Genomic DNA, 72,089 nt, shown 5'->3' with positions numbered 1-72,089 from the left:
GAAGAGTCAGACATGACTGAAATGACTCAACAACAACAACAACTAAATAAATAAATAAAATGACAAGGAGTCAAATACTTAGAACATATATGAATACAACTACAGAAAATTCTTTATAGAAATAAAGTACTTCCTACAAAAGTAAAGGAAAATAATAATTGTAGGGATAATAACTGTCCATGGTTGGGTTGTACTAATTAAAAAATATGATACTATGATGGCAAGCAAAGTGGGACTTTTTGCTGCTTTTTCTTTTGAAGTGCTTCTCAGCACTAAGGCAATCAAGTGCTTTTGTTTGAGCCTTGTCTTTGTTTTAATCAAGAGTCTTTGATGACCTGCTTAAGTTACAAGAAAGCCCAAGTCACATGAGTTTGAGTCATGTAGTTATGATGTCCTCTATGGGTTGACCCTGAAGAAGTGTATATATAATCTAAGGTTAGCGTTTTGCTTTGGGGGCAGGGGGCAGGGGGCGGGGGGCTTACTCCCTGGAAGAGTGTTCATGTGATTTGACTCTGAGTAGCCATTAAGGACCCCACCCCCTGCTTTGAAAACCCAGATGTTGGTGCTTCTCTCTCTGGTAACTTTGTATGTATTACCATGGACAGATACTTAGAAGCTCTGTCTGCTGATTTGTATTATTTGTTCTGTTTATATAACTTCTACTTGTAATTTCTGTTTGTGTTTTCTCTGAAGTTCAGGGTGCTTACTTTTTCCCCTGAACTAAGTGAATGATATATGTATGTTTATTTAAAGTAAGATTGTTAACCCCTTAAAGTTGCTTTCCTTTAGAAAAGCAGATCAAATAACCTGTGCTAGCAGCCCTCCTGTGTGCTGGTGTTATTGGCCTTATGCTTCCATGGTAGCTGCAAGCAGCATTGTTGTTATTATAAATTAACTTAAAGATTAACGGCCACACCATTCAAACTACCAATGGGTTATTTTATAGAACCAGACAAAATAATAACACATTTCATCTAGAAGAACTAAAAGTTATGAACCTTATTAGAAACTTTTTTAAAGAATGAAGAGGTGCTAGAATTAATATGTCTCAAACTATAACATAATAAATCAGTAATCACCAAAACTATTTGGTAATGGTTTTCAAAATATGATTGAAGAAATTGATTAGGTAAATAAGGCCCAGAAACCTGTAAGTTACTGCTTAGGAAACTCAAAGATTCCCATTACTGGGGTTAGAACTCCCTGTTTAACAAAAACTCCAGGGAAAAAAGTAGAAGCAGTCTGGAAGGAATTTATTTTAGACCAACAAGCTATACCACATACCAAAATGAGCTCCAAATAGATATATGACTGAAATATAAAAAGATCAAGAATCAATAATATAAAGATGGAAAGGATATCAGTATCCATATAATTCAAACCCTTCAACTCATATTTGAGGAAGTTAAGACCCAGAGAGAGTAAGCACTTTACCCAGAGTCTCACAGGTTGTCATCTGAATCAATAGCCTGGGTTCCTTCCACTGCACCACACTATCTCATAGAATAATTAGAGAAAAAGAGAAGGTGATTATTTTCACAACTTTGATTAGAGGAATATTTCCTAATTAATCAAGGGAGTAAAGTTAATTAAAGAGGACAACATGTACAATTTCAATTAAGTAAAATTGAAAAGCTTTTGCACACATAAAACCATGAAGGTTGAATGAGAAGATATACAGGAAGCTGGAGAAAATATTTGCCACAGATATAATGATAGCACAAATTTATATAGTGCTTTAAGATTTGCAAAATGCTGCACATATGATATTTCATTGTCTACACATAATAACCCTGTGAATTAGGTGCTATTATTATCCCCATTTTATTGATGAGGGAACTGAGACTGAGAGAGATTAGGTGGCTTACCAGGGTTACACAGTAAGTATCTGAAGTCCAAGCACTTATACCTACTGTACCACCTATAATTTTGACAAAGATCTGACAGCTAAGATACATAGGGAACTGATACAAATATAGAAGACCAAAAGTCATTTCCCAATATATACATGGCCATAGGATATACAGTAGTTTTCAAAAGTAGAAATATAAATTATCAGGAACCATATGAATGAATGCTTCAAATTACTTCATTCTCTATCGATAGCTCTGTTTGATTTCAGTTTTATAGAACACCATGTCCCTGAGTTGGGTAACCCCTTATCATCCCACCTTGTATTTCAACTTGCTTGTCTTTCTTCATTAGATTATAAGTTCCTTGAGAATGGAGACTATCTCTTTTTCTTATTTGTATCTCCAGTATTTAGCACAGTGCTTAGCACATACTAGGTGCTTAATAAATGTTTAATGAATAGAAATTAAAATTAAAAAAATTCTAACCTCACACCTATCAAATTAGAAAAGATGAAAAAATAAGAAAATATTGGACAGTCACACTGATATTCTGTTAGTAGAGGTATGAATTGCTACAATTTCACAGGGTGGTTGTAAAGATCAAATGAAATAACATTCACTTAGTAGAGTGTTTGGCACATAGTAGGCACTTAATGAATGATTATTTCCCCTTCCTTCCATTCCAGAAAACAATTTAGAACCAAATGCAAAAGACCACTAACCTATACATATCTTTTGACACAGAAATAGAACTACTAAGAGTATGTCACCAAAAGGACAATGATACAGGGGAGGGGAAAGGGCCATAAGTTAGAGAGATATTTAGAGAAACTCTTTGTTTTAACAAAGAATGGAAATAAAGTGTGTTCCCATAATTGGGGAATGAGTGAACAAATTGTGGTATGTAAATATAATGCATTACTATCTAACTCTAAGAAAGGGAAAAGTACAAAGAGACTTGCATGATCTAATCTAATGCAGAGTGAAATGAGCAAAACCAGGTGAACAATTTGCACAAAGATTACAGTGATATAAAGGAAAATATGTTTGGAAGACTTCAGAACTCTGATCAAAACTGACTACGACTTCAGAAGATAGGTGATGGAGTATGATCCCTCTTACTAGAAGAGAATTGATAGACTAATGGTGCAGAAACATACATTTTCAGATATGGTCAATATGCTCATGTCCTTGCTTTGAGTATATTTATTTATTGTGAGAGAGAACTTCTATTTTTGTGGAATGGGGAATGTAAGTTAAAGTTAAATGATAGAGATAATAGTAACAATAATCATAAAATAAAGGAAAAATAACATTCATAAAAAGGACCCTCATAAAATGAAAATTTTGCAGAAAACAAAGAATAGCACACAAATGGCAATTTTGATACTACACTGCTAAATTTTTCATACACTTAAAATAACAAAACACATATAAAAAATTTCAGTTTCATAAACAACCCTTTGTTCATTGTATATTTGAATATTTTTAATTATTAATGACCTAATATCATAATCAAAACCTCAAGAAATTCGTTAACAGTTATTTATGGGAGGGAGCATCCCCAAAGACCTTATTAAAACTCAAAAAGATCACCAAAATATTAATAATTACCAATCTATATACTTTATAATCTATATAATCAACAATCTATATACATTCTCATTTATATAAAATTCTTAATGAAAATTATCTGTATATACATTGGGGACTTTCTTGATGAAGTTATTATTAGTGAACAGAAAAGCTTGTACTGGGATTTTCATGGTGGAGTATATCTTATTATCATAATTCATTGGAAATTACAGAAAATATACAATTGCCCTGTAATTATTTTTTTGTTGTTGTTTATAAAAAAGCATTTGATTTAGAAGAGCAAAATGTGACCTTAAAGGTTCTATTCCATTAAGGTGTCTCCCATCCATATATAACAGATTTAACCTTATTCAACAACTTTCTGACTATTAATATTAGCCAATGTATAAAATAGGCAGCTGGGTAACACAGTTCATAGAGAACCAGACCTAGAGTCAGGAAGACCTGAGTTCAAATCCAGCCTCAGACACATTTGCTTATGACCTCGGGCAAGTCACTTAAGCCATTTTGTCTCAGTTTTCTTATCTGTAAAATGACTTGGAGAAGGAAATGGCAAACCACTCTAGTAGGTTTGCCAAGAAAACCCCAAATGGGGTCATGAAGAGTCAGACATGATGGAAATGACTCAACAATAAAATAGGAGGTCATAAGATTGCCAATATCCTGGAGGAGACGAGAGCAGAATCTGCTTTGAAAAGGAGGTTACCTTTCATCAGTGAGGTCATCCAAAATTATCCTGCTTATAGATGACATTGGGTTGGTTGCATTAAAACAGAACATTGCTGAATCTCTTGGAAGAGCTCTGTAACCTACTCAAAAGTTTGGCATAAACATCAACCCAGGAATACTTGAGTGGATAAAGAATGCCTACTGTTCAGTTCTTGTTGTAGCATTAGAGGAACAAACAGAGAAGATCTGGAAAAATGCACTTCTCTCTCCTCTTTGCAAAGTCAGGGACTTTTAAGTGTGGAATACTGACCTTTTTTTCCTGAACAGCTTTTCTTTCTTAATTTTCTTTACTTATTTTTTAAATAAGGGATCGCTTAATGAGTAAAGGAAGGATTGATATATTTGGAAATAGCTATGATATAAAAAACAAAACGCATTAGTCAATATAGGATTTTTATAATTATTCACAAAATTTAAATTCAATGCATTTGTGATCTCATCAATATAAGTACTTCCTTCAACAGTGCAAACACAACTCAATTATCTTCTCATTGTGTTTCTTGTCCATGTTATCACGAAATTTCTCCAAAGAAAATCTAACCAACTCTCTAGAAGATATCCTCTGTGTCTTTTAGTATTAAATGGGCTGCCTGTCATCCATCTGACTGTCCAGCTATTTTCTATTACTTAGTACAAAAAAGGTTTCCTCTTTTTCTTCTGGTCTTAAATCAACTGCATACTCTCTTTCACCAGTCTTCCCACACCTAGCACTGTGTGGGTAAATGTTTAAAAACCAGCTTTCCAAAATAAAAGTATGCCTGACACACTTTCAAGTTTTATCTGTATTATTAACATTTTATCCATCACTTTCTTGAGTCGGAAATTGACAAAACAATTAGTCAAGCCCTGATTTGTACTGTTTGCCAATTCCCAGGATATAAATGCCCATGATGAAAATTTAACAATCCTCTCTCTCAGAATTTTGCAAGCTGACTCCATCACATCCCTGCCTGTACTCCATTCATCATTAGTAATATACTCAAGTTTACTTACACCCAATATACACCATTCCATAGCCCTTTGAATCATCTACTATTTTGGTTCTTCTGACATGTGGTATGGCAGGATTTGCAGGCATATATTTCGTGACAATTAAAATAGTAGTGTAGGAAAATAGATCTGGAACTTGGGATCATTGAAAGTCATGCACAATTTCTAAAAAGCAATCCAGGCCATATTTCTTCACTTCTAGGACCATGTCATTATTCATTAGCAGTGTCCATCTAAGATTCAGATACTAATGGACCACCTCAAATATCTGTCCATTCCACTGTACTATCTTATTCAGGACAATAGGCATTCTTCATTCACTTGGTTTTTCCTTTATAGATTGGTAGGTCAACCTCTTTAAACTGATTGTAGGCCTCATTTAAGAGGTATTCTCATGTCCTAGTACTTGATATAACTAGCACAATGTCATCCACAGACATGAACTTTTTGAGTACTTGAGGCATAAAGAAGAGAAATCCATTGCCTCATCTATAAAGAAATACCTATTTTAACACTGTGCTAGATGTCCTGTATGATTAAATATCCCTGTCAAAAATGCATCTCCCCAGTATATGCCTCATTTGACATTGATAATCAGAAGCTCAGTAAATATTTATATAACACCTTATAAGTGATAAATTGTTTACTTCACCACAACTTTTTGTTTGGACATTATTAATTCCATTTTAGAGATGAGAAAACTGAAGCTCAGGGAAATTAAGTTTTGTTATTCAGTTGTGAATGACTCTTTGTGACCACATATGGAGTTTTATTGGCAAAGATGTGAGTGCTTTGCAATTTAATTCTCTAGTGTATGAAGGCAAACAGAGGTTAAGTGACTTGCCCAGGGTCGCACAGCTTGTGAGTATCTGAAGCCAGATCTGAACTCAGGTCTTCTTGCCTCCAGGGCCAGGGTTCTATTCACTGAGCCACCTATCTGACTCCAGAGAAATTAGGAGTCATTTGCTAATAAGCTTACACAGCTAGTAAGTAGCAGAAACAAGACCAAGACTTCTGACTCCAAACTCATAATGTTTCCCCATCCCATGCTGCTTATCAATATGTCAAGGCTGGAGAGGAAAGACCTATTGGATAACCATGAGCTCAGGAAAGAATTCTCTCAGGAATAACCCTGGATCCCCACGCTTTCCTTCTCACTAAATTGATAGCAGAGGCATTCTGGTGGAATGGCTCAAGGACTTGTAGCTATGAAGATGACATGCAAATCCTGCTTCTGAGTTTTAACTAGCTTTGTAGTTGTGGGCAAATCATTTAACCTCCAAGATCTTTCATTTCTTCTTTTCTAAAATGAAGATGATAGCACCATTAGTTTCTAGCTTACAGGGTTGTTGTGAGACCCAAGTGAGAGAGTGAATGTGAAATGATTTGCAAGCTTTAAAGTCCTTTGTAAATATTAGGTGCTATTAAGTAACATTCTGCATAAATCACTTGTCTCATATTGACGTAGTCTTACAGTGGAGTAGTTTTATTTGGATCTAGGAATTATGGGGAGTCTCTTTTTTAATGGATCTAGAACATACTGAAGCAAATCTGTCTGAGGGGATGATGCCCTGCATTCTTACATCAATATCCTTTTTTCCAAATGAACCTGATCTTTGAATTGTCCCTTGCTCTGAAAATGTCATATTAAATGTCAATGAAACCCTATTTGCCAAGCCCCACAAGCCACTAAAACTATCTTCCCACATCGACAACAGCAACAGTAGCAACAACAAAACTAGAAATATCCAAGGAATTTTTAGGTTCTATTTACAGACAGAAAGTCATCATGCAAAAAGCATAAAGCTTATCCAGATGCATAGTTGAGCATGTACATGACTAATTCAGCAAGTGGCAAAATATTTGGATAATTTTAGCCGGGGAGAAGTGAGCCAAGTGCCATGATAGAGCTGCTAATTATTAATTTAACTTAAACATATTTTTCAATTTTAAAGCTATCTATTGTAAAACAAAGACTGTTCAACTTTGATTACAGATTAAGGTAGAATGATTTATTTTTCCAATTTCAAGAAAATGACATTAATTTTGAAAATAGCACCCATTTTATATTCTTGCGAAACTTTCAGTTTATTAATAATAAATGTTTTGAAAAGCACAGAGTTAAGGGTCTTACAGACTATACTAACCCAATTAATTTTATGGATGAAGAAACTGAGTCCCAGAGGTTAAATAACTTGTCTGAGGTCATGCAGAAAATGAAAGGCAAATGCTGGAATAAAACAAATCCCTTGCTGCATAGGTCATTACTGTTTCCACTCCAACATGGTTGTCTTTACGTTCTAGAACCTCAGTGAGATATTATTTTTGTGCAATAAAAGAATAAAGTGCCAATATTTAAGCTAGTGATTTTATATTATTGTTATTTATAATTATCCTATTTTTTATTTTTAAAATAAATTCTATCTTTTAAAGTTACCATATCATTTATTCTTAACATAGAGCTTTTAGCAGTTGGAGAAAAGGGAAAAAATTTTAAAAACCCAATATTATGTATTTAGCAGCCTGGAATAGTTCCAATGGTTGATTTGTTCTTCACCGGGTAAGTATATAATTATGCAATATTGTTCCTCTACCAAAGTACTACTCAGATGCTTCATCATGGCACGAAGGTGAGCTGAGGTTTTCAAAAGCCATACTATCAGAGAACTAGCTCTGTTAGGTTCCTACCAACCTGGCTTCAAGGATTGTGCTCTGTATCCTGTAATCAATGTCCCAGTTTAGCTAAGGACAAGAGATTCCACTATCAGAAGGTTGACCAGCAGGTGATCAATTTTCTCTTGGTTGTATCAATTCATGAAGACCATCTACAAACATATACAGAGAACTACAATCTTCATGGATGGAGATAATATGTATGCTGAATTAAGCATGGGCTTTTTGAAGTAGTTGAGGTTAAAAAAATTGTGAAATACTCCAAAATCTGAATATGCATTTCATGAATTTTTCAGAATATGTTTATATGCGAACAATGCATAAATGCCTACTAAATATATTCATTTTCTTTATACTATGACTATGGGCAACAATGTTTATAATACCAACATTCTACTGATATTGTGCCCAGCCTAGGAGTACCATGGATGCTCATGGCCCAATCTCATTGCAGATTGTATGTAAGTTTTGGCATGTTCCATTTCCCATCTGGGCCAGTCCTCCTCTCCTTAGGCATCTTGGTGATCTCTCATTTCCAAAGTCTCACTAATGTTGTTGACTTCAGCTCAACTACAATTCAAAAATCTGAGTAATGGAGAGTCTTAGCATCCCCATTTTCAGAGATTACAGGTGTTTACTACCATGCCTAGCTGTTTCTTCTTATTTCTTTTAATAAAATCAAAACAGAAGACACAGAGCTGGAAGACATTGCTAATATATTGGATGAAACAGTCAAGATCCAAAGAAATCTCTTAATAGGGTAGGCTGTTAGGCTTAATATAATAAGATTAGATGTAAAGGAATAAAAATAAAATAATACACTTTGATTAATATAAAATCACCTCATGCATACAAGATGGGGGAACTGTGGCTAGAAAGCACCCTGAAAAAGTCATTCTGAAAAAAAAATGTTTGGGGGTTTTAGTGACCTTGGACAATTCAAAGTACTTGGGGACTTAGTTATCTCAGTCAAATAAGGGTTTTGAACTATATAACTTCTGAGGCTCTTTCCAGCTCTAGATAAATGATTCTTTGATTCTTTTGGGATCAATAAAAGTCAGTGATATGATGTAATGTTAATGGGATATGAAGATCTTCCCCATCCATTAATAGGCCTATGTGACCTGCTTTGAGCTCTGGCCCAGCTCACAGCTGTGATACATCTTGAATCATAGAGCCCATTGCAGGGAGGAGCTTGCTTAGGGTAGGCTTGCTTGTAGGAGGGCTTTCACGCCTTTTGATACTAAAACTAATTAGGTTCTGAGTCAGGAGGGTTGTGATGCCTTCTGGCTCTGAGCCTATTAGCCAAAAGTGTATATATACTCTGAGTTGGTATTTTGCTTTGGGGGCTTACTTATGAGAAGGATCTTGTGATTCCCTGGTGGAGACTTTGAGTAGCCCATATGTTCAGACCCACCCCCACCCCTGCCTTCCTCGACTGTTCAGATGTAAAGGCCCTATCGATGCAGTAGTGCATGTAAGTGTATTGGTCTTTATGCTAATTTCTCTGCTTGTATTTTCTCTGTTGTTCAGGGTGTTGACTCTCCCTCTGAACTAGAGAATATAATTAAAAGTAGGATTGTTGACCCCTTTTAGAGCAGTCTTTCCTAGAAAAGAAGATTAAAGAACCTGTGCTAGCAGGCCATCCTGGGTATGCTAGGGTGCTTGCTGCTGCATATGATAGGCAGCCAAAAAACATTAATGAAGCCTTAGGTATCAAGATACACATAGTCTCCAGAATAAATAGGGGGGCAGTAGTTCTATGGTGCTCTGTCCTGGACCACACCTGGAACAGAGTTCAGTTCTAAGTAACACAATGTAAGAAGAACATTGATAAGTTGGAGAGTGTCCAGAAGAGGACAATTAGTAGAAGGAAGGGCCCAGATAAGAGGATCAACTGAAGGACCTAAAGGTGTATAACTTAGAAGATGGTAGGTTTAGGAGGAACAAGAAAACTGTTTTTAAGTATTTGAAGGGCTGTCATGTGGAAGAGGTATTAGGCCTCATAGGAAAGAAGTAGAATTAATGGCTAAGAATTGCCAAAGAGGCAAATTTAGGCTTAATGTCAGTGGAAAAATACTCTCTTAATTATAGCTAACCAAATTATATTGTTAGCTATATTATAGCTAACCAAATGGACAGCTACATAAGATAGTATTTTCTACCTCACTGGGAGTCTTGGATGGCCACTTATAAGAGATGCTGAAAAAGGCATTCTTATTCAGGTTCAGTTTGTACTAGATGGCCTCTGGGGTCCCTTTCAACCTTAAGATTCTATGACTTTGTAATAGGACTTAACAAGTAATTGTTCCTGAGAGTTATATTGAGTGAGGGCTGATATTTGCAATTAATTGGCTTTTGGGATCAGTGGACTAGAATTATGCATAATAATCATTCCTTGTTCTTTTCTATAAGTGATACAAATAATATATCCACAAATTTAAGAAATTGAATTTGAAATTCATGCTCTTCCTGAAAGTCATTTGGATATGTTATGCATTTTCTGTAGTCAGTTCCTACTATTTTTATAGGAATTTCATCGTTTACAATGGTTGAATAAATTGTGCTATGTGAATGTAATGGAATACTACTGTACTGTAAAAAATAAGGGAAAAGATATTTTCAAAGACATATGGAGAAACTTATATGAACTGATGCCAAGTGAAGTGAGCAGAACCAGAACAATGTATGTATACTACTGTGTTGTTGTTGTTCAGTCATGTCCAACTCTTCTTGACCCCCATTTGAGATTTTCTGGCAAACATAGTGGAATGATTTTCCATTTCCTTCTCTAGCTCATTTTGTAGATGAGGAAACTGAGGCAAACAGGGTTAAATAACACAGTTAGTAAATATCTGAGGCCAAATTTGAATTCAGGTCTTCCTGACTCCAGGCTCAGCATTCTATCCACTACACCATCTAGCACTACTATCACTACAATAAAGACAAACAATATGGAAAAATTTAAAAACTCTGAAACTCTGATCATCTAAATGATCATCATAATTCCATAGGACTGACAAAAAATAACAGTAATCACTTCATGACATAGAGATGTCATATTAATATGCAGAATAAGAAATGCATTTTTGGATATGGGAATGTTTTGTTTGCCTGTACTTTTGTAATGCAAAGCTTCTTCTTCTCTCCTTCCCTTCCTTCCTTCCTTCCTTCCTTCCTTTCTTTTTTACTTCCTTCCTCCCTCCCCCCCTCCTTTTTTCTTTTCAGTAGGCCCAAGGAGATGAAAGAAAAAAAATGCTTGATTATTGAAAAATTAAATATATTCTTAAAATTGTAAATGGATTATTTGTCCTAATAATATTATGATATCACTATGTCCTTTTATGGCTATACTTTTTAAGCTGAATTTCCAGTAGGTCCTCTCCATTTACAGAATTTACAACATATGTTCAGTAGCCTAAGAAATCACGATGATTGAATCTAATCTCTCTGGCTCACCTCCTCATAGTTGTGACTCAGCTAAATGGAAGGAAGGCTAGATTTTCTATTGGAATAAACATTTCTCCACATTTTAACCTTAAATATGATGTTTATATTTTTAATATTTCTGTTTTCTAATATTGTTATTTTTTCTACAATTACAATTACCTGTTTCTTGCTTATAATGGAGCTCCATGTCCTTAATATGAAATAACATAATTAGAAGTTCTTGTTAATATTTATTCAAGTTATTAAGATTCATACAACTAGGAAAATGTGTTCTAGATAGAGCGGTGCACTTATGAGTATCAATATTGGGAGGTTTGTTTTAATTTTAAATACAAGAAAAGTAAAACCCCAAGCCAGTAAAATTTCCTATATTTTATTAATCATTTTTACCACTGATTTTTTAAAGCAGTGTGATTACAAAAATTCTTTATGTTAATTTTCACTCAGAAGAAAGAAAACCTGTTAACATATGTTTCTACAAAGGGATATTGTTCCTTTTGAAAGTTTTAAGTTTCCCTTATGTAAAAAAAAAAATTATACACAATTCTTTAGGTAGATTTTTTTTTAAATTCTGAGTTGGACACAGCCAAAACTACTGAACGACAAAAACAAAATCAAAAAAATTTTCAGGTAAACAGAACTAAATCAGGAGACCTTAAATCTGTGCTGTTTGATTTTTTTTTACTTTTAGTAATTTCTTTAAGTTGACTTTAGTATAGATAACACAAGATTTTATAGAAAAAATTCATAAATAGATTTTTCTGGGCTGCTTTCTGTTACAGACTTCAGAGTAGATTCTTGGTTACCCTCATGGTAATTGAAGCTTTTATTTGTAAACTTTTGCAAATGCCATCTTTTAGAAAACTGCCTTCAGAAGCTTGTTATCTCTTTCATCTTTAATCATATTTAGCTTTACTGTAAGGACAAGCTCCCTTACAATTAGAGTTGCTCAAAAGTAAAATGGGCTGCCTTGAGAGATAGTGGCTTTTCCATCACTGGCAGTTTTCAAGCAAATGCTGGATGACCACTTGTCAGGTACACAGAATATATGATTCCTTTTCAGATACAATTTAAATATTATGTTAAATACCAAAAGTAATAAAATAAGATAGTTATAATGTCCATGATAAATGAATCAGCAAGAATAAGCACAGGCATAAACTGTCATAGATTTAATTCTCATTAGAGATTTATATCGATCTATTTATCTATCTCTCTATCTTTATGATACATTCCAAATTGCTTTACATGTAACTGATCCAGTTCCAAGACAGAATCTCAAATCCATAAGGAAAGGACATGTTATGCTCCTTTGATTTTCTGTTTAATCCTACATTCATTGCTTGTAGTTTTCAATCCTTCATAGTAGGGTTTGGAATTTACATTAAGTTCAGGTGGAATGTCACTTAGTTTTGTCTTGGTGATGATCTTGCTGCTGGGGTATATTAATTAAGATTCCCATTCCTGGATACTTAATTAGGCATGTATAGCTTATTTTTAATAACCAATGAATTTCCAGTTTTCTAGATTCCTTTAAAAAATCCATATTTCAGTTACAATCCCTTGTGCTTTTTTGAGATCCCCAACCCTCCTACAATGCTATCCATTTAAATACTTATTCAGTTAACCAGATTTTATATTTCCATTGTAAAACTATAATGAGATTTCTGGGAGATATAAAGCTCCTTAAAAGTATTTTTAAAATTGCCATCAATAGAGATGTATTCATTTGATTTCTGAATTTTAAAGTATTATATTATCCTATTAGATTATTAGTATGGTAAATCTTACTTGGGCCCTAATTATATTTACTTTGTGTTTTAGAGACACTTTAGTTAATCAATCTTTTAAAGGGGGACTGTCCAAATTGTATAAACTCTTAAACCTTACACAAGGGCAATGCATATAAAGCTATGATATTCTGTAACAATTATAATTTTTAAATTAAATATGCCTTATATAAAGTCCTTGTAAAACTTCCAAAAAATATAACATACGATCAAAATTACACTAATGACAGTTTTTGGTGGCCTGGATCTATGCTATTTCTATGAATAAAAGGTAAATTAATTTAGAAACAGTGAACAATAAAATTCAAATAAATAGACAGAAGGGATAAGCCACTCTAGTTCATAGGAATGTTTGAACTATTTTGTGTGTATGTATATATATACACATACATACATATGTATATATGCACACATGCATACATGTATACATATATGTATACATATATATGGTCATATATGTGTGTATAAATATATCAGTGTCCTTCAAATATCTGAATATTGCTTTCTATGTCCATATGGTTTTGAACAAGTGGTGCAAGCATTCAGTATTTTCTGTGTGCCCACACTTGTATAGTTCAGCTGGAATGCCATCTGGTATCATACTCTTCTCGTTTTCATCAATTTGATTGCTTTCTCAATCTAGAAAATAGTAGATTGGTCATCCAACATGTCTCCAGATGGCTGCTTAGATGAGTCTATGGAGTAGACATTGGATGAGTTCTCTAAAGTTCATTCAGGGTGTCCTTTCTGTATTTGTAAGTTAATCATTTGTCCATGAAGAATCATAACTTCATCTTAGGGGCAGTACTAGCATACTAGGCTTCATGAAATGAAAGTATTTGGATAACTGATGAAAGGAATAAGAAAACACATTCATATCTCTCTGAGAAACAGATGGCTACTCATGCAGTGTTAGTTATTGAAGGCATTATCTATTTTTATATTTCTCCAGCAGCTCAAATGACATTTTAGTAGAAATTACATCCTCACACAGAGACCATCTTTATTCTTTGAAGGACAACTGGTGAAATGAGGATGCAGATAGATGAGATTGAGCTTTTGAAAAACAATGCTATACAAAGAACATGGTATACGAAGAACAATGGTATGCAAAGATTGACCCATGGAGTCAATAGATGGAAATGGAATGGAATCCTAGTTATAGCATGAGTGATTATAATGTAAGATTGTCATTAGATCCACAATAAGTAATTATCATATATGTCAATTTAATAAAACATTTTAGGCACTTGAAAAGGCATCGTATTAGGTGCTGAAAATAAAAGGACAAAAGTAAACTAGCTCCTGCTTTCCAGAACCTTACATTCTACTGCAGTGAGGCGGTATAGACATAGATAGACAGGCAAAAAGAGGGTATATGCAAAGTTAAACAAATCAGTTTCAGAAGGGAGAAAGCACTAACAACTGGTGGAATCTGGATAAATTTGTAGGAAAGAAGGAAGAGATTCTAAGAGACATACAGAAGGAGGATGTGAATTCTAGATATGAGACATAGCTATGGGAAGGTATGGAAACTGGAGATGGAATGTTGTGTAGGGGAACAGTTTGCACGTTCTTACAAGAATGTGAACTATTATTATAAGGACAGTGAGAGACCTTATGCCATAGAGCCTTAGGGCCCACCTTAGAATCAGAAAGAAATGGATTGAAATTCTGCCCCTAGTGTATTCTAGTTGTATTATCAAGTTACTTAGCTTCTTGTTCCACCCAGCAATTTTTAAAGACTATTAGTTCTGGAAGAGTTGTGATCTGTATATTTCGAGGGAGCTTCCACACAAGGAGTTGTATGTATAACAAGGAGTTATTCATCCTAATTAAATCAAAGGTCCAGAGTCTCCCTAAACTCTCCAGATGTGTAAGAAATAAGGAAAGTAGGGACTCTCAGAAGCACCAGTTCTCTGCACAGTCTGATTGAGTACTCTAGAGTATACTAATAATATCTAATAAAAAGTTATCATCTGTGTAGTGTTTACTATGTACCAGGCATTGTGCTAAGTGTCTTATTAATATTATCTCATTTGATCCTCGCAATAAACCTGGGAGGCAGGTGTTTTATTATCATTTTACAATTGAGGAAACCAAGGCAAACAGAGGTGATTTGCTCTGGGTCACATAGCTAGTGTCTGAGGCTGAATTCGAACTGAGGACTTCCTGACTCCCGAGCACTCTGTCCACTGCACCATCGATGTAGTAACACCCCAATTCACAATCCAATTAATAATCATTTATTATGCAACTACTATGTGCCACAGCACTGCATTATAAATTTGTTGTTCTTAGATACCATACAAGAAAATAATACTGTAAAACATAAACAAGTAATTTTCTCTGTATCTAATTCCTTATTATTTTTAGCTGATTTCAATTGCCTCTACCTTAAACTTCTTATACTCTGCTTTTTTCTTTTGAAAAAGATTCTGCCTTCTGAACACTCTCTCAATTCTTTCTTTGGTTTTTCCTTAATCAATATAGGTCAAGACATTGCTGCTATAGATAACAGAGCACTTTATTTTAGCCTTCATAATGAGTAGTCTGAAGCCATGTCAATGATGTCACCTTACATAAATGAAAATTCTTCTCACAGATTTCAAACAATTTTAAAGTCAAAGCATGATGGAAGTGGAGGCATGATTGTCGGATCTTCCTCATTAGCAAAAGACCTTAATTTAAATGTGCTTTTATCACTCAAGATGATCCAGTTTTAATTGTTGCTCCTGTCTCAATACTATAGGACTCAATATAGGAGATGCCCTGCATTCTTCAACCCTATTAGTTCTCTGAAGACAGCTTTCTCCAGAATACGGTCAGAATATAGCCTTGACATTCACAGGTTTTAGCCTCCAGGTTTGATTATTGCAATGTCCTATTTTATGACCTTCCTGAGAACTTTTTATTTACATAGCTTTAACTTTTGCAGAATTCCTTTTCTAGAATTTAGCTTCTTCTAAACGAATTCATACTATTTCTTTAGTCCCATGAGAAATGTGTTTACTTTGCTTACTGGTTAGCTTTGAATCCATTTTGAAATAATTTGCTGATGTATTAAAATGATGGCACCCTAATTGGGCCCTGTATATTTAGCAGAACTGTAGTCTTTGAAGAAGAATTACAAATGTTGGAAATTATCAAAAAGCTGATGAGTTCATCCTTTAATATATTCATTCTAAAAATGCCAGCTTCGAATAGCAGATAGAAAAAATGTAAAATAAATTAATTTAAGTTCTTCTTACTTTATATCATGCCTACAACCAAAAGCAATGTAGAGGAGTGGGTAGAAAGCAGGCCTTAGAACAAGAAAGACTTGGTTGTAAATCCTACTTCTGACAAATCCTCAGTATGTGACCCCTGGGCAAGTCTCTTAAACTCTCACTAAGATAATTAGTTCTGCAAAAGATGCCAACCTACATTGCTGGAGAGTTTCTTCATCTAGAAGATCCTTATATAAATGATCCTTATACAAATAAATTAAAATGAGAAAATTTATATATGGAGTATACATGGTATTTATATGTACACACATATATATGTACATATATTAAATTGCTATAACATGCATATACATATACACACAATAGATACACATGTATGTACACAAATATACATATATGCATGTTATTTTTATTTGTATATTATTTCTATATTACATATATTAATATGTGTATATATGTATATGTATGTGTGTCTATATGTGTGTATGTGTGTATATGTATATATAATCACTAATCCATCAAGGCAGTTTGGATAAAGTTCAGCACACTGAATTGAGCACAAAATTATGTCTCAACATCATGGGCATAAATTCAGTTCGGTAGGTTTCTCCCCTCTCCCCAAATGTGCTATTTTATAGGCATACCTGAGTCTTACACTATCAAGTTGGGCATTTTTTTATTTGAGGATTTATGTAAAATTTCTTGAATTCTGTTTTTAAAAGTAGAGCGCATAACTTAGAAAATAGCTTTTTAGTTTTAATTTGTGAAGTACAATGAATAAGTGAAAGCACAGAAACATTCTTTCTTGCCTTTATCTGAAATATAAAGTGAATATAAAGTGAACTGAATTTTTCCCTGAGGTCTGTGTCAAAAAAATTTCGGAGACATCTGTCTTTTTTTCTTTCTTCCCAGAAATTCGTTTTTACATAGAAACAGTATGATGTCATAGATATAATACTTAATTCAGATTTAGTAAATCTTGGATAGGAGTCCCCTACTTTGGACACTTACTACCTTCATGTCCTGAGACAGGTTATTAATCTATCTGAGCCTCAGTTTCTGCAAAACAAAGATGATAACACTTTCCTCATGGGGATGATGGACATAATACACTTCGCAAATCTTAAAATGCTATGATGATAGTAGCATGTGAGCTATTCTTCTAAAACATTATATTTATACACACATATATATGTGTATATATATATATATATATATATATATATTTATAAAGAAGTTCATTCACAGATTTTTAGTGGTCATCACTCCATTATTTCCTATCTCAATTTTTGTTTTATACTTTAGGTGTCAAGTATTAGTCAATATTTGTTGATGGTGGCTGAGGAGGAATAAAGACAAAGGTCATGACATTATAGCCATACAACTCTAAGGAGAAAAAAATTCTTAAAAACTGGTTTTATCATGCATATGAACATAAACAGATACTCTAATAACTCTCCTATTTAATAAACCTAGACAGAGCCTTTGGGAAAAATCTGAACAGAAATCCTTGCTCTAAAGGAAATTTGTTCCCAAATCATTTTATATTTTATATTTCTATAGAAATGTATTCCTCTAGAACCCCTTTTTGTGTCATAGACTCCTTTGGCAGTCTTAGGAAGCCTATGGACCCCTTTTAAGGGTAATGTTTTTAAATGAATTAAAATAAATACACTGGATTTCAAAGAAAACAAATTATGTTGAAAAAGTTATCAAAGTAGTTTTTTCAAAACAAGCTCATATACCCCAGGTTAATAACTCTATCATAGAATTTATTCCTATTACTAACATGAAGGCTGGGGTTCACTTAATTACTTTAGAATGAATAAATGCAATGTTAGTGATATGCATACTAATCAATGAAACTCAGAAACTACAGTGGGAGTGAGCAGTAAGGTTTTCTATATGAGTTTCTAGGAAGGAATGGGAAATTATTTCTTAAATATAGAAATATGTTTCTTCCTGCACTATCCTTACTTCCAAGCGATGGTCGTAAATGATATCATTCTTCATATAAAAAACAAACCTGATAAAAACAACTCTAGGTGCTTCCCAATGATACAGGAAGGAATTATTTGTCCTGATTTCAGACATGGAAATCAGAGAATTTTGCCTTCACCTCAGTGCTAGCAATTACAAGTTAGCAGAGAGCAACACTGTTGAAGAAAATGATAATTCTTTTCACTTTACCATCATTTACATTTTGTCATCTTTTGAAAAAGAGAAAAATGGCGAGAAAATCTGTATAGAGTTTACACACAAAAAGAGGATTGCAGCATAGGGAAATATGTCAGTTTACTATACCATATTTTGTTCTCTCAAAATATTACAGAATTGACACTGGGCATAATGGTGTTTGATGTTCAAAGAAAAATACAGTATGTCAACAGAACTATATGGGTGATGTGGATGGCTTCCTACAAAAAGAATATGAACCTTTATACTGATAATATTCTCAAAAGCATAATAATTTTTTTAAAAAGCCAGGTATGTGTGTTGGTGTTTGTGTGTGCATATGTGTATGTTCATGTTTAAATGAACTGTTGAATGCTAAGTCATTAAGCAGTTTTTACAAAAATCTAAGAGTCTGTTACTGTCATTTTCTCTTGATGCATCCATTTCACAGTTGAGTATGAATCTTTAGAGCAGTTATGATTAAGGTAATAAACTTAGAAGGGCAGTATAAACACCATTATACACAAACAACACATTGCTAATCTTGATGCAGTTTAAGTAAGGTATTTTGTATGAACACACCCTTTGCACTTTTTGAAAAAGCAAAACAAACTTTTATGCTTCTTCACATATCCTATAAATATTATTTACGTGTCTGGATTATGTTTCCATTTTTATGGTTTCAGTCTATTCTGTGGCATATTTGGAGAGGGATAGCCAACTCCCTTAGAGAATCTGATTTGGAATAGATTATTTTGCATTATGCTCCACTGATGTGGTGTGTATAAAATCAGTAGAAATCTTGAATCAAGGTCAGAATCATAGTTCAGAGTTAGAACATCTTCAGGGTTCATTCTAGACCAATTCTTTGTAGTTAACTTGTAAATAGTGCTTCAAGTTTTGCAAAACACTTTACATATATAATGTTGCTTATTGATCACATCCTATAATTATCCTTAATTTACACATGAGTTGACTGAGATCAAGAAAGCTTGTGTTCAGTGTCACAAAGCGAGCTACTAAGGGTCTGTGGAAGGATCTGAAATTGGGTCTTCCCGACTCCAAGTCAGGCACTTTACATACTATACCACTGAGTGCAAAGAAGCACAAGTGCTTACCCAAGATCACACAGGTTACAAGAAGAAGAACGAACATTTGAACCTATGTGTGATTATAATTCCAGCATATTTTAACTGCTCCATTCTGCCTCATGAGGCAAGATAAGAAAGCTACAGTAAAATACTAGATGGAGTTTGAGATACATATGGAGCAGAATGGGGCCATGGGAAGTGAAAGGCCAGCAGCCACAGTAGAATAGTCATTCCACTTTTACTTCTCAGAAATTCAGTTCAACAACAAGCAAGTATTAAGCATCTCCTGTGTTCCAGGCACTTGATCCTGGGGACAAAAATAGAAAAATAAGACAATTCCTTATGGTCTATGAAAAACTACTCTGAATCACTTGAGATCATATATACTATAGCATACTACTGTGTTACTAGAAGCTTGTAAAGAAAATGGATGGGCAAGACATATACCATCACTTCAATGTGTGATTATACCCAATGAGCAGAGCACTATGTCGTAAATCAGAAGACCTGGGTTCAAATGCCACCCCTTACACTTACAATGTGATCTTGGGCAAGAAATTTATTTAACTTCCATGGGCCTCAGTTTCCTCATCTGCAAAAAAATGAGGAGTCTAAACTAGATAGCCTCTGATTTCCTTCCTCATTCTTGATCTTTGAACCTATGTAGAACAATAGTTGGATTGAAGTCAGCTAGGAATGGAATAACCAGGGCTGCTTCTACAGGATCTGGTAACATCCAGTTTAGAGGTAATTATTCCTACTCAACCAAGGTAATCGGGAAATTGGCCCACAGACCATATTTGCAGTCTTATGTAAAGAATAATGATTCAATATTCAGTAATGGTTAGGTACTTTCCGTGCTCAACCCTGAGGTCCTTATGCAAATATAATTGCTGTAGAAATGGAATGGAAGTTTTGTGTGCAAAATGACTGCAGGAGCAGGTCCTTAATCAGATTTACACAGAAAAGGGGGCAAAAGCATCTCATCACATGCATGCCAAATGAATAGATGGGCTGGAATGTGAAAATCAGATATTTTTAATTTTAACACAAAGATTAGCTGTAATAACAATATGCCCTTTATTCTCTGTTTGCAATATGATTTGTATTCAAAGAATAAAAGGCCTGAAGAGTTTAGTGTTTATTTGTTTATCATTTTATTTGTGAAGGATATTTGCTACAAGGAGCTCAAAAGTATGAATCCTCACAACTTTAGCTTTAAAGTAGGAAGTAAGAAAGAGGAGGTAGAAGAATTTCTATGCAGCTATTATTTACAAATATACATTTTTGTAAATAATAAGGAATCATAAGCACTAGACGAGACCCATTTATTGATATTAGAAGGGTCTTTGGACAAAAAGTAAAACCATGACATCATGGGGTAAAAATGATCAAAATATAGGTATGATAAACAACCAAGCAATAAGCAACCCATCCTAACCTTTGAAAACCAGGTCAGAGCCAAACTTTATCAGCCCCATTAAGTTCAGATAATAAGAGTCGTAGGAGCAGACACAGGAGGTCAGGCCAATTTTAAGACAGTTTGCTGACCGATTTGTGGCCATTGGTTTGATACAGGACTACACCCAAACAATTAGGTCTTACTTTTATTTAAAGAACTCTTGGATCTAAGCTTATTTTACTCCAAGCCATCCTCTATCCATGTACTCTCTGGAACATGACCCAACGTATGAGGCAAGTCTTTAAGCTTCATGACTCCATTTTTGCAAGATTTCAAAGTGACATCCATTACAAATTTTCTTTGTTTAACCTATGCCAGAAATTGAAGTGCCCCTGAGTATAAATGACAGGAGAATAGGCCTGGAAATCTTTTTTTTTCAGTGAACAATGCACTCTCATTTTACACAATAAAGCTTGGAATGCCTCATTTTATGCTGATGGTGGGCACTTTTGGAGTTCCTCATCCTCCAATAGTTAAAACCTATGACTAAGAAGTGGCCACTTGCAAAGAGAGATAAAGCGGATTAATGAGCATGAAATTCAGACAAGTATAGACCCTGCTATGCATGATAGAGTGGCATCTCAATCTAGCTCTATTTGTAGATAAATAAAAATCCCACTCTAAGAAACAAAAAGCTTACATTGCAGGTTATTTTTTCTTTAAGTGTTCTTTCATTAACATTAGCAGCGTTAGTGGAGAAAAATTGCTTTCTATGATAATCTTAGTACAATCAAATTCAAAGTGAGCATGATAGTGAAATTGATTCAAATAAAATATATACTAGATAACATTACCAATGAATCACCATCTTAATAAATAGCAAATGAATACATAACTTATAAATATATCTAAGTAAGGGTTACCACAGGGAAATAAGGCAAAGTACAAGAGGGGAATAGCTGTGGAAATTTTTAAGAGTAACTGAGTTGTTTCCAGAAGCTTAAACCTCAGGCTACATCTGGCCCTTGTCATAGAATGCAAATTAATATTTGTTTTTATACCAGAGATAAAGGAAGACCTTTTCCTCCACCTGCTGCTCAATGCTTAAGTTAACTGTTTTTAATTACAACAAAATGTAAAAATGAGACCTCCATTTAAGAATGTCCCACTCCCACATTCCCACCACTGAAATAAAATGAAAAGGATTTTTAAATGATCTAATTAGTTTGTTGTTGTTGTTAGTGAGATTAGACTTTGTGCTATATATTCTCTTCTTTTAGGGAAATATCATGGAAGGTCAAGGTATTAATAAGCACACATCCATTCTATCCAATTCAAGGAATGAACAGAACATTTATTAAATACCCACTATGTGCAGAAGCATGTGTATCAGGTCCTGCCTGAGAAATCACCAAGGTTAGCTAAGTTTTTGGCCCTGACCTACAAATAAATAATTTGCATTTTTATTTAGTTTCAATTCTTTAATGTAAAATTATATTTGCATTCATTGATTGAAAATTAGTACCTTCCTAATATCCTACAGGAAATCCAAAATTAATTTAGATTAGTTATAATTAAGAAGCAATGCTAACATATGATTAGAAGGGTAATATATAGCAATATTATTCATACCTTGTGAGAGGTCCTCCCAAACATTTAATCACGTAACCCACATGGTCAACTTGTAAAGAATTTAGATAGCCCATTTTATAGGTCAAGAAACTGAGAGAGCTGAAATGGTAGCCTATGGCTAAAATATTTGGCTTCTTTTTCATATTTTCATCCCAGTTGCTGATCTGACTTTCTGAAATGACACTTGCCTTCTCGCATTTTTTTAATAGCAAGAGAAAACAGGTGCATCCAACTTCATTTTGAGAAATACAGTGCATACTACTAAATGCAGTGATCATTTAGGCTCTTTTGTGTTTTGTATTTGTTTTCAGCAGTAGCCCAAGATAGGGACTCATCGTGAATACTGAAAATGTGTGGGGGTTTTTTTCCTAGTAGTATAGGCAGAATTTTAATTAGTTTCATTTTCACAACTCAGTATCTGGTGATCTCTGATCATGGCCTAGCTTTGATTTGTGATGCTTAATTTGCTTTCATTTTTCTATAATGAAATGCTTTGGGATATTACTATTTTAAGTTTTTTTGGAAACATTACTGGTAAGGTTAATAGTAGCAAAGGTTCAGAAATCTTTGAATACCCTGTTTTATTATCATCTAGAAATGCCTTGTAATTAGTTTTTTTCCTCCTTTATTATTAGCATTTTACAGAATTCTTTGCACTATAATGTCAATCCCATAGTTTCATGAACCATTACTAAAACATCAGGGAGTATCATTTATAATGTATAGCAATCCATTTTGATCCAAGAAAATAGGCCTGGTTGCAGTGTGCCATTTTTGGATTCTTTTTTTAACGTAATTTGAGGTAAATGCTAAAATTATGATCTTGCTTGATACCTGCTGTTGAGCCAGCCGTGACACAAAGGAAGATGCATATCAAAAAGAGGAATGCGAAATAACTAGGAAATAAGAATACCTTGATTTGATAGGCAAGCTACACCTATGTCCTTCTATACTAATATGTCAATTTCAGTTCCTATGTTAATACTTGTCTGGAATCTGAGTTCATTTATGCTAATTTAACACCTCTTTATTTCTTCGTTTGTCTCCTCTTATCTGACTAGCTATTTCAAATTTCTCTCTTTTAAAAAAAATGTAGGTTCCCCCACTTAAATTTACAAATAAAGAGCCCTGAAAATGGGAGACTTAGATCATTCCGCAGAATAAGCAATATCCTGAATGCATTAAAACATTTCTTCACATTGGCCTTCATGGTTCTTTTTATACATTCATGATGGTTTATAGTTACCATATAATTATCATTTTAATAGTTCCCTATTAGAAATAACCGCAAAAGAAAACAGAACTCGTAAGAGTTTCTATGGAAATGTCTTGGGCATCATCAATTGGTAATTTTATGATAAATATATGAATCACCTTCTCTGTTTTATTCATATGAGAAGCCAAATTAGTGACCTTCAACTTCAAAACTGTTGCTTTGTTTTGGAGTGGGCTGGTTGTGGACGTCTACAATGGAATATAAAGTGGAAGGTTTTTCAGGCAAATAATTGCTTGAAAACTGGCTTCTAATACACATGCTTTCTGAAAGAACTTCTGAGAAAAATTAAGTCATATTATCTGAGGATAACATATAAGATGCCCTTCAGAATTTAAATTGATTCAAAAAATATATGAGATTGTTCAAAAGATAGGCAATATGAGTAAAGATGGTATTTTTTCCCACTTGATGGTTAGCATATGTTTTTCTTTGGTTCCTGGAAAAGGGTAGGCATAGATTATTATGTTCAATATATATCCATAGTGAAAGGATTATAAGGGCTACAGGCTTATAATGAATCATGACAAGATTTATACCAAAATAATTTCATCCATATGTTCAAATGTGAGAGTTCATGTTAAGGGCCATGGTATTGAGGTTTTTTTAACTACTAAAAGCTGAATTAAAAATGGAACAGAAGAATAAGCCATTTGTGGGATTTCTTTCTTTTTAATTCTATCAAAACAAAACCTAAGCTATATAGCACTTGATCTGTAGTCCTCATACAGTCAAATACCACGAGTATGATATCTGAGCTACTGGGTTGTGAGTTGCTGTTATTGTTGTTTTATTTCTGAAACTGATTTCATTGGACAGTTTCTATAGTGGAAACTCCCTCCACTGAGGCAGATTAAAAATTGTCTGTAATTTATAGTTAGAGAATTGCTTGCAACTTGTGACTTTCCCATGATAACACAGCTAATATGGAGGCAGTACTTGAATATAGATCTACTTGATTTGAAGGTCAGCCTTATGTCTACTCTGCCTCCCAAAGTTTTAGTTAATGGCTACTTGTAAGTAAAAGCTAAATCCATCAAGCACTGACTTTCAAAAATTATTTCTAGATCATGTGAAAATGAAGCTCTTAGTCTTAAAATGTTAACTTGTCTAAATCATGGCCCCTTTTTTTTTAATCTTCAAGAATATCTAGACTGCCTTACATATCACTTGTCCTTCATTTTGTATAGTCCAGGAGCACACAAATTATCCCACTAGTGACTATAATGTTCAATTAGCTTTGGTGTTTAAGTTTGGATAATGCTGCCCAACTCTTATATAGGAGGAAAACAAAATCACGTTGAAAACTACATCAAATATCTAATAATTTAGGAGTATTTGAAGAGGATTGGGTAGATGCCAAAAAGATAAACTGAGAGTAGGTAAAACTAAAGGTAAAAAAAGACTGAAAAATGAACCACATTCCCATCTCTGACCCCTTCCTCCCCCTACTCCCTTTTAGTCTTTAATTAAGGAATCTGGTTCACACTATAGATTGTTACATACATTTTCATGAAGAATATTGCTTGTCATATTAAACTTTTCTGTTTACATATCCACATACAGGAAACAGTAATTACCCCCTTAGTTTAATTTAGATAAAAATGACTGATTGAATGCTCTCCAGTTGAAGCTTCCAAAGATAACTTATCCCTAGGTAGCAACTAGGGTTCTGGGATCATGGGATCATAGGTGAATATGTAACAATATCTTTTTAATGAGTAACATTTTTTCTAAGCATTTCCTCTAGATTTCACTGATTGAAAATTAGCTATATTTGCATGTATCAGAAATAGTTCTTCTTCTTATTTATATGTTTTGGCTCTTTGGGGCCTCGCTGGACTGACTGTTCTGTGATCTTTTGCCAATAAATAAGTTTCTTCTCCTATTTTTTACATAGGAGTTTAATTTGAGTAAATTTTATTTAAATCATTATTTAGTGAGCTAAATATTGAGCCTTATGGATGTTTAGATATTAATTTTGGTGCAACCCTCCCAGAAAACAGTATTAGTATAAGCAGATGATCTTTTCTTAGTCCTTAGCATCCAGAATCAAATACTCTTAACAGTCATTCTCCCTTTGAATTTGTATTTTAAAGTACTAAACAGGATGCAATTCACTGCATTTTAGAGCTACATTTTAAATATTTTTAGCTTCTGAATTTCTAATATTTCCATAATGGCTTGGATGAAAGCAATGGTCTGATAAACTAAGAACATATTAACATCCTATGAAACAATCCCCAATTAGTGTCATGAGGACTCATGCAATCTCTTTACCAATAAGAAGATCATGTCATTTTATAGCCCATCTTCTACATTTTAAAGTGATTTTTATAAGCACTGTATTTAGGAAATTCTTTTGAAACTACTTTGGCACTCGAACATTTTCTTTTAGATACTCAAAGCATCATCTTTAGGCAATTCACTTGCACTTTACAACTGAGATTTTACTTTTTAAGGTGAATGTGACACAGAAGAGGGAAAATGTTTTATTATAGTTCCAATGCTCAGAAAATACATCCAATACTCTGCAGTCTGCCTATCATCTACTTGTTATGCAATCAACCTAATTCTCTCAGTGTCTAGGCTGGGAAATATTAATTACTCCCTTAGTCTAATTTAGACCAAAGTGGCTCATGGAATGCTCAATAGTTGAAATTCCAAAAGGTAACTTACACCCAGGGAACAACTCAGGTATTAGGATCACAGGATCACAGGATAATAGAACTAGACCAGAAGGCACGGCAGAGGCCATCTAGTCCAAGCCTCTCATTTTACTGGTGAAGAAACAAGAAAATGGAGGCTAAACGACTTGCCTAAGATATCATAGGTAGGTAGTGGCAAAATTGAGATTCAAACCCCAATTATTTGACTTAAGTTTCAGCGCATTTTTCGTCATACTACACTAACTCAAAAAAACACAACCACAAAAATGATGATATTAATAACACTAACCTATTTGGAATCTGTATTTGAACTCAAATGAAAGATCATGGTTTCCCTGTCAAGAGAGCATAAAATGAACCACTTGTGAAGGGGTTAAAAAAAGACTATTGAATTTTTTCCACACAGCCTTCTGATAAATTTATAATTTTAAGTGCTGAAAGTAAAATGTAATGTATATAAGTCTGTAACTGAATGTAGTGAATGAACGTATTCTCTAATTGTGATGAAATTTACCCCTCCCAAATTATCTAAAATGTCTATGGAGCCTGAATTCCTTTTCTATATATGTGTGTATGCATACCCGTATACATGCATATGTATTCAAACTTTATGCTTCTCTTTGTGCTCTGCAGACTAGGTCTCATCCTAAGAGGATTTAGCAAAGCAACAATTGATGGAGAATTATATTTTCAACATTGTGAGCAAAGCATTTCTGGATAGCTAAAAAAAGTCAGTCTAAAGTGAAAATCTTCTAAAGAGCAGAAAAATGTATTTTGATCAGGCGCATATTTTAAAAATCACATTTGTAAAGTACCTTGAAGATTGTTGATTTAATTTTTTCAGAGACTATAGGACTAGATCATCCTCAAATAAAATTCATCCTCAAATAAAATTTCCTTTCATAAAGCCTACAGCCTTAGGTGCAGTGCCAGGCTTTTAGCACCTTCTTCAATAAATGGTTTTGTCAAGTTAGCAAACTACTCCCGTTGGCTCTGAGCCCTAGTTCTACTAATGGATTTGGGAATCATCTATATGCATTATCATGCTTATCCCTAGCTTCCTAAAAGCACAGGTATTATGGTGGTCCCAGGTATTCTGGTGCTCCTTTTTTAAAAGGGGTAGCATCATTATTCCATGCCTACCTCCACATTTTAATTATAGAAATAAAGTAATTTTTGACTGCCATGGCTTTATGCAGTACTTAGTCCTTTCCATGCCAGTCATATCTCTTCCTCATCATTTTGAGTGACTGTCTATGCCACAGAGAAAGCAAATAGAAAATCTCTCTGCTGGAAAATGTTTTTCAGAGTCACTGCCATTTTACAGCCTCCTCCATGAAGTCTTCTCTGACCAGCTGAGACCAGCAGCACAGTACTATCTGTGATATACATTTGGTACTTATATCAGGCCTTATATATTCAATTCTTTAAACACATACATTTGTATATACAGATACGTCCTATCTACTGACTGTGTGTACATCCACATATGCATATGTATATTTATATAAACATATATATATATATTTACACACACACACACACACACACACACACACACATTCTCCAGTGGATTTAAGCTCCTGAAAAGCAGAAAATGTATCTACTACTTCTGTATCTTTCCCTATGCCTACTGCAGTAGTTTGCACATAGTAGGTGATGAGAACAGTTGTTAAAGGCTTCTTAAAGTGTTTGGAGCAATTCCTTCCACCCATATAGGCCAAATATACTTTTTTTCTTTGCAGTATGAAAATTTTTGGATATTTCTCTCCTTTTCCCTAAGTGAAAAATTGTGTAAAAAAAGTGAAAATAAGTAGCAGGAATTGTAGATGCCTCAGACATAAAGCAGCTGATTTATCAATTTAGTTTCAGGGTGCCATTTGTACTCATGTTTATGTTATAGGTGTGTTAATAAGAGAATATATTTTGCCATATTTTAAAACCTGTCCTTTGTCTTTGAATTAAAATATATGTGAATCTGTAAAAACAATGCGGCTTTTTAAAACCTTGAAAGGAGAGCTATTTCCTGTAGCATATATTTAGCCCCTCCCTCTTTCTCTCTCTTTTTTAAAGCTGACCTGTTATTTCATTATTGTGAGAGAAGTTCCGGTGTGGAAACTCCTTCCATCAATGCTGATCAACAACTCAGTTTGTGACTCATAAGTCTTAATTTTCTGGAGCACTGAGAGATTAAATTACTCTAACATGATCACAAGCCAGTACAAATAGGAGAGTACTTGAACTCAACTAGTGCTCATTGCAAAGCTGACCCAGGCCCTCTCTAACCACTACTCCATGCTGCCACATGAGCAGCTTTGCAATCACAAAAGGCTTATTTCAAGTACTAACTTTGACATATTTATATGTATGTTTAAGTATGTGTGTATATACACATACATATGTGTAAGTTGATATAATATTATGTGCATATATACACAAGCATTCATATGCATAATAGAAATTTAAAAGAAATAAAATGGCAGAAGACAAATTTAATCTTATTTCTGGTTTTGAGAAGGTACTTTATGAACCCAGTCCTCTAACTTCAGTACACTTATTAGTTACCCTGTAATGTTCATCTAATTTCTCCTCCAAAATGCATATTAGCGCATATATCCGGGAAATGTCCATATATGCACATAAGAAAACAAAACTGTAGCAATGGTGGGAGAAATCTTCTCCTCAGTTAACTGTTATTTTTAGACACCAAGAACTGGTATAAGAAAAGACCACAAAGGCGCAAAAGTATTTCCCTACTTCCTTCTTGATCTGTAAGGAAAAGCCAGGAGAAAGGAGGAAAGCAATCTGTAGCAGCTGGGATGTATGGGAGGGAAGATCTCAATAACAATAGAAAACCGGGTGTCTTGAATGAACCTGGACTAAGTTAACACAGAATGTTAGGATGGGGAATCCAAAAGAAGAAACTACCTTCAGCAGAGAGCATATCAGAATGATTGTAGGACCTTTAAAGGAAAAAAAAAGCATCCCTGCCCTGTGTCTATTTCAGAGCCATTATCAAATGTGTTGTAAGATCAGAAGGGTGATGGTTGCATTGCCCTTCTGTCTGAGGAAAAAGATATATAAAATGAGAAAACAACCTCATCATACTGCAAGCCAGAGCAATACTTCTCCTGCCTATGTCCTTCTTATCAATGCCCCCCCAAAAGGAAAGAAATGCTGCAAAGATGCTTAACACAAAAGACCGCATCTCTACTTCCTTTCTCCCTTTCCTCATAAAGTGAATGGAACTGTTGTTATAAGACAACACACTGCTGAGTTAATGTAACTTAAAAATTTACAGCAGGTTGTATGCCTGGAGGCACATTATGGTGCCACCTGTAGGCATCTAATTCCACTGAAAATAATAAATAATTGTAAAGAATTCCTCAGAGCCTAGAGGATACTGGATGAAAATAGTGTTGCTAGTTCCCTCCAACACTGATTCTGTTGTGGAGGAGGATTAGAGGACTGTGCTCTTGCCAACAAATATGAGTAATCCTTCTCCCCATAAAAGAGTCCAGTGAATACAAAACCCAACACCTGGGTTCCAGATATACCCGGCAAATTTCTTTTATTTGTGCCATTGCTAATCCACCTGCAGAAAGTGCCACATGGTAGCTGCTTAACTTAGTATGTTGATTCCATTTAAGGAGAACTTTTCATCATCATAAAGAAATCTATTTTGTCTACCTCTCTGCTTCCATGTATTTTCTTGCAGCCTTTTCCTTATGTTCTGTCAAAGGGATAGAGGAGCAGTGGGGCACTTAATTGTTTAAATTCCAGACATTCATTTGAAATATGTTAAGACATAGAATATTAGCAATATCCATCAACCCTAACCTTCTTGACTAAGAGATAATTAATTTATTAATTTCCCAGTATGCTACTTAAAAAAAAAAAACTGGTGGTATCTATTGTGCTTTGACATAGGAAAGTGAATGAGCCGATTCTTGTCTTTGTATTACTGACCATATATGTATTTTCTCTCTGAGATTATTTTCTACTTCTTGTATCAATGACAAAAAGCTTCAAATTCCTACACCTCCTTCTCTGGGATTGTGTTAGATGGCAGATTTTATTTTTATTTAGCCAAGTTTTAAATCACCCATTGACTCTAATTAAAGTTATCCTGTCCACATGAGGCTGATGATAAGGGTTATAAACCTACAACAACCTTTATCCACAGGTAGAATCATATGATCTGGGATGAAGTAAACTATGTTTAAATTACCATTTAAAGAACCGAAGATTGGATTTCAGTTGGTATTAAAGTTGACATTTACTTTTTTATTTATACTATGTGAAGGGTTAATAAGGTTGGCATAACCTTTTTCTTTGCCAGCTCCTCTGCAAAGTATTTCAGGATCACTGCCAAGATAGATTTTAACCCTTTTAATCTCGTTAATAATCCATAGCACTCCTAAAACTGCCCATATGAAAACAGAGTTGACAGCACAGTTTGACCTAATATCCAAACTAAGGAGTGGAGAGAGAAAAGCTTACTTGCCCTTTTGGTTGCTATGGTGAGTTTCATATTTTGAGGAAACCTCTGTTAGATGTCTTAAAATAGATCTCTGCCAAGAAAAACATTGGTCCAGTGGCATATGTTGGCTGAGTATCACAAGGTTGCTCAAATTTCCTTCCTTTGTTTTTCCCTGGGGGGGGGAAGTGGGGGCAAACCATCCCCCCCCCCAACCAGGGCAACTGCTCCAAGAATCAGCCCACTAGTCTGGCAAGGAGAATCCAGAAACTTGCTGCTAATTACAGTGTTTACAATTCCCAACCTGTTTATTGGCGCCAGCAATCAAACTGTGTCCTCTTGAGTGTACCCAAAAACACTCGCTGGCTTGAGTTTACCAAGGTTTCAAGTTGGCTACATTAATTATTGTTAACTTAAAATCATGTGTTGCATAGAAACTTTAATTGCCTGATTTAAGGATAAAAATCTGTCCTTTAAATTTTGAAAAACATTCTGTCTACATTGACAGAATTGAAGGAATTTGTAAAACATATCTTTTCCTTGACAAAATTCATGATGATTTTTAGGGACAAGCTGCTATGGTTAGGATACATACGGAATACACTGGAAATCAAAGGGTGGGGAGTGGGGGTGGGCGTATTACTGGGATAAATGGAAAGATGATTATGGTATGAGAACACATTTCTAATAACTCTTTACACTGGATACCTGTCATTAAGTATGGATAGAAATCCAAATCATAAAGCCTTGGTTAATGTCTAAATTATTTTATTTAAGGTAATTTAGATAAATACATATTATAGAATTATTTATAGTTAAAAATTAAAACTTCCTTTCTTAAGGAGACAGAACTAGTATCAGGAATCTTTTTCGGGGGTATTGCACATTTATAAATTTAATCATCTTGAGGGCTTTTTGCTAATGAAAGTTGAACTCTGGTTACCCCTCTTGGCTGCAAGTAATTCTTTGTTTGGGGGGGCAACTGACAATAGTAAGACCTGAGATTTGTAGCTGAAAGGATCATATGATCATAGATTTAAAGTTTGAAGAAACTTTAGAGATCAACTAATCCAATTGTCTTGTTTTATATGTGAGGAAATTGAGCCCCAGAAAAATTAAATAACTTCCCCAAAGTTGTGGTGGTGACATTTAGCAGGGTAAGGATCAGAACTACGTCCTCAGACTTCTAACCTACCATTCTTTTCCTCTACACCACAATGTTCCTTTCATTTGTAGGATAAGAGACTGTGTACTGAAAGCTGATTTTCACTAAATGGTTAGTTCTATAGATGGAATTAACTGGCTGATCACCAGAGCAATTTTTTTAAAAGATCAATTTTATAGTAGAAGTAAGAAAAGTTCACCTTCATTTGGAAATTCAGATAAATTTTTTTAAGGTAAAGCCCTAAATGGATAGGCCAACAAGATTCTTTTTAATGTCAATATAATGCCATCAGATTGTAAAGGAAACCCTCATTGGGAAGAACCACGGTAGGGATATGTAGGAGGACATGAAGAAGAGTCACATAAGATGGATTTTGATTAGTGTAATTAGGAATATCAATATGAGATAATGGATCCAGGGCATGAGCATGAAAATACAGCCCCAAATTGAGAAGCCATGTTTCTTCATTTACTTAGAGAAATGGTTTTTTAAGCATTTCATGCTTGTTTACAGAAATAGACATTAGCAAATATATTCTAAATTTAAAGTTAGCTTTTTTTAAAAAATAGTGCATTAGGATAACATAAATTGCAAATATATGTATTCTCTTATTTTTATAATTGTCATTTAACATAATAAATGGTAATTTCTTGTTCTGATTATTTCAGTTGATTTTAACCGATTTCCACATACTAGGAAAAGTTTTGATAGTTACTAGTTTTAGGAAAACAAATAAGAATTGGATACTGTAGATTTTTTAAAATTTCTTTTGAATTTTAGGGGATCGGGGTAGTCATTTACATCTGCAAAATTACTTTCTATTATATTCAAAAGGAATAGTTAAAATAAGTGCAGCCAGCAGTTGATTTGTAACTCTGCTCTTTAGGTGAAATATTTGAAAGTTGGATAGTTTAAAAATTAAAATATTTATTAAAGTGGTTGAAACTGTTTAACAAGCTCATATTCATTTGCTGCCTTTAATGAAGATTTTAGTAATATATAATATTTTGTTTGGTCTTTTAAGTAGACATTGGCATAAGAACACATCTACATGGTTCTATTTTCAGAATCCATGACACTTAGCAAAAGTCATAGAATCATAACTTTAGAGCTGGACTGGTTTTTAGAGCCTACCTACCTAGTCAATTCCACTCATTTTATAGATGAGAAAGGTGAGGCTTGTCCAAGATCACACAGGTAATAAATAACAGAGCCAAGATTCAAACTCAAGCCCTTTGACTCCAGATCCCTTTTCTTTTCCAGAATTTCAGAAAGTATGTTAGAGATCATTAGGCCAATCCCCTCATTTAGCAGTTAGGGAAATTGAGGCCTGAAAATTTTAAGTGACTATTAGGTGACCCAACAGGATTCAAACGTAGGCTGTATGGTTTCAATTTCAGTGCTCCTTCTATGATACCAAGCTTTTAAACTACTATGTATTATGCAATATATATTAAATGATTAAAGCTTTGTACAGTTTTCTCAGAATTGGATGCATTTATCAGAAAATTGCCATGACACATATCTTAGTGACCTGGTTATTAGCATTTGCAAGGAAGCCAAAGGCAAATAGATGTGGATATTGGGTGTGTCTCTTGATTCTCGGTCGTTTATCCACCAGGCATGAAACGTGTGGATAAGACAGTATGAAGAAAACTACACTACTCCATGGGCAGTTTGTTACATAGAGAAAAGACCTCAGTCAATACTGGAAGTTGGTTTGCCAAAAGAAAAAGTGTTCTTTCCTCAACTTGTGCTCAAAATTTAGTTAGGCCCCAAAATGAAATAGCCTTAATTATTTTCTAGCAAGTCAAATGAATATCATAGGAGAAAACATTTACCACATAATTACCACTGGGAAACAAGCTGAAAACTACACTATACTATAATACACTATACTACACACACACACACACACACACACACACACACACACACTTTCTTGCATCTGCCCCAAAATGTGTTTGTTTAACAACTCATGCTTAATAAATATTCTTGACTTCCTGGATCACAAGGGATCTTATAATCACTAACATTTCTAAAAGTCTCTTTAATTTTAGGTTCCGGGCAATAAAATCCATTGCATTAATGATAAAATGGGGAGGAGGAAGAGTCTTTAGTTATTAGAGGTTACCTTCTTTTTAACCAAAACATTGTTCACTTTGATCTAGTTTTAGATGGCAAAAATTTATACAGAAAGATGCCCTGCCTTTCCTTAGTCACACTTATTCTTTCTTTGAATACATACACAGTTAACTTCATAGTCATTTCTTTTAAATGCAGAAAGTATAAATATATTTGAAGAAAGATGCATGCATGTAGTTTCTTGCTACACATACAATTGTATTAATAAGAAATATTCGATAAAAGTGTTATTTGCACCTAGTCTTAAATAAAAGACAAAAAAAGAGAAATGAAAGTGCTCTTCCAGGCAACTTGATCAATTAAGGAAAAATGACTGAATTCTAGCAGGCCAGACAAGGAAATCTTGTCCATAGAAAAGCCATACCTACAAAGATAATCCATCTTTTTTTATGAGCTAAAATGACTAAGCATATGTCAAATCCATAGAATATATACTATTATAGTGTTTGGGTATAGGTTTACTCAGACCTTAAAAACATCCAACTGAACTGGTTTGTACAAATCCAAGAACAAATAAATTCAGCTTAAAGGAGCTCTATCATCTCTAGAATGAAAACAAGTCCAACATTTCCATTACAATCACACTTTGTGAAATTCCAGTAGTTTTTTTCATGACCCTAAGCAACCCTCAGGCTACATAAATGGCAGGATGTAAGGGGAAAGGAACAAGTATTTATTAACCACCTACTATGTGTCAGGCACTGTTCAAAGCACTTAAGAGAAAGTTCTTGATCCAATCAAATAGCTGAAGTTTTGGATTTCAAAAGCCCTAAACCTTATCTCTTTTGTTTTAGGGTTGATTCACAAATGGCCTTCCCTGGCACACAATCCAAACACAACACAGGAGAAGTTAGATTTGTGGTACAGATGTATGTGCTTTAATTCAGGCATTGTTCATTTCTTTATTTTATAATAAATTTGTCTTGTACTGTGCACTGGAAGCCTATATAACATCAGGACTATATTGATAGGTGACTTTCTAAAGGCAAAACTGGACATTAAGCCTTTTTTCTCCCTCCTTTTAGAATTTAACCTTCCTAAAGTCCATCTTTGCAGACTGATTTACTTCCTATTAACATGCTAAGATCCAGATTGCCTGCCTCTCCCAATTGCTTGCTTACAATCTGTGTCCTTCCTACTCAAATGTGATTTCATTTTCAAATTGATTCAGAGCCCTGAAATTTATAAGCAGAGCTTTGGAGCTCAGCTGCTTCTGTATCACTGGGGGCTAGAAAAGACTCCAGCCCTCCTCACCAGGTCACCAGCCATCACTCCTTCCTACAAAGTAAGAGTTCCAGTACTTGAAATCAAAATTAGGCGCTATAGGCCACAACTAGTAGTGAGGTATATTAAGGAATAAGAAATCCTTCAGATACTTCCTTGGAACCAGCTACAGCTCTGTCCACGGCCCATAGAAACTTCATTCTGTCACTTCATTAACAACTCTTCTACACAATTACAGGCTTAACATTTTCAGTATTTTAACCCTGGTCTTCAATATTCATTTGACTAGTCAAAATCAAATCCTTTCTACAGAAATATGGAAAAGACTTCCCGAAATTTAGATTCAACTGGCAGTACTTCCTAGGGAACTTAGTGAAATTTATTATACACCACCAAGGAACGCTCTGTCAAAGCCTCAACAATGGAGCCTTAGAATTCAAATGTTGCAGAGTAGTTGATGCTGAACTATCTCAAACCAGGCACCAGATTCACCAATAGGACCCTGAAACTTTCAGCATGTAAGTAGAAGTAAAATGATCCAACCATGATAATGTTGTTCCTTTTTATCTACTCAAAATAATTTGCTTGTGATGAGCATTTTACTACAGCCAGAGTTTCAGCTGGACACAAAACTGTATGTCTTTTATCAAACTGTAGGCAAAATATTGTAATAATAAACTGAATAAAGCAGTAGCTATTGAACTATATAATTTTAATTTTTTAGAGAACAGTTGCTCTCTGTTGTGTCTAAAGAGGTCACATTATTTTGAATGTTCCTGGAATAAGCAGATGAGTCACCTTTCTAAATAAAATTGTACTTTTATTCTGTCTTCCAAGCTACTAATGTTCCAATTTACAAATTGCTGCACTGCTCCTATCAAGGTATTTGCCTTTAAAAAATAGCACATCATAGTGGTTACTGTTATTTTAAAATTCATTTTCTATTTCCAGTAATTCTTCTGTTTCAAAAAATGGGAAGCTTTATAAGTTACCATTATTCCTTGATGCTAAACAAGTTACATAAGTTCCAAAGTACATTATTAATTACATGAGATGCAATGAAATATTTCCATATCTATAATAAAGTATTCAATTAGTGCATGTTCATCGAAAGCTCTGGCTAGTCTTGCTTATAGCCCCAGAGGAAAAAATAAAAAATACCAGAATAATTATATTCTCATTTATTTTCAGTGATTTAGGAGATCAGTTTGAGAAGACAGCTAAACGAATTTCCTAGCATATTAAAAAAAAGCTAAAGTATTAATATCACAAACAAATTTGTGATTCAGCATTTCCTTGAATATTAAAGCAAACAGCTGTAGGACTTCAACATTACATCAAATGTACAATTTAATTTGAAAGTGTTATGTGTGTTCTGTCATATTCATACAGAAAACAGTAAAAAAATATTTTTAACAACTCTTCTTGAAGACTATCATCATTTGTGGGCAGTACTTGAAAGACTACACTTATAAGTCTATTACTTTAACACTAAAAGAACAATAATAACAAAGCCATATGAAGATTTTGATTTTGCTAAAAAATAAAATAGCATAGTAACTTTAAGATTTTTTTAAAAACTGAAATATTAAGGTGTACTTTAGCATATGTGAGAAAATGCACATCACATATGAATTTACTATAGGTTAAATATTTATATATAATTCAGTATTTTAAATTTATTATATTTTATTTGGAAAGATTATACACTACCAAAATGACTGAATATTAATGGAAGATAAATCTGGTGAAGACACCATTTGGGATCCTCAGTTTATTTCACACAGAGGATGCTATATCATATGGTGTTTGATTAGTAAATCATTCCCTTTCACTTCCTCTAAATAAAATTAAATTGAAGATAAAATAATTTTTAAATGATCAAATAAATGTTTTCATGGAGCCTATATTTTTAAAGATGAGATAAATGTCTTGGGAAGACTAATGGACCTTGTTAGACAGATTGACATGTCAATATGCATATTATGAAGATTGAAGTAGGCTTTTTTTAAATCCTTAGTTTTTCAGTTACTAATGAGTACTATGTCAACAAACACGAAAAGATGCAGAAAAACACTAACCACCACCACCACATCTTTCCTAAAAGGATGTTTTTTTTATCTGGACTTTGCAAATGGACATCAGAAACCCCCTAATCCAACGTCATTTGCAGATATGTAAACTAAGCCACTGAGAATGAATGTAATTAGCACAGTCACTCAACCAGAAAGTGGTAAAGTGAGGGCTGGAACTTGTTTCCTAACTCAAAATTAATTCTTCAACCCCAGCCCTAAGCATACCACACTTCCTGCCTCCTTAAGTAGCCAGACAACCAGGGCAAAGTTTGATGTGAGACCCGAATTATCCAGATATTTGTCACTATTTCCTATTTTGCTTTGCATATGCAGACATAGCCACAGTTTGATATGGATGGCCATTATAGAAATCACCTACAAATGAATGTAGACACATGAACTACATACTTAAATATTGATTTTTGTGTGTGTTGAACAATGCAATTATCAGCTCATACTGTCTGTCCCTGACAAATCTGTATGCATATAATGTGAAGGATCCCGAGTTCATTTGGAGGAAAAAAGTTAATACAATATTGGTCAGTTACATAAAAATGATCCTATGTGAAGAGCTCACAGTAAGGATTCTATAAACAAGATCTTAAAACTGGGCTACAGTTATTCAAGATCCAGTAAAATTTTTTTTTTGTCATTTTGATCATTAAGTAGAGTGTGAATTTTCTAAAAATCTAAGTGGATTTCTAAAAAGTTTTATTTATCTAAACTGAATTGCTGAGAACACTCTTTAAATAAAAGGACTTGGTCAAAAGCACAGTTATGTCCCAGGGGCAATAGAAATTGCTTTCTGATTATACAATAATGCTTTTTATTTTAGTAAGATAAAAGTTTGTTTTTAAAGCTCATTATAGCACAGATAGCAGCTAGCTAGTATCCAACAAAATGATGTCGGTAAATCCATTACAAGAAAATATATGTTTTTCAGATTAAACTTCAGTGGGCAAGATTCAATATTGATTTGAGACTAGTAAAATAAATGCAGTAAACCTTGTTAAATCTTTTTGAACTAAATATATTAGAATGAATAGTTTATTTGTAATGAGGGTTTGCTTTGTTACTTATAGTTCTAGCCTTATCTGGCGTGTGTATATATGTATGTTTGTTAAATCCTGTATGTTATAGTTAAGCCTTAAGGGGCATTTCATAAACAAACAATTGAGAAAAGTAGCCTTTATGTTTTAAAATTATTACTTTTTTTTCAATGATTTCATAACCAGATTTCCCAGCATAGCTTAAACTATTATTAGTCAGGATATAATAGTCCTCAAAAGATTTAACTAGTCGAAAATGGCAATCTGGACAAGGACACAAACAGAATACATGCATTAAAGATGCATCAGTTCTATTGTTTACAGATTTCTGAACAAAAACGACTAATCACTGGGTACTAAAAACATTTCAAAAACCAAAATATCCCAATTTCCTTATTTTTAGATGATGGTTCTCTTGGTGTACTACAATGTTTTCTAATTAGAAAAATCCTTACTCCCAAAGTAAAGGGAGAGGGATTTTTTGGGGGGGGTAGTATGTTGCAATGTAAGCTCATTTTAAGTTGTGACTCAAGAAATATCAGCTAAAACCTAACATTAAATAAATATGTATATATATGTACATATGTATATATATATACATGCATGTGTGTTTGTGTGTGTATATTTGTATTACAAACCAGGAAAAATATTTGTTGGAGTTGCTGTGATTGTCACCTTTCTGAAGATATATATGGAGCTATCGCTAACTAAATGATTTAATAACAGCATAGTAGCATGACTCTTGAAAGTATACTCTTCTGGTTAACATGATTTCTATTCTTTGTAAATAATTACCTTCAAAGGAAATCTGCTTTCCAGTAGTATCACACAAACATGAGGATTATTACTGTCCTATCTACCACTGAACAAACAGGTCTAACATTTCTGTAATTCATTGATAGTCAGCATCTAACAGTGACTAGTGAAAGGCCTCAAAAGTAGTCAAAAGCGTAATGAATCCTCAACATCATCTTTCAATTTCCATGGTGCCTTTCCTTTTATTTTCTGTGCTATCACTACAAGACCACACAGGGGGGAAAAATCACACCTTCTCTGTTGCCCCTCTGTACAATTCAGATTTCAATGCTGCTGATATGGAGTATAATTTCTGAGACTCTGAGCTGAAGTACATGTCAAAATGAGAGTATATTTTATGGAGAATAATTTGGTTTATGGAAGTACCCATCATTAAATGATTTTTTTACATCATTCTTCCCCTTTTCCTTAAAATATGTTCTTGACCTCACCAAGAACTTAGTTTTGATTCTAGATTCACAGTTGTGTGATCCTACCTCTCCTCCCCTCAAAAAGAAAGAAAGAAAGAAATAGGCAATTTTTATGTATTCAAGGACTAACAGCAGCCTCTGGTGAAGATCTGTGGTTCTACCAGGATACTGTTAGTTCTTGAGAAAGTACAATCAGTCAGCCTCACTGGATCCAGTGATGCTAGAAATAGGGTGTGTCATGAACAAAAATGAAGCCTTAAAACCATATTCAACTGTTTTCTGGGATTCTCCTCAAAGGAAATGATCAGAGATCATTTCACAAGTGTGAACAGTTCTAAATATTGGAATTGTATCTTTCACAGGAGCCCCTTACCAGTGTAATCAATAGTCAATCATTAACCAGTATAGGATTTTTACACACCATTAATAAATATCAGAACACAAAATTCAGTGTTCCTAAATATCATGTAAATTTCACTAGGAACTATTAAACCTTCCAGTTATAAACCATAAATTTTGTGAATGGCAGGTTTGACCAAAGTGATTAATGACTATGAGAGATTTGTTTTAAGCTTTAGAAAAATTATATAAAGTAAAAGTACCACTGGTAGATGAATGGCCCAAGAAATAACTGAATACTGTCTGTCAAGTAATGGATCAAACGATATTAAAACAAACAAACAAACTACTAATCACGTTACAGAAAAAATTCTTTACTTTCCTAGTGTTTGGATTTGGGTAAGAAAAAATCCCCAGCTAATACGAATACTTAGGATCATTTTGATTTAGCATGAAAGGAAGAAAAAAACTATAAAATTATTTAATCCTGGCCATGATTACTAACCTGACCAAGGCAAAGACCGGTTGATAGGTGATGTAATTTAAAATTCTATTTTCTGAATAGAAAAAAGCTGGTACCAAGAGCAATTAACTATGGTGATTTCAATTTAATAAAATTGTGATATACTTTTTCTTCCTTATCTTAAAAAAGCCCTGTCTGGGTAAAAATAAAATCCATCCAACTTAGATAGGAAGCAGATCAATGAGGCAGACATCTAATGGAAACTTTTATAAGGATTCAGCAAAGAGGTGGAGAGTAACACAATTATCTTAGATCACCATTACCATGAAAATACAAATCTCTTTGTAGACTACAATTCATTGGAATTGGCTTTACCAGGCACCGACTTTCATAATGCTTAGTTCTAAAACAGTTGTGATGTATTTTAACTGAAATATTTCTAATTTGAATTATTTATTTATAAATTGAAGTACCCAGTTCTTAATGAATTTTACTTCCATGGGCCTGTTTCCTTATCCATCAAATGAAGTTGTTGGATTAGATGACCACTCAAATTCCTGCCAGGTCTAGATCTGTTAATTTTAGAATTGTGTAACTCCTCTATCTACTGACTTTTTTTTTTTAGGAAGCTTCCATCTCTCAGTAAGTTCAAACAACATTACATATTTTAAAGATAAGAAAACCCACCCTTACTGGCACCCTAGTTTTCTTTCTGCTTTTCAAAACTCAGATGCCACAATCTATCCAAGACCTATATATCTTTCCAGAGATCACCATGAAAGTTAAGCTCTCTGGACCTGACTGCTTTCCATGCTATATTATTATGCCTACAAATGAAAAAAAAAAATACCACAAGTTAGTGTCTTGCTGACCATTTCACTGTTACAAGTGAAGTGGCCCAGATAACTGACTGTTGGATCACAGGAAAGGCTGATGATGATTTACAGAACAATGAGGAAAAGAAACACGAATGGGATATTCTTTTATGTATTGAAGAAATGCAGGATGTCAAGATACTGTATTCCTTTTGCCTTCAAAACATTCTTAAAATGGAATCTCCTAAGGAGGCTTCTTAGCAGAGCTCAACCCCGCCTACACAGCAAGCCTTTTGGCATTTAAACCTTTCCTTAGGTCAAAGGCCTTTTAAGTGGTGTGGCCCTGAGAAGGGAGAATGTTTCCCCGTGGGGAGTTTCCATTGTGGGTTTGTGAAGGGATGGAATGAGGGTGGAGGAAGTAGAAGAAGGGCTCAGAGAATTACCCCTCACCAGATTCTAAAGTTCTTCCTCTATTCCATGGGTTCGCTGGAGTTATTTTTCTTCAGCAAGGTACTGAAGTAAAATGAAATGGCTAAGATAAGTGCAGAAAAGTGTCTGTCTCAGCGCCTCGCCCTGAACTCCCACAGGGCCTAAGGTAGTACACGGTGGCAAAGAAAGACCAACTTGCTGGAGAGGCAGTCCTTCAGCCCTGAAAAAGTCTTATTCGTGCTCGGGAACAATGCTGTCTGAAACGCATCTTGGCTTTGGCTGTCCGGGAAGGCAGACGCTTTAATTTCACAGGAGTTCAAGTCACAGCCGCTGCCATAGAGGCTCCGGTCCAAAGAAAGGGCAACCAAAACCCCTCAGTCCTTGCTGCTTTCGCTTGCACCCTGGGACGCTCCTGGAGGAGCAAACCCGGGTCGTTATCCAAGTTGGACTGAAGGGGCTTTATCCTGCTAGTCTCCAGCCATTGCTTTTTCACCTTTGGAGAAGCCACGAGCTTTCGGCGTGTTTGAATATGTAAAAGAGGATCGGAGAGTTTAAGAGAGGGCGATTCAAGCTGGGTGGGAACCGCTCCACTCTGAGGCTGCCACCTCCCACGTCCACTGCCTTCCGCAACCTGCTGAAACGTCTTCCAACCGCACCTCCGCTTGAGCCAACTCCCACAAAGTCCCAAAGCTGCCACAAAACGCCCGCCTGAGGTTTCGGTGGGGGCTTGGGTACTTTTCGGCTAAAAGAGGCGAGGGAATCCGGGATCCCCCGCCACCACTTTCAAAAGTAATTTAAAAAAAAAACCTGGAGTCAAGTGGGGTACAGAAAGTCCATCCTTCCAATCTCTAGGCATTGGCCATAGGTTGGGGACTAGGGGTGGGTGGGGAAATGAGGGGTGGGGGCGGGAGTCCTTACACGTGTTTTATTAACACTTTACTCCCATTCCGAGAGGCAAAAAAGATAAGACGAGTTGAAGAGTGAGGAGTCTCAAAGAAAACGACAAAGTGAGCAGCCACCGCCCGGCCTTTCCTTCTTGACCCCATCTTTTACAAGCAGGGTTTCAATCCTGTGTCGCAACACAGCCAATCCAGTTAATTATTCCGTTCCTCCACCCCTTCCCGGGGAATCCAAACCGACACGCTTCCATCTGGAAGTTGCACGGGGCGTCAACGCCCCAACCCTGCTCTTCCAACACAGCCTCCGTCTCCTCCCACCTCTACTCCCCCTCCCTTCCCATCCTAGCCCCGGCCGCCATGTCTGGCTGCCTGAGTGACACAGCTAGGGGGTGGGGCGACAGAAGGACAGCTTCCTTGCAGCCTCTTGGCACCAGATTCACGAAGTAACAGAACTATACAGCAACGTTGCGAGAAGGATCCTTCTCTCCAAAGGCTCCTTCCCACTTCTCTCCTATGCAAAAGTCTCCACATCTGCCAAGTTACCACAGGTTTTTTTAAAAAATAATTTACAACTTTAAGAAAAAGGAAAGCAGGTAGAAAAGTGACTCAATATTGTGCCACATCCGCTGTCTCAACACAACGTATATCTCTGTGGCCTGAGATGGAGACTTGCCTAAATGAAACCGCTCCTTTCTTAACTGTCACTTCTCCTTAATCCACCCACCCCACATTCCTGGGACAAGGCATGTGGTTGACAGAGTACTACTGTGGTGGGAAGAAACTTTGTGTTCACTTAACACTGTGGAGAGGGCAAAATAAAGTAGATAGTAGGAAAAGATAAATAAAAGATGCTACCTTGGTAACCACAGTAGTTTAGAGGCCAGTTCGTGATGTGGGAGGGGGCGGATGCTGCCTGCCTGCCGCAGGTACTCTCCTCGACTACGCGTATTCTTAAGCAATAACAACGTAATCCGTATTATCCACCCAAGAATACCCGTCACCGAAGAGAGTCAGAAAGCTGAAGCTGCTGTTGTTGCTGCTGCTGCTGTTGCTGTTGCTGCTCCTGCTCCTGCTGCTCCTTCTCTTCCTCCTCCTCCCCCTGCTTCTGCTGCTGCCATTGGACTTGATCGGGTCAATAAATCCATAACTCCATGTCCCTAAAGAAGAATCCAAAGAGTTGCTCAACTGCTTCTCTCACAAATCCAATGGATGGTATATTTCCATTTCTGAAAGACAAATCACAGAACCAAGTATTTAATGCCAAAGGAAAGAAACAATGCGTGTATCTCTATGAAGAGATGCTGTCTTATCAGGTGGGAACTATTTCACAAGGCTATGGATTAGGTAAAAGTCAAAAGCAATGTCCACTTTACCTGCTGGTCTCCTAATTCTTCCTCTGTACTTGTTTGACTTCATATCCCCTTGTGGTCCATCAACTCACTCTTGGTGCTTTGATTGAGTGTCATTGCCAGCAATAGATCCCTGTAAAAGACATGCATAGTTAAGCACACAAATATTACAAATATATTTGCCTGGGCAGGTTGAGAAAGAAGTGCAGTTCAAATAAAAATAGGGTCACGCATGGGTAGGATTTTCAGTGGTGTGTTTTGGAAATGCATTTTCTCAAGTCCAGGATCATAGAAAATAAGCACTTGTTCAATTTACCACTTGAAATCAAATGCTTATAGATCTACAAGATTAGGCATCTTTCCTTTCCAGGCCTCTAGAGAAACATGATCTAATGATTTTTTAAAAGTCAAAGTACAAAATAATTAAACTCATTTCCCATAGTTCCTACAAAGGGGTAAGTATCAGAACTCACTGAGTCGACAAGCTGCTTAGATTTCAATGGTTTAGGCATCATTTTGTAGTACCCTAATGTGTGATTATACAGCTCACATTTTAATATACACTATAAATGCATTATCGTGCAGCTGTTGAAAGTACCTCAGCAGAAAGACCTTTAGAACCTGGTCTCCATAAAAAAAATTAAGAAGCAAATAACCAAAACTCGTTCCCAAAGTAGCTGCAATTCTAGCTTTCAGGGAGAGTAGCTCTGTGACTCTTCTGTGATCAATATGGCTCTTACTGGAAAAGCTTTGTCTTAAGATCCTGCGGCGGATATTCTGATAATAGAGGTTTATTGTTCACTAACTAAATGGAACAGACAAGTGCAACGTCACTGCCCAAGATATGTTGTGCTTCCATTAGAAAGTTCTCAATTTGGTTTCCTTAACTCTCAAATACATAGGAGAACATCCATGTGAATGGAATGGGGAGGGGACAGGAAAACATGGGAAGTCACTTCAATTCTACAAATTATGTAAGTGTAAATAGCTTCCCAACAAGTAGATAATTATGTAACAATCACCTATTTCTACTCCAAGTTATCTCCAACTGACCAGGTTGTAATTTAAAGTAGTAAGTGAATTTGTCCTTAGTTGTTAAATCAAGCACTTGTGCAAGTACCTTAGCTATTCCTTGGACTTGGATGCTTCCTTGCAGATAGGGGAAGTTACATTTTTTTGTTGTTTCCTAACCTGGTATTTAATGACTAAATTACTTTGTTACCTGGGAAAATTCTAGAGAATCGTAGCAGTGCTTATTTTATTTTTTATTTAATGTCATTTCCAACACACCTTAAAGAGGCACATGCAAAAGAATCAAACAGTTACATACATTTTTTTTTCCTGTCTCCCAGCAGTTCTACATTGTAGGGCTATTCCCTGATAGTATTCCCCAGAAGACAGAAAGCTGACAGGTCTCCTTCAACTTGAACTCTTAGAAACCAAAGCCCTTAGGGAAAGTAATGCAGTAGTCTAGGAAGAAAATATATCTCTGATTGTTTGATGTATATCTGTTTTATTTAAACAAAACTAATATTAATTTGAGGTCAATAAATACACTACTCTGGGTATTTAAGACTTTTTCAAAGAATTATGTTTTCTTTTAATTCACAAGCATTGCCACAGTATTTAAACTCTCTGAAAATAAAGCCCCACAAGAGACGACAATACATGGGTCATCAGAATAACATCATAAATACCCACACAGGTTTCCAACGTTTTCTAATGCCTCCCGAGAAATTTCCTTTAGCTTTGCCTCCTCACAAATGAAATAAAGGACACACACACACACATACACATGCATGCACACACACACGCACACGCACACATACACACACTCACACACACACATACAGAAAGAGAAAAGGAACGTTAAGAAACCAGAACACGCAATCCCTAAGCTTCCTTCCCACCGATGCAGTGACAGCCTTTCTCCTACCTACCCAAATGGTCCAACAGCTTCAGCACCTGGGCGAGTGGACAGCTCAGTTCCTGGCAGGCTCCCGGCAGCACTAGCAGCAGAACTGACGCTCTGAGCACTAACCAAAGCTCTCTCTAGTGCTTCGGCGGGGCAGCCTGACTTACGAGAACACCATTTCCTACGAGACCACTGCCGCTGGGTGCATATTCAATTCAAACCTCCTTAAGCTGTCGGATTTCCCCCACCCATTCTTCCTCCCTCCCCCCTTCTCCACCCTCCACACAACAACAGGAGGAGGAAAAAGCCCATAGCATCAGGGAGATGTTGATCAACTTACACTTTGCTTTTGAATATTCGGGCACTACTAGCGAGGCGATATTGGCGGAGGCTCACGTCCGCATTAAGTACCTTTGTTCATCGATTCCTGCAAGCCATGTTTATTAGAATCTACATTCCTCCTGCTTTGCAATAGCTAGAGGTATTTTTTTTTTCCCTGTGTAGGATGCTTTTAGCACCTTTGATCACCCTGGACCACCGGGGCTGCCTACCCCTTCTACTTTTTCTCCTTTCTCCCTTTCCTAACCATCCCTTCCCCCCTCCAAGACACTCACCCCAGTCAAGCGTTTGGTAAATTGCAGCCAAATGTACAGAAGGCATCGCCGCGATGCTATCGGTTTGATGGAAGTAATCAATTAAGCAGAAGCAGAAATACATTATTCTTCTTATTATTATGTAAAAAGGGGCAAATACCAGCGAGAGAAAAATGGGGGGGGGGTGATGATAGTGGTTTCACAATCAATGGAAAAACACTACATACATTTTCTCTCCTGAATATTACTCTCGTTCAATGGTTAGCAGGCAAAAAGAAGCACATTTATCGATGTAAACACAGAGACTCACTCTCACACACTGCATCCTTTACATTTGCTCAGATTTGCCTTGCGGTATAGCAAAGTAACTGCCACAAATCCACCTCTATTGAAGTGCTTACCCTCTAAATCCAGGTTTCAAGCAGAACTCCAACTGTGTGTAAAAGCCAGGGAGTCATCTGATGTGTTTTGGGGATAGGCTTTGGGCAGTGAAAGCTGATTTCCGCCGTGTGCCGGGTTACTGTGTTAACAAGCCCTGGGAAGGGACCTCGGTGCCTTTCGCTGGCTGTGCCCCAGTGCCTTCGCGTGGCGGCGGCTTGCTCATGCTTCTGAGTCCCAGGCGATAGCCTTCAGCTGATGCGAGCTTCCAGAAAGGAGTGGGGAGGGAAAAAATCATCTAATGCAATCAAATCGATCTGATCTACACCATCTGTCGCCTGCCACTATACACAAACGTTAAAATAAGAAAACGGAAAACACTGACAGCTCAAGAAGGTTGGTCTGCAAAGAGTTCATTTTTAGCAGAGCATAATTGGGCATGGACAGCATACAGTCACCAAAGCTGCTGTTACCCATCCAGTAGTGGATCCCAAACATGCTAATGGTGGATTAATTGAGGAAGATCTGACGTGCAAGCTTCATAGTCTCTTATTCATGACTTCCCAATGGGAAAGGACCAATGCCTTGTGGGACTATGGTAACATACAGTCAAAAAGCTGCTAAGAAAATGGCTCTGTGTTCACAGCACCTCTCTCTGATAACAAACATATGTCGACCAAAACCGTTTAGTAGAATGGGGAAAAATGAAATTTTCCTTCCTAGTGTAAGCAGTTCCCATCACTTGCCCTTAAAGAAAAGCAAAAATAGATACCATATCTTCACTGCACTGGGGGAAAAAAAGGGAATATTTTAAAAGGTTTTTATCAGGATCAAACTCTACCATCTGAAAGAAACAGAATACTCCTGTGCAGGAACTATATTAAAAAATCTATTATCTGTTTTTTTTTTTTTTCTTACTGTGATCAGAGTAGATCCATAGCATGTGCAGTATATAGAAACTCAGTGCAGTTAATCCCATCAGGACTGACTCAAGGTTGCTTTAATGCCAGGAGCCCTTTTGACTTTTTGCAATAGGAATGACTTTTGGGCAAGGCATTTCTGATCACTGAGCTTTGACATAATCTGAGTTCAGTATGATTTGGGGGGATATAGGAGTAGAGGGGAGAGGAGAGTAGTTTTAAGCTCTACGATCACTCCCACATACCACCCCCACTTCTTTGCTCTATTTCCAGTCTTTTTTGACTAGCTATTGGGGGTGGGGGTGGGGTGCGGTAGAAGCCTAAAGGAGGGGAGACAAAGTGGAGTTTCATCCATATTATAATTTTTGGCCCTCTGGTAATTTCTCTTGGATCTCTAATAGAAAAAAAAAGAATCTTCCGTAATATAAAGAACAGATAAATTACCAATTAACTTTAAAAGTTTTGAGTAATTTCTGTGGGTGAACATCTTGTGTGGAAAATGAAGATGTAATACAAATAAACCAGTCACTGACCACTTTGGAAGGGCTGAGAGTGAAGATGAAAAGCTATGAGAAATTAGACAATAGCCACATGTAAAGTGGACTTATTAGCTAACGCCATTCTTTTTTTAAATGACCGTTATCTAAAATCTACAGATTTTCTCCTGTACTTTGTCATGTACTTGAATGATTATGAAATCTGTTTGTTTTTAACCTCTCCTTTTTGGGTAGAGAATAAAACCTAAGGGAACTGTCTCAACATTGTGGTAAAACAATTAGTCTTTAGGATAATTCCTGAGATAACTGAATGTGCCTCCTGGAACTTTGGTAATCTCTTTAGAATAAACCTAACAGTTATGAATTAGATTAGCCTAAAATATAGCCCAAAGACAAATCAAACAATTTACCCAATCTTTTATTTCAATATACATTAATTAAGCGCTGTTGCCAACCTACACAGCATTCCTGGGTCATAGTCACAGATTCAAGTCTAATATTACTGCAGCCTTTGTTATCATTTGCGTCAAGCTATTGCCCTCTGCAGGTCAGGCTTAAAGTACAGTCAAGACTATTCCACATCCTCAGGAAATTTATGGCAGTCACGTTATTTAGACTCTGTCCCAATATTTAAATAGATTCAACTTTTTAGCTTTAGATTTGTTTTCATTAGGGCTTAAACTATTTATTTAGAGATAGCTAGTAAATTAAGAAAAACGTGTTTTAAGGATAGGTGTTCTTTGTACTTCAAAGGGATATGCTTTATGGAGTAGACATGCTTTGTTTGTTTTTGAAATATAAAGCATCTTGAAGCTAGTAATATAGTGGTCTCACTTTCTCACTTGCCCTTATCTCTTTTCTAAAAGGGCCAGGTGAGCTCCAAAGAGAATATGCTGATGTTGATATTCTTATAGTCTCAGGAATAGAGAGGAGCTTCTTGAATAATTTCCCACTCTTTGCACTTTGGAACAACTCAAGAAAATATATACATGCAAAACACAATATGCAATCCTTCCCACCTTCAATGTGATAGGAACACTTAAATTTCTTCTCCAATTAGACTACATCAACCTCCTTCTGACCCTTCCATCTCTCTTTCCCCTTGACTTTTCTATGGCTCCACCCCTTTGCTACTTTTAATATTAAGGAACAGAGATTGTAAGTAACATCAAGTGTTTCATAATAATGCAAAGTGGGATAGGCAAATGAGTCCTGTTGCCAGGTAAGATTAGTCCTTCAAGCCTGTAACTCTGATTTAACTCTTAATGATCAGGTGTTATTCCTATAGTGGTATTTCCACAGTTCCAAACTCTCCTTTCATACAAAATGTCACATGACTCTACTAGCAAATTAAAAACCAACTTCATTTGCAACTAAATACTAGAGATCACATGTACACTCAGTAAAAATAGGCAATGAGGAAAATGCATTTTGCTTGGATTCAAGTTATTTTGAAATGCTTATCTAAGTAGGGTACTTCCTTGGGAAGGTGGGTTTTCTTTCTCAACCTACTCTTGCCTTCCCTTGAGTCTACAGCAGGAAAGCATTCAAGGGAAAGAATAATACTGTCACCTGTTACAACGTGAAATGTGTATTATGATGTTTATCCTTTGTTTGTATGTTGAATTCATTATTTTTCAGAATTTGGGAATATCATGGGTGTGAGACCTATGTTTAAAATAATATAAGCTTGCCTTTTCCAGCCCTGTGCTATTGTCTTAAGAATTGGGGAGATAAGTATTAGACAGAGGAGTGACACTGCTCATTGCATATGTGCATTGGGTTCAGAACAATCCTTGATTTTGCTTTTCAAAGAAAAGAAAAACCTCCCCTCACATAATATCTTCTTTTGCCTCTTCAGGCCCCTGCACCCTTGTTTTGCTTGTTGGGCCACAACTCTTCAAGAGAGTTGAATTAAATGCTAATCGCATGTGTTTCATTTAATCACAGCTCTGATAAAATGAGTTGGTGCTGGGATTTGGGACTTCTGTACCCTGGGAAAAGTTTAGTAGCCCTCTACAGAGTCTATCATTGCCAGGTTAATAATTTTCTAGCTGATGCAATGGCCAAGAGTCTTCTTGCCTAGATTTTCCTATATTTATGATTATTATTTCTAAAACAGAATAATACAGAATAGAAACCAAATGCAAAGCTGCAATAATTATGAGAAATGTGAAGTATTCAAGGTTGATCTTTGTGTTGGGAAGAAATATTCTGCAGATTTTTTAATTTTTTTTTTTTTTTTGGTATTTGTGTACTTGGATTATTGTGCCTTTCTTCCCACTCCTCCATCTAAGACAAGGTTTGATCATATACTAATGTTATGCAACTAAATTAATTTTTGGCTTTAAGGGTGTGTGTAAATGTATGTATGCATGCATGTATTCATGTATGTATATATGTGTATGTCTGTGAAGTCCTATTACCAATAGCTGATAGCTCTTCAGTGAGGTTTTCAGACTCAAAGGGGGAGAAAAAGGAGACAACTTCACAAAAAACAGGGTAGTCACTGAAGGTGTAGAGTACAAACCCAAGTCGGGGAGAGCCATTAAAAAGATGTTATTTACATCATTGGTAAGACTAAAGAGAACTTATGTGTGACGCAATGAAGAGGAGATACAAGTGCTCAGGGATCTCGAAGTCAAGTGAAGTGACATTCCTAGAGACTGTTCCAGATGACAAGGAGTGCATCTTAGCTTTTGATGCAAAGTTCGAATAAGGAATATTAGCCCCACAAAGTCCCTAGGGAAATGAAGACAGCTCTTTGATCCCTCTCTAACAACTCTCACTCCCAGAAACCTGCAGGGAGCTTAGGTAGCTAGTAGGCTAGGCTGATGGACGATGTGAACATTTGGTCCATTGAGATGCCGGGCATAGTACAGATAAAGGGCAATGCTTTAGACACATACTATATTCAATAGAACAGACCTCCCAATGCCCGGCCTCTGTGGCCTCTGTTAGTGCTGTTGGGCTGGGTTGGGATGAGGAAGAAAAAGTGGGAGAGAAAAAAGCAAAAACAATAGTCAGTTATCTCAGATTTGGTAAAGCCGAAAGCTATTGGTCAAAACTAAAAGTGAAATCAATAGTCTAGACGTTTAAGATTATTGCTGAGTAACTATATGTACGTATTGCATACCCAGAAATTATACAGATGTGATTACAGCTTACAATGCGTGTATGAGAATGTGTGCATTCATGGTGTAACAGCTTGTTTTGGTTTTTCGTTGTTTTTGTTGTTATTGGTTTTTTTTTTTTCTTTCTCTAGCCAGGATCATGTTCCCCTGATACCGGTTTGTTTCCCTAGCATCCCCCGAGAAGAACTCCACTCTGGGACTTTGACCCGCAGGCCAAAGGAGGATCAGACACTCGCCTTTAGGACCGAGGTTGGCTTTGAGAATGTAGGTAGGACGAATATGTACTTTGCAGGTAGAAGTCTGAGAGGTCTAGGCAGACCTTAGTGCTCCCTATTACATGCCTTCCATCCCCTGCCCAACCCCTCCCCCAGCTTCTTTTCTCTCCTCCCCTCCCACTCTGCTCCCAAACCGAGAGGAGCTAGTCTCTTTTGGCAGAGCGAAGGAGCCCCCTGCTGGCCAGAAGGGAGGAAGCGCCCAGAAGAAAACCCGGCTCCCCCCCTTCGCCTCAGCTCCCCAAACCCAAACCCGCCCGCGCTTGCCGCGCTCCCCAGCCCACCTCCACCCACCTCGCTCCCCAGGGGCTCAGGAGAAGGTTTAAAACTACGACAATAGCGCAACGCTTCTAACCTCCGCCGTGCTTATCTCCTGGAAACGCCCAGGAATGAGGAGAGGCTGCGGGAAGCGAGCGCGGGCTCTCCTCCAGCCCAGGGTCAGACGCCGCGGGCGCAGCTAGGCAGCCAGCCTGCGGTCTGGGAAAGGGAGAAGGGGGGAAATGCTCTTGCTCTCCCGCTGCTTTTGAAAATACCCACAGCCGGCGCGCCCAGACAACAGCGAGACCCAGACTGACACACACTCCCCAAACCAAACCCACAGCAGCCAAGCCCGGAAGAGGGCTATTGATAGGCATGTTTCTGGATGCTTTTCATTAGCTGCCAAAGGAAATGTTGACTTACACCTCGGGTTGCAAGACAGCAAAAAATCACCCCGAGGACTGGGCTGGGGGAGCAAAGGGGACTTCGTCTTTCCCTCCTTTTCCTGTACTCATTAAAAATCCTTAGCCAAAACTACAAAACCACACCCTAGGGTGTAGGAATTATTAAGTCACTGCCAGATGCCCTAAATCCAGACCTGGAAAGGAAAGGTTCCTTCCTTGGACTCCTGGAAGCCAGAGATCCAGACACTGCTGAGAGTTTGTTTCCTGGTGCCTCCCTCCCGGCTCTAGGAGACCCAAGGGGTATTTTGCTCTTCTAGACAGTTCCTGACTCTGGATGGAAAAGGGATACCATCTGGATTGCGTTTGTGAAATGAGTTTATAATCTTAAAGTAGGCTACTGCTTTGAATGACAGATAGCCTCCGTATTCCTCAGTAAAGGTTATTAGAAATTGCAATGTTTCTTCCTACTTAGGCAACCTTGAGTTACTGATAGGGTGTAGCTATGCATTAATGTGACATACAGCACTGTCTATTGCCTGTGGATGTTTTCTGTCTTTGAAGAAAGAGAAGAATTTTTCATAAGTTCAGGCAAACATTAAATGCAGTCTGAGCGAGGAATCAAAGTTATTTACAGACACCCTTTCTTCACGTTCCTTCTAAAGGAAATAAAACAAAGGGATTTTGATAGTTAAAGTGGGTGGAACCCAAAAGGGCATCTCTCCCTCAGCCTTCTCCTAAATGTTTTTTCTTCCTTTCTTAATTTGTTAAAAATATAGATTGGAGAATACTTTTGAATCTAGTAACAATGCCATGAGGAAAACTGGTAGCTTTATTTATTTTATTTAAACCATCATGCAAGCAGATCTAGTGACCAAGGAAGCTTGAGCCGAATTTGAGCACTGGCAGCAATAAAAGAATTTTGAATTTTACACACATCATAGCTAATCAGATCCTCACAAAAAGCCTGTGAAGAAACTGTCCTTACCCCTTGTTACAGATGATGAAATGGAGCCTCAGAAAGATAATTGAACCTATTCTAAGTCACATAGCTGGTAAGACATGACCAAGACTTGAACCCAAGGTCTTTTGACTACGAATTACTGTTCCAATACTGATGATGCAGCTATAAATTACTATTAATTACCGTTGCAGCTGCTAGCATTTATATAGCACCTTAAGGTTCACAAAGCACTTTCCACATTATTTCATTTGATCCCAAAGATGACGATAATAACTCACATTTGAAAATTACTTCACAGTTTACCTACTACTTTACAACAACCCAGCAAAGCCTTTTAAATATTATTTTCCCCTTTTTACAAATGAAGGTACTGAGGGTCAGAAAAGTTAAATGATTTATTCCCTGTCATGAAGCTGGCTGGAACCTGAATCCAGTCTTTCTGACTTTGGAAGCAAATTTAATTTATACCTATAGATGTTTCAGTTCCTAGTCTTGGGTTTCTATTAAGAGAGAAAAATACTTTTACAATCAGAATGGAATAAAGGTATTATGAAGAAAACATTTTCCACAAGTGATCCATTTGCCTTGGACAAAAGTGAGGTCCTTGGTTTAGATTTTCTGAAAATGTTAAAACCGTAAAACATTGAAATAACACAGGTATCAATACAGAAGCTTCCTTCCACCTTGATGGAGAATGCCTTTTTTTATATTTGAAGAATGTAAATGTAGAAATAGTGCTGTTCTTCGTGGTGAATTAAATGACTTATAAAAATGACAAAAGACTAAAATAGCTCTAGCAGCTTTACTTGAAAGCAGTTAAAGAGATATCTGAAAGGCCTGTCTCAGCATAACCTTAGTCACTCCCCCATGAAAGTCATTCAGCATTACATTTCTGCAAGCTTTTGTTCACAAAGGAGTTTAGACCTAGCATCATTTTGGTGAATTTCATCTCCATTCATGTATTTCTACTTTACAATTGTGAATGGTTACAGTAAAAAATGTCAAAACAGGTCTCCAGAGATCCACTTTAGTGGAAAAAAATGTACACAATATTAATTAAAGATTTTTGATTGGCACCCACAATTTGTTAGACTTACAATGTACTGAAAGTTGAGTTTGTAGGATTGATTTACTCTCTGTCAGAAAGTTCAGTTCAGGTGCAAAATCTGGTTTTTAACAAGGTTATAAGATTTCATCAATTTTCAGTAGAGTTGAATGACTCACAAGGAGACCAAATGAACCAGCTAACCTCACATGGTTGGACAACAGCCCATACTTCTCTGCATTCTCATTCATTTGTGTAAATTATTTGGCCACATGGCCTCCTGTCATGTTGAAGCTCTGTGACTTTTCAACATTTTAATTTAGTTTTAAATAAATCTGTATGCCAAGTTGGGGGTTTTAGTTTTCTTTTATATTTCCTCCGTTTTGTAACTATGATTCTTAATCTCAGCTTAGAATTATCATCATGTTTATCTTCTTTGTTAGCATAGATTTATATTAGAATGATAATATTTTAGAGCTGCAAGGGTCCTTAGAAATTGTATAATTCAATTTGATAAGCATTTATTAAGCAGCTACTATTTGCAATGAGCTGTATTAAGTGCTGGGGGCAAAAGGCAAAAATAAAATAATTATCGCCTGCCAAGAGTTTATATTCTATCTATATGAACACTTCAGTGTACAGATGTGGAGACTGAGGTCAAATCCCATCTCTGCTACATATAATCTGTGTGACTTAAGATAAGCAACAATGAGTTATCACATTTGTAAAATAAAGGGTGTGGACCAAATGCTCTCTAAAGTCCTTTCTAGCTCTAAATCCTATTACCTCCTAATTGGGTTAGCAGATAAACAGTTGATGAGGTAGAACCAGAAGCTGAGTCCTCTGAATCCTGGCCCCATGCTACCAGGCTACCTCTTTCCTAGTAGCTATCATGACTGGTTGAACTCTGAATGGTATAATGTATTAGTCTTAGCTTTAACCATCATAACTTCTGCTGGTTTATAAAGGGATATTTTATTCAGTAATTTTTTTTTATGTATTGTGCTATTCAAGGTGACCAAACACAGACATCCATGCTGGTATCCTGCCAAACGTCCAGCTAATGAAGTTTGGGGGAAGTAGGGCAAAATAATAAAATTACTTTCAAGCCTGGTTAGTAATGGAGATACTCACCATTAACCATACTAATAGTACATTTACTACCCTTAACCACACTAATAGCACATTTTCAGGTAGTGAGTATAACCTTTTTGTGTTTCCCCCTAGTTATCAGTGCACTCTTTCTCCTCAAATAATCATGTATAGATTTATCTGTTTACAGGTAGTATTCCCCAACTAAATTGTAAACTTCTCGAAGGTAGAAAAAATGGTTCAATTTACCTTTGTTCCCATTGCATGCCAGTTTGTGTTGCATATAGTCAGAGCTTAATATTGAATTACACTGTATTTTATACCAGTCCATTCTATGTTAGTGAAGTGGTACTGTGAACATTGGGTGGTACAGTGTATTGCAAAAGTCTTAGTGCAGTTTTAAAATCTGGTACTCTGATCATGATTGAAAACAAAGTTAATATAGCTCCAGGTAGCTGCAAGGAACTGAACTTTCCACTAGGTAAGGCAAGGCTAAAGAGCACATCAAGGAAATTTTTCCCGTAGGTGATTAAAATGGATGGACATGTGTGTACATGTATTTTTGCTTATCATTGCAGCCAACAGGATTAAAATTATTGATAGATTGGAAGCTACAGAAATCCAACTTGATCACTTGCTGGGGTCAAAATAATTAATAATAGTTGGCTCATAGAGTCTGAGGCAAGATTTTAATCCAGTTGCTCCTCACTTCAAGTCCTAAACTCTCTCTACTAGTCCACACTGCTCCTCTAGGAGACAACCTGCCAACTATGACAGTGTCAGGTACTCGTACAACAATCCAGTCACTGCACCCCCCAGCCTGAACTCACTGCACCCCCTTTTTATTTGGTTAGGTGAACATTGGCTTTGGCATCAGAGAATCTGGTTTCAAATCCTGTTCCTTTCACTACGATGTTGTTCAAATCACTTAATTTTGTAGGGTCTTAGTTACTCATCTGTACTGTCCCTTCTAACCCTAAATCTAAGAGCTGTGAATGCTTTTAGTATATAATAAACAAAGGAAGGGGTATTTTTTCTTGATCTCCCTGTGGGGAAGGGCAGAAAGGGCACCAGGAAAGGAGACAACTAAAGGAGTCTAATATATTCCTCCTCTGGTTCCTACCTCCTCAAAAAAAAAAATCTTTAATATGGCTAGAGTTGCCATTTCAGGAAAGGACAGTAGTTGAATAGTTTTATTTCCAAGGCCAGTTAAATGGGTGGGCAACAGACCACACTTCTTGGTCTTATGGATCTTGGTTATATGATAGAAAGAATTTCCAGAAAGAGAGGAATTCTGAGGTATCCCTTCTGCACTGGCTGGTTGGATGCTTCATTTAGACCATTGAGTCACACAGTTGACAAGCTCTTAGAAAGCTTATATCCCGTAATGGTAGCATGTCATATGGCAGTGTTAAACAAAATTTCTATGGACACAGGCCTAGAAAGAAGCTTTAAAAATATGACTTAATCCTTTCCCTGCATTGAAGGATGAAATCTAAACATTTCCAAAATGAATAATTGAATAATAGGAGAGACAATGATTTTAGTTGTCATCTTTTTAATTTTCAAAAAATGGGAAATTATATATAAGTGAGGGAAAGGGAGGCACTCCTTTCCCTTCCCCACCCTCTGGCCAATTGGCTACTCTATATCATATTCTCCTTTTTTCACTACTTGTAAAGTATAACAAATCTGAAATAAAGAAGACACTGGATCTCAAATCCTTTAATCTTATTTAAGCACTGGATAAGGGTGTGTAACAATTATGTAAGAGTCCCAAAGTGTTGTAGCTCAGGTTATCATTTCTGAGGGGTAAAATAACTGCAATTTATATTGCTTTCACTTTCCTCTCTAGGGAAAGAAAAGAGAAAAACTATCATCTGGGGGTTGAGGGGTGTGGAAGCAAACTTTCTCTCAGAAAGCCCTTAGGCTTTCTTGTTTTGTACTGGATATATGACAATGTATCTTTTGCCCCACATTTAACTAGACTTTAACTCTAGGAATATTGTTTATGTACAATAAAGCAGTTCCTATTTGAAAACAAATGAAAAAAATTATTTTCCCCCAAATGTGTTTCGTTTTAATTGAACAAATGTATCCAAGAAATTCTGCAGGCAGTTTGAAGACTCTGTAGGTGTTGTTTCTGCTCTAAATTTGTCAGCAAGAAGAATTGTAAGTGGTATTTACCTTTTAATTAAACAAAGCATTTTGCAAATTAAGCACATGTCCCTGCACATCAAAATTTCGTTAACATCCTTTTCATTGTTCATCTTGTGACACTTTGACAGCATCTTCAGTCCACATATAATCTAGAACCACACGGATCTCCCCCTACTCTGTACTTTGCATATGCTAAAGCAGATTAAATCCCATACTAAGAGCATGCTGACTTCTAAAAACCAAGCAGACCTCTCATTTAATGTACTGAATATATTGCAAAATACAAAAGTACATTGGTGTGTCCGGAACCAGGAAAGCTTTGGACACTTACCTGACATGTGTCTTATAATCTTCCACTGGAAATTTGACAGTGAATGACAGAACACCTTAGAGGGATATAAGGCAATGGTAAAGGCAGAAATACTTCACATGAATGCAGAATCGGGTTTCTAATAGCTACATACTTTTTTACACGCATACCAGTAATTTGACATTTATAATTCACTGTGGAGAGGAATTTCTGTCATTTTCTTACTGTCAGATTCTCTACATTTGGAAATCAATGTCCCTTCTAATTATTATATGAATCTGAACTTCAACATTCAATTTCTCCTGGTGTCCCCTATAATGGTTTGGTTGAAGATTTGCACGAGCATTTGGGAAACGTGATCATTTCAAAATTATTCCCACAAACTATCTATTGGAATCCCTTTCTTATGTCATTTGGGCCTTAATTGTGAAACCGCATTTGAAAATCCATCCATAAGAATTCATTCTAAGGAAATAGGCTGGTTCCTGACAGAATGAAACCAAGATAATTAGGATGTAGTGTTAATGGAATGTAAGTCAGGGAGAAGTTTTTTTTTTTTTTTTTCAATAAAGCAAAGATGTAGTTAACGACTGTCACTCAATCACACCGTTGCCCATTAATCTCTTTTATTTGTGTTTATTTATGGTCTTACGTAATTGAAATAAAGCCATTTGAACATTGCCAAAGGAGAAATGCTTCCTGCTTTGAAAACAAATATCTCAGGATAATAGTTTCCTGATATTAAATGAAATCCAGGCTGAGAGAAGGCCTTCTCTGGAAACATTCTGACACATCTGAGACTTTTATTTTTAATATTAAGACATTATATTCACATTCCTTAGCTTTAAGGTTCAGGTAAATAGCATGTTCAAGAAGTGATTTTTAGATAAAAATTGCTCTGAGAAGGAGAAATGATTTGTATTCAAGAAGAATGATAGTTGCCACTTAGTAGTGTCTTTAAAAAGATTCAGGTCAATGAAGTAAAAGTCTATTTTTTTTTGTCTTTTACTGAGTTGCTGTTGTTTTTTAAAGCATGCAAATACTGATATATGTGTTTCCAGTAAGGAGTCCATCCACACCATCCAATTGAACAAGTACTTATTTAGACCATTTTAAGTACATGGCACAATTCTAGGTGCTCCAGATTAAAAAAAAAAAGCAAGAGAAATAAAACTATTTTCTGACATCAAGGTGCTTATATTTTGGTAATTCCCAATTATATAGTGTTTAAAAGTATGAAATGCCCTTTCCTCATGACCTTCACATACCAAAAAGTTGGGGATGTGAAAAATTCCATTAAACAAAAGAAATTCCTTAGATAGTGGTATACAAATCTAATTGTTTATCTGTCTGTCTGTCTGTCTATCTGTCTATCTAATGTTTGATTTTGCACCTTAAATCCATCATCACCTCTCTAATAATGGGTAACATCATTAGACCTTTAGAATCATAGTCATTTTTTGCACATTTCAAAGTTGTTTTTAGTGTCATTGTTACCATCTAAATTGTTCTCCTAGTTCTGTTCATTATTCATCAGTTTATAATAATCTTCAAAATTATTCATTTTTATAATATTGATGCTGTAATAAAAATTGTCTCTCAGATTTTACTAACTTCACTCTGCATAGTTTCATGTGTCTTTGAAATCATCTATTTCCTCATTTTTTTATAGCACAGTAGTATTCTGTCACATTCACATACCATAACTTATTCAGCCATCCCACAGTTGATGAGGATCTCTTTAGTTTCCAGTTTCTTGGCACCACCAAAAGAGCTGACAAATATTTTTGTACGTAAAGGACCTTTTCCTTTTTCTTTGATCTCTGTTGGCTCTGGGCCTAGCAGTAGCACAGCTAGGCCAAAGGGTATGATTTTTTTTTAACATTTTGTGTCTAATTCCAAATAGTTTTCCAGAAAGGTTGTACCCATGCATAGGTCCACCAACAGTGCATCCATGTGCCTTTTTCTAGAAGCATCTCCAACATCTAACACTTTCCTTTTTAAAATCATTTTTGCCATTCTGACTAATGAAAGATAGAATCTTACTCAGTCATTAAAAATTTATTAAGTGTATACCATGTCCTCAGAACTGTGCTAAGCAGTGAGATACTAAGAGAGAACAAGATGAAGGGAAATCCGTGTTCTCTAGGAGCTTATGTTGTGCTGGGGTTGACAACATGCCAATAACCATATAGGATTAACTAGAAATAACAGAAGGAAGACACCTGAAGTAAGAGGCATCAGGAAAAGCTTCCTGTAGAAGGTGGGAAAAACTTGACACTTGAAGGAAACCAGGAAAGCCAGGACGTGAAGATGAGGAAAGAGAACATTCCAGGCACAGGGACGATAATAATCGCTAACATTTACACAGTGTTAAGTGATGTTATGTTATTACAATGTGCCAGGCACTGTGCTAAGTGCTTTACAAATATTATTTCATTTGAATCTCACAACAACCTCGAGAAGTAGGTGCTATTATTATCCCCATTTTAAAGTTGAGGAAACTGGGGCAAACAGAAGTTAAATGGCTTGCCTATGATCACAAACCTAATAAAGGTTGGACACCAGATTTGATCTTAGGCCTTTCTGACTCCAGGCTGGGCATTCTATCCCCTGTGCCACCAAACAGAGAGCAGGCCAGTATCACTGGATAGCAAAACATGTATTGGAAAGAGAATGTAAGATGTAAGCAGACTGGAAAATTGGTGAGAGCAATTTCTGAAGTGTCTCTTGAGTAGGGGGATATCTTACTCTTTAGGGAGATCACTTTGACAAATAATAGACTGGAGTGGAAAGAGACGTGTGGCTGGGAGACCAATAATCAGGAAATAATAAGGCTCTTGTAATAATCCGGGCATGGGTTGATAATGGTCTACACCAAGGTAGTAGAATTGTCCAAGGAGAAAAGGGGGGGTGGTATTTGGGAGAGATGTTATGAAGGTAAAACCCACAGGCCTTGATTACAGACTGGATATACAGGATGAAAGAGAAGGAGGTATCAAGGATGAGAGCTAGGTCACGAATCTGGGTGACCGGGAGGTTGGGGGTCACCTCAACATTTATAGGGAAATACAGAGGGAAGGAAGGGTTTTGAGGGAAAGCTAATAAGTTAATTTTGGATGTGTTGAGTTTAGATATCTGTAGGACATCCAGTTTGAGATGTCTAATCTACATCCAATAAGTTAGAGATGCGATACAGGAGGTGAGTCGAGAAGTTAGGGCTGAATAAGGAGATTTGAGAGTCATCAGCCAAGGGAAGATAATTGCATCCATTTAAACTGATGAAATGACCAAGTGAAATAGTGTACATGGAGAAAGGAAGAGGAACCCAGAACAGAGACATGTGTGACACCCATGGGCAGCTGGCATGACTTGGATGAATACTCTGCAAAAAAAAATGTGAAAGAATAGGTAGGAGGAGGACCAGGAGAGTATAATATCATGAACACTTAAAAAGAAGAGATCATCATGTAGAAGAGAATGCTCAATAGCATCAAGAGTGATCTATAGGGTTAAAGGCTGGAGAGAGGTCAAGATTGATGTCGATTGAGAAAAGACCATTATATTTAGCAATTAAGAGATCATTAATAACTTTAATTTGCATTTCTTAAATTAATAGTAATTTGGAGCATTTTTTCCTGTAGCTATAAGTAACCTGGATTTCTTGACATGAGAACTGTCTGTTCGTATCTTTGGACCATTTACCAATTGGGGAATGACTCTTTTTATTACAAATTTGACCTTATATAAGTCCTGTAAATAAGATTTTATTAAAATATTTTCCCATTTCATTGTTTTCCTTTTAGTCTTAGCTTTTTGGGGGATTTGTTTGTACAAATCAAAATTATCCATTTTGTCATCTGTGATCTTCTCAATTCCCTATTTGGTCATGAACCTTTCTCTTATCAATATATTTAAATACATAATTTTCCCCATGTTTTTCTAATTTATTTATGATAAATCACTGTATTATTGGTTTTAATTACTTGTTTTACTTTGTTAGAAGATACCTCTCATAAAGTGTGTGATTAATCTATTTATATTTGTAATATAAAAAAACAAAACACATCAATAAAACTTTAAAAAATCAATTACAAGAAACATGTAAGGAGTAAAATATTATGTCAAACTTACATAAAAGTTAATAGAAACATAGTTGAAGACACTCCAAGAGAGGTTACAGACAATAGGCCCATTTTTTAAAAACTTAGGCAAGAATATGAATTGTGACATACCCATAATACTCTAAACATTATTTATCTCTTTTATACAGCCACATCTCCTGCTGCCTTTTTTAAACATTTCACCATTTAACTTGGTGTAATTTTCTAACTCTAGAGAAAATCTATGCTTGCCAACAGGTTTCAGAATTATTGATCCTAACTTTCACTGATGTGTAAAATGTGCCTGAAATGTAGACACAGATTTTCCATCTGTATTTTTTTAGTCTTGATATTGATCCTTGTACCACTTGTTTTTTCACTAGACATCTGCAAGATGAAGGACCAAGGTAACACTTTACAAAACTGGCCAGTAAGTAGGAAGGCCTATAAGTGACTTGCTGGTCCATATTTTTGAGGCATTTTTATTATTTAGCAAAAAAAAAAAATAGACATGCCTGAAGTATTTTAAATGTTCATTTCCATAGAGATAAATGCACTTTCTTCAAAGTATCAACAACAACCAAAATGGTGTAAATCCAATAGGTTAAAATGTACATTTCATTGCTGACATTTCAAGACTTTAGAATAACCTAAATAAGCATGACTTTCACCTAGCAAAATTGTAATTCTGGGCTGAACCCAAGTATGTAAAGTTAAGAAATGTTTATGACCAGGCCAAGGCAAAACGGATAAAATAAATATTTTGTTTTTATTACCCTTTAAGTTCTCCTTTCTGCATCCCTAATCCCTCTTTATTTTTACTCCAAGAAGTCTGCGTGTGCTGGACTGTTTTCTTTTCCCATAGGACGCTGTTCTCAGCAAGCTATCATCCATGGTTTGGCTTCAGTCTTATTGCCCTGCACACATGTAGCTGCTTTTTAATAAGGGTTGCTCTGAGAACCAACATATCTCAAGATCTAAAAGAAGAAAAAAATGTAATAATGTAATTTCATGCCCTGTGGAAGGTAGTGATGGACATATATGTTTAAATAGGGGATAGATGTATTCCCAGAATTTCTCAGATCACATCAAGTTGTGGGCTGCCTACTCACTTTATTCTTCAGTTTGCTTGAGAATATTCAGGTGAGAAGTAACTGTGGGAACTAGATTTGCTTATTTATGTTTATATCCCTAGGAGGCTCCCTGAAAGTTGGACAGATCTTGGAAAGAAAGATTAAAATAGGGCTTACGAAGAGTGAAATGAATCAAGATTTCAATTATTGTCGAAGTCTTGGGCTCTGATACATAGGAAGTTTGCACATGACTTTCTGTACCTAACTTTTCATAACATTGAAGACCAAATGAACCTTGAACCCAAAACTATTAAAGGAAAGGTAAGTTTTTGAGATGTTGGTGTAAAATTAAAATCATTGAAGCATAAGAATTTAAGCCTCAATGTTTTACAGGAAATCCAGAAAATTGTAGGTACTCCTAAAAACAGGTGGCTAATGTGGCTTCTTCCATTGTGCTAGGTGTTGTCCTGTGTACATAACCACCCTTTCAATAAGTGGTGCTTTTACCCAACAATACTGGTTTACTCTGTGGCAGCTCACATCTTGTGATATGCAAATGGTTGATGTCAGAGAATGTGGGTTCCAATCTTGACTCTGCCACTTGCTGTGTGACCTTAGGCAAGTGACTTAACCTATTGTGGCCTCAGTTTCTTCATTGGTAAAAATTGAGGGCATTCAGGGCCAGCTGGGTGATGCAGTGGTTAGAGCAACCAGCCTTGGAGTCAGGAGGACCTGAGTTAAAATTTGGCTTCAGGCACTTACTAACTGTGTGGCTATGGGCAAGTCTCCCAAACAAACCAAAACCTCCAAAATCCTCCAAAACAAACCAAAAAAATTGAGGGGATTTGCAATAGATGTCTTTCAAGTTTTGAATTTGTGAACTAATATATGGTGTTCCAAAAGTCTTAATGTAATTTTACCCTATTAAAGCTTAAAACTGGGAGTGGAGCCAAGATGGCAGAACAAAAGCAGGGACTTGCTTAAGCTCTCCCCCAAATCCCTCCAAATACCTGTACAAAATGACTAAATGAATTCTAGAGCATCAGAACCCACAAAATGACAAAGGGAAATAAATTTACAGCCCAAGACAACCTAGAAAGTCAACAGGAAAGGTCTGTTGCACCAGGCTGGGAGAGGAGTGCAGGCTAGTGTGGGCTGCACAATCACAGACCAGGCCTCAGGGGACTGAATCACTGGCAGCTGTGGCAGTTTCCAGACTTCTCAACCCGCAAATGTCAAAGACAGCTTAAAAGGTCAGGAGGAAAGGTCTGTCTGAGCTGGGTGAGAGAGAAGCAAGGTCAAGCCCTGGTCCCAGGGTGGTGGCAGCAACAGCAGTGGCTGCTTCCAGAGCTCTTGGCCCACACATGGTGTGGCTGATCAGAGAGGGATTGCAGGGATCTTTTTGCTGGCTCTGAGGCAAAATTCTCTGGCTTCGCTGGTGCTTCTATCTGGGTCACAATCCTGGGTAGTCATGCTGGGGCAAGGAGGAGCACTAGAATGGTAGAGCTTGTGGCAGTAGTGGAGAGGGAATCCTCTTCACATTTCCAAGGCAGACAAGAGTGCTTGTAATCACTCACAGACCCTCAAAAATGCTGAAGAAAATAGCACCTTAAAATAGACTAACCCAAATGGCAAAAGAGATCCAAAAAAATCCATGAGGAGAAGAATGCCTTAAAAAGCAGAATGGGCCAAATGGAAAAGGAGGTCCAAAAGACCACTGAAGAAAATACCACCTTAAATATTAGAATGGAGCAAATGACTTGATGAGAAATCAAGAAATTATGAAACATAACCAAAAGAATAAAAAAATAGAAGACAATGTGAAATATCTCATCGGAAAAACAACTCACCTAGAAACTACATCCAGGAGAGATGATTTAAAAATTATTGGACTACCTCAAAGCCATGATCAAAAAAGATCCTAGATATCATCTTTCAAGAAATTATCAAGGAGAACTGCCCTGATAATCTAGGACCAGAGGAGAAAATGATATTGAAAGACTCCTCCAATCACCTCCTGAAAGAGAACCCCAAAAGAAAACTCCTAGGAATATTGCAGCCAAATTCCAGAGTTCCCAGGTGAAGGAGAAAATATTGCAAGCATCCAGAAACAATTCAAGTATAGTGGAAACACAATCAGGATAATACAAGATTTAACAGCTTCTGTATTAAGGGATCAGAGGGCTTGGAATATGATATTCCTGAGGTCAAAGGAGCTAGGATTAAAACCAAGAATCACCTACCCAACAAAACTGAGTATAATCCTTCAGGGGAATAAATAGACATTCAATGAAATAGAGGACTTTCAAGCATTCTTGATGAAAAGACCAGAGTTGAATAGAAAATTTGACTTTCAAATACAAGAATCAAGAGAAGCATGAAAAGGTAAACAGGAAAAAGAAATCAAAAGGGAATTATTAAAGTTGAACTGTTTACATTCCTACATGGAAAGATGATATTTGCAACTCATGTGAACTTTCTCAGTAATATTTATGTATGTATGTACACAGAGGGCACAGGATGAGTTGAACATGAAGGGATGATATCTAAAAAAATAAAATTAAGGAATGAGAGAGGAATGTACTGGAAGAAGGAGAAAGGGAGAGGTAGAATGGGGGTAAGTTATCTCATGTAAAAAAGGCAAGGAAAAGCTTTTATAATGGAGGCAAAGTGGGGGGAGGTGAGAGGGAATGACTCTCATCAGATTTGGCTTAAGGAGGGAGTAACATATACACTCATTTGGGTATGAAAATCTATCTTACCTTACAGGAAAGTAGGGGAGAAGAGGATAAGAGACAGAGGAATTATAGAAGGGCGGGCAAATGGGAGGAGCAGTAGTGAGAAGCAAATACTTTTGAGGAGGGACAGGGTAAAAGGAGAGGATAGAATAAATGGGGGGCAGGATAGGATGGAGGTAAATATAGTTAGCCTTTCACAACATTACTGTTATGGAGGTATTTTGCATGACTACACATGTATAACCAATATCTAATTGCTTGCCTTCTCAATGAGGGTGGGTAGAGAGGGAGGAGGGGAGAGAATGAGGAACTCAAAGTTTTAAAAACAAATATTAAAAATTGTATTTACATGCAAGTGGGAAATAAGATATGCAGGCAATGGGGCATGGAAATCTTTCTTGCTCTACAGGAAAATAGAAGGGAAGGGGATAAGAGCAGGGTTGGGCTGAGTGATAGAATGGAGGGTAGATTGAGGAAAGGGATAATTAGAATGCACACCATTTTGGGGTGGGGGAGGGGAATGATGGGGAGAAAATTTGGAACTCAAAATCTTATGGAAGTGAATGTTGAAAACTAAAAATAAATTAATTAATATAAAGTAAAAAAGAAAGAAAAAGATCATCTGAAAATGTAAAAAAAAAAAACTAAAACCTTAAAACTGTGCTTGCTTTTGGGACACCCTGTATAACATAGTCTCCTTCCCACTGAACACAGAAGGAATATCAAGTTGGGGGTGCTATAGAATTTTTATCCTCTGTCCCTTAGGCTCATCAATAATTTCAGAGAGGCAGTCTGGTATAGTGTCAAAGGGGCTGGGATTAAAGCCAGAAGGATCTAGGTTCAAGTCCCACCTCAGATAACTATTGGCTGTGTGACCTTGGGCAAGTCACTTATTCTGCCAAAGCTCTAGACAGTTCTCTAATACAAAGTTGCAAAGAGGATATTGACCTTCATTGGTAGTGGATGCTTCCACATTCAAGAGTTTCCTATTCCAATACAATTACAATCTTGGCTCCTAACCCATTGATAATGACAATAAAATTCCAGCTGGAGATAAATTTATGGAGAAATTGTACAGTGCTTTGAGTGATCCCAAAATCACTGCTAAGACAACAACGATCTGAATTATTGCAAACATCCAAGCTAAGTTTACCAAAGATGCTAAAAAAGCCAGCACATTTTCAATACAGTTTGGCAACTTTGCAAGACTTAAGTATAATTAATATGTATCCAACCATAGTGCGATATGTCACAAAATCTCTGAGGGAAAATCTTTAGAAATTTTGAATTCCTGGTGTGTGTGTGTGGTGGGAGGTGGGGGGCGGATTGGATTGGCACAGATGTTTTCACACTAAACAAAATTTCTCCAATAAAAATCAAATATGCTGTTCAACTAATACGATTTTTCAATATGAAGAAATAGAACTTATGTCCTGGCTTTAAAAAATTCAATTCCATTCAACAAGTATGTTTAAAGTACCTACCATGCAAGGTTAAATAAGATATCTGGCCAAGTTTCTGTAAAATGTTAACTTAATTTGAATCCAGTAGAAGTAGATGTGTTGAAATGTCCAGAAAAGTCTAGTTTACAAGATTATCTCGTAAAAATGAAGAAATTGAGAGAGATGAAGTGACTTGCTCGGGTTGACAGAGCTAAGTCAGTGTCTAGGACAGGATTCCAAATCCAGTTCTCTACCCGCTATGCCACTTAGCTGCTATTATTGCTAATGTATGTATGTAGCAATATGGAGTAGCAATAGATATATTGGAGCTTCTAGAAAATTTTATCAGTACATTACATTCAGAGATCTAGATTTGGAAAAGAACTGAAAAGTTTTCTGTCTGCCTTTTATTTTTACCTGCAGAAACTGACACTCAGAGAGGTTAAATGACTTGCCCAGTGGGTCATAAAGCTAGTGAATGTCTAAGGTAGGATTCAAATGCAAGTCTTCCTGAATGTAATGCCAAAATTCCATCCACCATGCCACAGAGAAAGGGTCCTAGACTTCATCTCAGATAATTTAGTTTCAAACTCTAGTTTCCTGTTTATGTCTATGTGACTGGAAGGTAATTCAATTAACTTCACTGGGACTCAGTTTCCTCATCACTAAAATGAGAGTTTAGACTAGATAATTTATTCTAGCTCTAAATCTAAGATTCTTTGATATTAAGGGCTATCATCAGATGATATTTTCAGTAACAATTAGAACATTAACATTAGAGTCAAAATATTTCAAAGACCAAAAGTCTTTTGCATGTGAGAAATGAATTATTACGAACAATTTAGATATCATACCAGAAAGTTTCTCAAATAGCAATATACGTGACCCAAGGAAGATACTGTATTGAAGAAATTGTGACATAGCAGTGACATCAAATGAAATTCTGAATAAATATTCACAGTATTATACTTGACTAAGCCTCCAAACAAATTTAACATACACCTAGAAACTTAGTGTTACCACTGTGGAAATGGACACAGTAAAAGCTAAGTTGGAAAAATGGTTCAGGGTCAATAAATTGAACAATTCAAACTTCTGCAGGCTACTCAAAATCCTGTTTTCTTCAAGAAGAGAGTAGAAAAATTCAGTACTGAATATCATAAAAATGAAAGTATATTTTCAACAACAGGAAATAATTGCTTACAAATACAGTCATTTAAGGATCTTTGGTCACTCTTATCTTTGACTAATTAGAGCAAAGGCCAGAATAAATACCAAATCAGAAGATAGGCTAAAAATGGAGCAGCTCTGCATCCAGTGATAGTAGTTCCTATCGAACTTCTTTAAACAAACTGTTGACTCAAAAAAAATGCGAAATGGACAAAAATAAAGATATGAAAATAAAGACACTAAGTATCATCTAGGGGAGGTTCACCATTTTCAGAACAGTCAACACAATCAGGAGGCCAAAAGAACCCACAACCTGTGGCAGCCTACAAACACTTGCCCAAATATGAAGATATAGAATCTAAAGGCAAAAGACATTTAGAGAACAAGTTCTTTTCCAAAGCATTAGGAAAAGAGATGACAGAATTCCATGAACAGTTGCCTCATAAATTGTGAAACATAGTTGAGGAAAAAATATACCTGTTAGAATACTAATGTGAGGGCAACCTAAATCAGATCATCATGAGATCATTTGAAGGTGAAGTTAGAAAGAGAAAGACAAATAGATTAGATATGTACAGATCTGTTGAAATCTAAATTGACCAATTCGCCAGGTTGTGCAGGTAACTATTAAACAACTGTCTCTCTGAAAAAAAAAATGTATGCAAGATACACTTTTAAGTTTAATCTGCATATTAACACTTTTGTAGTCTAGACATTCAACAAAACAATAAATCAAGCTCAGATTTCTCGCATTTGCCAATTCCAGAGGTATAAATGCTCTCACTAAAAATTTAATAATTGATTGTCATATAATAATTGTCATTAAATAAAAATTGGTTAATTGTTGATTCGGTCTGGTTCTATTCTCATGTCATAGAGTGTGAAGACTTACCACTTAATGCTAGGTGGGGAAGTGGTAATAAACATAAAAGCATGACGTTGGAAGGAGTGACTGGACCTGAACCAAATGCACATGGAAAAAAAGTGATCTAAGATTTCAGCAATAATGAACATGTATGCTATCCCATCTCTATGAAACTTTTATTATGATAATTCTATAATAAAAGTCAGTGGATCTGTGAACTTTACATTGATGTGTGTAGGTATTCTTCAAATGATACAGATCATAGCACACCTACAACTTCTCATCTCATGAAGTTCTTTCCTAAGTCTTCCCTTATATCTTCCCCAGAGGTTTAATCCAACATGTAGGAGATCTAGGTGTCTTAACATGTCACATATACCAATATAGCACTTGGATTCTCCATGCCTTATCCTTCAGTCTTGCCCTATAGGATCATAGTTCTAGAGCAGGAAGAGAACTCAGAGGATATTCATCCTTTTACAGATAAGAAAATCAAACGGCAGAGAGAGTAAGTGACATTACACAGGTAGTAAGTTTCCACTTGAACTCAGATCCTCTAATTCCAAAGCCAGTATTCTTTTCACTGTATGATACTGCCTCTTGTTACTCAAGGCACAACACAACTGGATCATTTCTTTCTATGACCAAATATTTACTTGATGATGTACTTTATGCTATTTCTTTCACACAGGTCATCACTGGCTATAGTGCTGCACCTAAGAATGCCTATCATATGTCTCTCAATTGCCCTTTGGGCCACCCAAAATTTTGGTGTATCATAGATTGTGACACATTTGATTCAGACTATATCACATTACTGAAAAAATATTGGTGCTGAAAAAATGTTTAATGTTTGTTATGTCAAAGAATAACCAGAGAATGATGAATTTGCTGTGAATTTTCTCTAATACAATCCAGCCTTTTATCTTATTGCTGTTCAACTCTGGTGGCTGTTCATTATCCACTTGCAGTATTTGTTCAAGATATATTGATTTAGTAGCTTTCCCACCCAGCTGGCTAAAGCAATACAGTTGGCAGGTTATCTTCATTTAAAAAATAATATTTTTAATTTTTTCCAATTACATGTAAATACAATTTACACAACTCTGCATTGGTGTCCTGATTTTCCCACAGCCCCTCCAACACTTGTTATTTTTCTTAAACAGAACTAATCACTAAATGAGAGTTGTCTCAGTAAAAGTGAGAACTCAGAAAGACCTTAGCTTAAAAGACGACAAAGTCTCCCACCGCATCCTGGGCTATCTCCAGTTGTCCTGATCTATATCTGGCCACTAGATACAAATGACTCCATAAGAACAAGTATGGCTGGTGATGCACAGCCCTCCCTCACTTAAAACAAATTCGTTTGCAAGTCCTGGCATCATCTTCCTGATGTCATGGTCCTTTTTGAGAAAAAAGGACAAACCACAACCTGTGTGAGTACTAGCCAATCTGATAGATGTGAAGGGGTACCTTAGAGTTGTTTTAATTTGTATTTCTCTAATCAAGTGATTTAGAGCATAGATAGCTTTGCTTTCTTCAACTGAAAACTGCCTATATCCTCTGACCATTTATCAATTGGGGAATGACTCCTATTATTGCAAATCTGACTTCGTTTTCTATATAGTTGAGAGATGTCTTTATTCACTTAAAAAAATCCTGAATAGATTGGTAGGCCACTGTCATTTGAAGACATGTATCTTTCATTGAAATGGCTCTGTTACATTCTGAGCTTCATGCTCTTAATGTGATGTCATCCACAACCAATAAAATCTGGAGGACCTCACTCTCAATGAGTCAGCAGGTTTTTTCTCTGACAGTTGTGAGCATTTTTAGTAAGTACATACCTCCCTGTGTTATGTCATGTTTAAAATTGCTAATCATAGGAATAGTAAACAAAGATTTCTCTATTGTTGCTTCACTCAAGAAATCATAGATGAGTTTGACATATGCATGGGAGACGCTGTGTTATAGGAGAGCTTTTAAGGGCATGTTTTACTTTAACAAGAATTATTTTCTAACAGAAAAATAAATGTGGTGGAATCTTGCAGTCCTGTACATTTCTGTAAGCTATAGTAGTTTGAAGATTTGTTATATAAAACTAGTTTTGGAGGCCTTCCTCTTCCTATATCACATTTTCATCAAAGATATTATGGATCCATTAATATATTATTCTCATAAAATCTGTGATAAAAAGGAGAAAGTAGAAATATGGATCATTGTTGCTGATATCTTCATAATTTGCTTTTTTGTGTAAAAATAGTCTGTGATTTCCTCCCTCCTCAATCACTGTATTTATTCTTCTTTCATATATTGTGAAATGTTATCCCTTAATTCTTTCACATTGATTGCTTCCATGATTTTTTCCCCTTAGTTTATATCATCTGGTCTAGGTTTTCTTCTCATCTTTTTCTTCTTTAATGCATTTCCAGTGATGACTGAGAAGAATGAGTTTAAATGTAGCTTTTCCAATGTCAGTAATGATGAAAATAGTTGTTATGGAAATGTTAGAAATTTCATTCCATTTTTTGGTCTATTTATTTTTCCT

Source organism: Trichosurus vulpecula, chromosome 7, assembly GCF_011100635.1.
Source record: "Trichosurus vulpecula isolate mTriVul1 chromosome 7, mTriVul1.pri, whole genome shotgun sequence".
Taxonomy (NCBI): domain Eukaryota; kingdom Metazoa; phylum Chordata; class Mammalia; order Diprotodontia; family Phalangeridae; genus Trichosurus; species Trichosurus vulpecula.
Note: the sequence above shows the minus strand (reverse complement) of the source record.